At 37.4% G+C, this 68,935-nt stretch overlaps 3 protein-coding genes across 4 annotated transcripts in view; 1 reads left to right on the top strand and 2 right to left on the bottom strand.

Moving 5' to 3' along the window:
- Positions 1-715: 715 nt before the first annotated feature.
- LOC107104254 (USP6 N-terminal-like protein) lies at positions 716-31,942 on the bottom strand. The gene is made up of 14 exons (XM_015404215.1): positions 31,695-31,942; positions 14,439-14,512; positions 13,979-14,064; positions 11,852-11,891; positions 11,665-11,745; positions 11,231-11,338; positions 11,025-11,134; positions 9,090-9,138; positions 6,143-6,263; positions 5,759-5,853; positions 5,563-5,628; positions 5,365-5,464; positions 4,830-4,982; positions 716-3,627 (listed from the first exon to the last, which is right to left on the bottom strand). Exons 2-14 carry the CDS (start codon positions 14,502-14,504, stop codon positions 2,276-2,278), a joined length of 2,427 nt encoding a protein of 808 aa, XP_015259701.1. The 5' UTR covers positions 14,505-14,512; positions 31,695-31,942; the 3' UTR covers positions 716-2,275.
- Positions 31,943-36,489: 4,547 nt separating this feature from the next.
- Positions 36,490-58,643, top strand: cpt1a (carnitine palmitoyltransferase 1A (liver)). 2 transcript variants are annotated; one of them, XM_015404218.1, is made up of 19 exons: positions 36,490-36,631; positions 39,246-39,408; positions 39,919-40,061; positions 40,762-40,933; positions 41,601-41,702; positions 41,979-42,116; positions 42,295-42,372; positions 43,868-43,975; positions 45,463-45,550; positions 49,863-50,058; positions 52,568-52,756; positions 52,852-52,957; positions 55,378-55,491; positions 55,587-55,751; positions 56,547-56,678; positions 56,788-56,940; positions 57,056-57,169; positions 57,717-57,809; positions 58,234-58,643. In XM_015404218.1, exons 2-19 carry the CDS (start codon positions 39,268-39,270, stop codon positions 58,318-58,320), a joined length of 2,319 nt encoding a protein of 772 aa, XP_015259704.1. In that variant the 5' UTR covers positions 36,490-36,631; positions 39,246-39,267; the 3' UTR covers positions 58,321-58,643. The 2 variants fall into 2 exon arrangements, with proteins under 2 accessions (XP_015259704.1, XP_015259705.1); XM_015404219.1 differs by lacking the exon at positions 45,463-45,550 and adding an exon at positions 45,976-46,060.
- Positions 58,644-68,011: 9,368 nt separating this feature from the next.
- The window catches only part of LOC107104255 (SITS-binding protein-like), a 34,897-nt gene continuing 33,973 nt past the window's right edge, over positions 68,012-68,935 (bottom strand). The window contains exon 10 of the mRNA XM_015404217.1: positions 68,012-68,770. Coding sequence (XP_015259703.1) covers positions 68,597-68,770 — 174 coding nt within the window. The 3' untranslated portion in view covers positions 68,012-68,596. The remainder of the gene's footprint in view (positions 68,771-68,935) is intronic.

Consider the following 68,935-nt stretch of genomic DNA (forward strand, 5'->3'; position numbering starts at 1 on the left):
TAATTTAATCTAAATACACTTGTTTTAATTGGGACTTCAGAGTACCGGTATATCCATCTTATCTGTGCATTTTTTTCCCCTTTTCCTAGGGCTGGGGCGGCATAGGCGCGGAGGTGTTCCTCAGCTTGCCGTGCATGTTGGGAGCGAATGGATCCGCTCGGTTGGCTGGAGTATCACTGGGACCTGAAGAAGACTCTAAAATCAGGACAAGTGTTAACACTCTCTCCACCCTCATGAGTCAGTTAAGGATATGACTGAGGAGCAGTCAGGGAATGCCCTCTGCTTCACATGAAGGACAGTGATTTCGATGAAGTTTAAAAAGAAAAACTAGACACCAAAGGCATAATTTCCAACACATGGAAATTGTGCAATAATCTAATGCAAGAAAATATAAGTTGCACTTTTTATTTTAAGTTCAAGGCCTCAGATGCCTGCTTTGCACTTTGTCATGCTGCAATAAGGTAATGTTTTGTTTTCTTTTAAAGTCATGGGATTTTGTGCAAAACATCTTTAAGATGAGCACAATCTTCTGAAGCTGCTTATTCTGTTAAATCACTACAGCAGCTGCTATTTAGAATACTTTATTTCTGGAAAGTGAACAGAATTTTGTCAAAATCAAGGTATTTGATCATGAAGATGTACTATGTGCACTATAATCCAGAGGTGGTTTGGGCTATAAATCAGTAGATTGACTCAAGTACAGCTTTTGTGTCTGCTGTTATCCTGTTTCCTCATTAGAAAAAAAAAAAAAAAAACAGTTTTACATAGCTTCATCTAAAGATACTTGTTTATTTTGTAGGACTACATTATTTTGTGGGTATGTAATAAATATTTGGAAACAATAATGTTGATTGTTTGAAGAACAGAAAAACAAGACATGTTATAGTTAATCTCTTTATAAAACTCAAGTAAGTAAATGCAGATAAGCTTTGGTTTTAGCCTCGGTCTCCATAAAAACAACCTAAATTCCTTACAGGAGCAGTGATGTACAACATTCAGCAACGTTCCAATATCCTGTCATGCCAAACATACTTGACTGAATGCCAGAAACAGTACTTCATAGTGAGGCAATGCAAACAGGCCAAAGTGTTGAACAGCACTTTGCAACTCTGATAAAAAAAAAAAAACACCAACTGCAACAGTCAGAAATGACAAGTTTCAATAAAACAAAATACTGTTTATAGGACACAGAACAAAACAGACTTTTTCTCAGCCCCTACAGGTCTTTAACTGTGTGGCTCAACCTGCATTTTGAAAGAAAATGTTTTTTGTTTAAATAAATAAATGAAATGCTTGCTTTCGTAAGAATTACACCAAACTGTTTCAATGACTGGTAAAATGCCTAAATTTGTATTTTGTTTTCTGGCCAGTAGATGGCGCAACCATCAAAGAGTCAAACATCTACAGAAAAACAGTCTGTGCCAATATATCACATTAACCCCCTATCTTATTCATGCATGAACATATAAACAGTGTAGTACTGCTGTAAAGCCAGGTGTAATAGAAAATGTTTTTTTTTGTTTTTTTTTTAGAGCTTTGTAACAATGTATAAAAAAACAAAAACAAAGCTCCTTTAAAGAATATCCACTGCTACCACAGAGGGGGAAAAATACCTGAAAAAAACAAGTCAAAGATAGGTCTGTATTTACATTAGTCATTTATTGCACCATTCATGCTGCTGCTGGTGTTAACGACAATAAGGAACCTGTAGTTTTATGAGTTCTGCATAAATGTACTCTAGTTTAGTGGACATGTTATGTTAACCTACACTTAACCTACACGCAGTTTCGCAGAGTTTGACAAACTGAGAAGACGTGTGAGCCTGCTCACACCTGACTACTTATTTCCATTTGAATGTTTTGGTTTGCGGAGGATAACTGGTCGTCTGAAAGCCCTTTTGTTGTAGTTGTCGCACTAAGTACACCATGTTAAGATTAAGACACCTTGTTGGAACAAAATTACAATAGCATAAGGTGGAACAATGGTGATATGTGCAGCTGTGATGAGATCACTACTCTTCTATACAAAGAGGAAACCAAGTGTGTTTAAAAAAAGGGGGGGGGGTCAGGTTAATATAATGTTTGACATCGGATTTAAATAAGAGTTGGACAACAGTTTCCTTAAAAGTGGTGCAACTGCCATAGGAGTGGGTACAGTAGCTGGACATAGAACAATGGTTGTCACACATGCGTGGAACAGTTCTTGACAAATAGCTACTGGCCCTTTTATCTTTACAGTAGCTTTGAAGGCCAATCGGGCATGAACAGCTGCCACATCAAAAAGTTACTGATTTTGGCAGTTTTTGTCCAACAGGAGGCGTACTACAGAAGTCCGGGCTGCATTGTACTCCTGTGATGCCCATTGGCGACTGTCCTGAGGACCTGATGTGACACGGGGGAGACCCTGTGTATAGCAAAGGTGCTGGGAAGGCAGAATGGTCTCTGGGGGCTCTGGTGAAATTCTTAGAGTAAACAGGTGATAAGGACCTGGTTGGGTCTGAGGAGATGCCAGAGGTACACTGAAAGGGACTGAATCTGTCTGCAAAGTTTGGTGGAGGAGGGGGGATGATGGAGTCATCCACCCAGCTGGACTCTCCTTTATATTCTGGCTCTTGGGGCAATCTAGGGAGGACGCACATCGATGGGGGAAGAGGGGAAGGGGAAGGAGGAATAAAGAGGGGAGGTGGGGGGACAGGGTAGAGAGTAGGGTCGTAGGTTCTGTCAGTAGGGTGGGTGGGTTTGCATGGAGCTTCTTCAAGGGTGCAGGCAAGTAGTCTCTCCACAAAGCGATCGTCGTCATCAGCTTCTGAGAGATTATCATACTGAGATGTGTTGGAGGGTCGTCTGTCCCCTGTGGACCCAGGAACATAAAGGGAAACTGGGAACTTGGTTGGTTTGGTGGGTGGGACTCTGGGAGGCGATGAGGAGGGTGGTGTGTGGACAGGGAGACATGGAGGCTTTGTTGGAGAAGTACTTATCTTCATGAAGTGAGGGGATGGTTTTGGGCTTGGTTTGGGGGATGGCCTGACTGAAGCAGCCAGTGGTAAGGCTGGACAAGGGGATGGAGAGCGAAGGTGCGAATCAGGATGAGTCTCAGGCCCTAGGCTAGGCGACTCTCTGCCAAGAAACTGCTGGTCAGTCTGCTCAGGGTAGAACAAAGGTGGAGGGGGTAGGTCAGGAAGGTCCGAAATGTCAACCTCTGTCTGCATAGTCACAGCATCCGAAGGGGAGGGCTCATAGGGTGGAGGCCAATCCACTGATCCCTCCTGAGACTCTGTGTCAGTCGCTTGGTTCTCCTGTATTCCTAACTCCTGGTTAACCTCTGGGGGCAACTTCTTCATATCTCTACCCATCCCTACCTCAATAGATGGCTTGTTTTCTTTTGGAGGTACCAGTGGTGATTTACAGTGCCTTAGGGAAGAAGGTGTTCCTTCTGCACGGACAACTAATGAAGACATTGAAGAAGCGTGATGATTGGAAGTTGCCTCCAGTTTCTCAGTCTCTGAAATAGGCTTGCTGTTTGTCTGATGATTTATTTTGACCTCCGGAGGAGAGTTAGACTGCAATGGGTGAAGAAGAACTGGTCTCTCTTGACCCAGAGGCTTCTTTGGCAGCTCATCTGACTTGGCTAAAAAAGGAAAGAGAAAACATGCATCACATGGATGGAACTGAAGAAAAATGCAGTGCCTTGCAAAACTGATCCTATCCCAAACCCCCTTTTTTTCTCTCCTTACAGCCAAAAACCTAACCATACTTTTAACAGGATTTTAAGAGCTAGAACAGAACAAATCAGTTTTAAAGAGGAAACTAAATGATATATTGTTTGATTATTGCAAAAGAACAAGTAAAAAAAATAAGCCATTCATTTTGATTTAGCATTTTATTTTAAATTAAATCAATTGAAATCATTCACCTATAGAAGTCGCATATTAGGTATGATTTAAATCAACAATGTAACTTTTAGCCACTAAAGGCCATAGACCAGTGCCTACCAGGTTTAACACAGCTTGAAGCAACCAGAAACACTGCACTGATGGAAAATAAAGTCTCCATCTGTGTTTTGGAATCTGATAGAACACTTTGAACCAGCAGATTGAGAAGTCATGGAGTTACTTTTAAAGACAGATCTACATTCACCCCTCTACATTAAATCCTAAATCAGAGAATAAAAAATTAAACTGATCAGGTAAGTTTTCTATTTATTTGCTCTAATGTTTGAGAGGAGCTCAGACTGCGGTACAGCGGCTCTGGGTCACACGCCTCATTCAGTGATAGATCCGACCCTCTCAGATTACATTACCAAGTTTTTCAGAAGGGTGGCCTGCACAGAATGTCCATACATGCCAAGTGCTTTATATTGCCCTGAAAATCTTTCTACCAAGTAGTGAATTTAGGGGGGAGCGAACAGTTATGCATGCTTACGTTTTACTATTTTATACTTGTTGTTTTCTTCACAATAAAAATTGTTGTAGGCATATATTTTATATATAATTATGCAAACTCTTAACTCATTTTAATTGTAGTTTTTAAGACAAAAACACAAAATAACTAGGGAGGGTGAATACTTTTTCAGGCCACTGTATTTGCTGCCAAAAACTTGCAGCTATAACTAAAGAGAAAACACCTTTCTAAAAGAGTCTGAAAAACAGGGATATTTTCATCTAATGGAGACAAGTACTGTTTAACATTTAATTATTTCCTTAAATTGTTTCACTTGATTGACACTATAGACAATTAGGGTTTTAAGTTTGTGATAGGTATTCTCTGATCTTTTCTGTGACTTTAAAATGGAATATTAAGAAAAACAGAGGAAAGGAATTCGAGTTGCACCTGGAGGAGGTTGATCCAGCTTTTTACTGCGCAGCTCTGACATGGCGGCCTGTAACTGTTCAATCGCAGCATCGTCCGGCAGTATGAACGAATGAGACAGCTCCTCCTGAAGAAACTCCCTCAGGTCCTCTAGCTGGAGCTTCATCAGCCGCTCTGGATAAACATAATACGTTGATGGATAAACAATGAAATAAATCCAAACACGTAAAATTCCATTATTCCTATTGTTGGGTAAACTCCAAGTAAGAAGTTGTGTTGATGATTCAACAGTCCCTTTAACTGGAAGAAATCAACCAACATGCTGAGGCAATGCTTAGCTCTAACCAATAAAAAGTCAGCTTTTGATTCCTCTCCGCAGCAACTGGCCACTTGTCTAATGCAAGTCATTCAGTGAAGACGCAACCAACCGTGAGGAGGCTTGCCATGTAATCCACCCTATGTATCACAGATGTGTCTGGGCTTAAGAGCATCTTGCCTGATTTTTTTCCCCAGCACAATCTGACAAGGCAACATTTAGCAGGGGCTTAAGACTCACTTTTGTGTAACTTGAGGATTGTATAAGCCATGGCTGTAAGGATCTTGTCTCCTTCCAAAATGTAGATGTCCCATAAGCGCAATGTGAGGGTGAAGGGCGTCTGTTATGAAAACAGAAGTCAGAAATAAGGAATAAATAGTTAAAAACAGAAACAAGATATGTAGACAGTTCATGTTTGAGAAAACATCAACGACATACTCTGTCGATGAAGCACTGCAGAAACCATTTGGTTGAATAAATCCCTGTTGTCATCTGCTCCCTGTCCTGTGGGAAAACAATTCAACATGAAACTGAGTCTGTGAGGGTAAAAATATTTAAAAAAAATTGCTATAAATCTCTGTTTTTAAACCAGCTTAACAACAGGATTGGGCCATTATTGCACACTGGAACTCACCAGGTATTTTTTAAGCTTAGGCAGCATTTTCGAGAGGATGAGGTCATGATGAGTCTGGAAACGCTGCAGCTTGGGAAATCCAGGAATGAAAAATCCTGCAACAGTGAAGGAAAAAAAAAATAAAAAATCAGACTATAAATGGTAAAATCAGAGATGGCAGGACATTTACAGAGAAATGAAATATTTGCTGCAAAATATTCATTTTTTTTAACACAAATATTTCAGATTGATTACCGTTTAAAACCAGACAAAGGTAACCTCAAAACAAAATCTAGTTTTTACATGACTTACCACTGTGCAAATTCTGCTACAACATAAAAGATAACTTTAAAGGATAAATCTGGTTTTAAAAAGTTAGATGGGTCGGCTTTTCCTCATCCTCACCATGCATAGAGTGCTTGCTGTCTGTAAGAAGCTGGGATAAAGCCCAGAAGGCATCTTCCTCATTCAGGTACATGAGCAATATCGCAGCGATCTGACTCATCCCCTGACAGTAGCTTACCTCCTGGGAGAAAAAACAGCAGAGTTTGAGTTGACAAATGAGCGGTAATTTCATAATTTTATGACAAACACACATAGGTCCTAATGTAGGGGATAGAAAGTATCTAATAATCTGGCATGGTTTAGACTGAAGCAGTACTCAATCTAAAGATGAACCAAAAGCATTGATAGATTTTTTTAAACATTTGCAGAGCTACATATACACCTTCAGTAATGTCATTCTTCTGGTTGAATTACCACCAAACTGACTGATTCACTGATTTACATGAAACAAGCCCACGGCAAACATGGAAACACAAACACACACTGGGTATTTTTCCATATTAAGTGGGATTATTTTTCAGATAGAAATAGAGGCACAACATGTATCCTTTCAAGGCAAAAAAGTAAATATAATTAAGGTTAAAGAGAGGTCAAACTGCACATTCTCCACATTCTTCTCTACCAGCACATATGTGAAAAAGTCAAACATCCTCTTCTCTATTTTGCCTTTCCTGTCTCTCTTAGCTCTCCCACTGACCCAATTTCTTTTCAGCATTGTGTGAGAAGAGGGTAAAAGGGAAAAAAAAAATAGCAACGCATGCCCATTTCCTCTGGCAAACACCTCTTCCACAGAGGAACTGATAAAAAAAAACTCCCTGGTGTAGGGTAATAATCAGGTAAAAGCAACAATCCCAAATGCAGCTATCTGTACAATCTTTTTTAACAACCCTGTTGAACATTTTTTGCATATTTTAAAGATCCAGAAAAATGAAAACATTCAATTAGATATACAAAATGTCCAGTCCGGTGGCTCTTAGAGGAAAAAAATAGCAATAGAAATAAATTATAGTTGAGGACAGAGAAACTGTATTTACATGTACTTCCTCTTTATCATGGAAAGATTCTGTGATCAGAGATTAAAACAGATCTATATAAAGATGAGATAAAAATGAGCATTAGCAGATGATGATACATTTGTAATCCCACAAGAGGATGCGTGGTTTATTGTGGTAATATAATTTCCCACGGAGAAATTTAAAGAATTTAAATCTTTGAGTCAATCTATTAAAGTAGGCAAAACACAAAAATATGTAAAGATTATTTTTAGGAGTTTTACAAGTTTTTTTATACATCATCCTGTTGGAAACACAACCCCCTTCTCTGCCTCCTAGAAGATTCCAGCAGATATTTATTTCAAACATCAATGTACCTCAAATGTAGCATTTCTCAAAGATCTGGTTGAAGATTGGGTTAAATAAGATAAAGTGAGCTGAAGTTGCCATTCTTTTCTGCATCTCTCCAACAGTGAGCTTTGGAGTCTTTTTTCGCCCAAGTTAATTTATTATCCTGCTCACAGTAAGATATAGTTGATACCACCCACTCCACACTACTGCATGCTGGACTATGAAGCCTGCATGACTTTTATTGTATAATCTGTACCTGCACACAGCATCCACCAGCACTGATTAGATCTTTTTTTTTTACCTTGCAGGATTTTAGTTACCGGTACTCAACCTGTACAAAGTGATACTGTGCCAAAGATTCAATGAAAACTATATCTTTAAATGGAACATGGTTGTTCGAATCAGCTAAAAATAGCATTAACCTGGGTGACTGCTTGTGTTCACACACTCAGAGAGGTATGTGAAGACCTCAGAAGTAGGAACTTAAATATGGCTCTTTATTCTGCCTCCTGACCAGTGGCTAAAAGCAATGGACCTCTAAGTCATGTCATATTGCTATTAAATATGGAAAAAAAAGGGTTGGATTGCTGGTGAAACATTTCTATAAACTTTGTACATTTAAACATAAAATTTAATTAAAAAAAACACTTTAGTTAAGTCTCTTTGAAAAACATCATGAGAGGAGCCGCCATTAATTTAGTAAAAAAACTATTAACATGAGAAATGGTTTGCAAATACACAATAGCTGCAAATTATCCATTTATTTCAAGGCCTTTTAAAAAATATCTTTATAGTGTTAAGGAGAATTGTCCACTTCTGTACCTGGGTAAATGAAAACCATTACAAGTTATGTTTTTAATGTGTAGAGGATTTAATAAAAGACCAATGATTGAAAAGAAAGATCCATAAGGAGCCCATGAATCTAATGAACTCAGTGCAGGACTGAGTTTAATGCGGTGGACGTTCACACACCAGCAGCTAAGAATTACAGTCTATTGATGAAAGAGGGAGAGGTAAACAGGATTAACATTTTACAATCATCAAACCCTCTGTCATGCAGCCATGGACATGAAAGGAGAACTTAATAGCTTAATATGCTCCTACAAATGGCAGGTGCACAGTTATATCTACCAGATAAATATCTATCCAGGTTTTTATCATTCTTGAAATCTGATTGACTGATGCTGAATCAGTCTGGTCAGACTGAGGTGGTTCTATAAGACATTTTTTTCAGTGTGAATAGCAGGATATTTAAATTTACATAAATGCAGCCATTAGGTTTGCTACCAATTAGATTTGTTTGTCAGTAACAGATTATTCATGGATAATTCGATGAAGAGCTTGGTTTAATGGAATAAAACGTGGATGTGGGCTTGCTGGCAGCTGAACTGTTACATTCTGATTGAGCAGATCAGGCTTAGCCACACTCATAAATAAAAGATCTCACTCAAGGCTCTAAAGAGTGAGAACAGATGGGTCGATAGCGTTTGGCAAGCTCTCTGCTGAATCTGACCAGGAACCAACCAACACTATTGATGGACTAGTGGTTGCTGCGGCGCTGCTGTCTTATTTCAGATGCAAGGCGAGCACACTCAAAACGCTTCTGTCATGCAACACAGACTTGAGGTTATGATGCACATCTACAGTGTTCAGAAAACACTTACCGTGTTGTAGACAGAGTAAGCTGCCAGTACATGAAACAGTGCCTGCTGTCTGGAAAAGGAACAAAAAAGGACACCTGTAAAAACATGGATGTGGTTCCTGGGAAACAGCCATGAAACTCATCGGTATATTGTCCAAAGAGATCAGTTAAAAAAAAAAAAAAAAAACGTTATTTAGTGATCTTGAAGTTAATATTGGCAGATCTATTAGGTCACATATATATATATATCTATATATATTGAAATAATAGTTTATGTTAATGCAGACATCCGGCACCTTGAAAACATGCTCATACACCTTGAACAGTATTTTTTTTAATTCTACAAATCTCTGTTTTTCATTGAAATTTGAAAAACAAAACAGAGTATGAAAAAATATCTGTTAACATAGTAAAATATTTTATGGTTCTCTAAACTCTGGAGGTGTGCTCTGCTCGAGTGTTTGGCCACCATCAGTAGGTATTTTACAGCCATGATGACTTTAAAATAATACCTGAAGAGGGGATAATTTCTAGAGACTGATATTCTTGTCCATCTTTTTATAAAAATGGAAGCTCGGTTGTTTTTGGGAATGAATTCCCCAAATTCCGCCATATTTTCTAAGTTTAATTTGGGTTTGGAAATTAACCACCATAATGTAATATAGTTTCAGTTATACAGAGAATTTAATAAAACATGTTAGGCTTTATTTACTGATGGGGCAATTTGTTGCACCAGGAATACTATAAGCATAAAGGGGCCAAATACAAATGCATCCAAAACTGAGATTTTAGTCAAAAAAATTAAAATATTAAAAATCCACTTCCTTTCATATTACAGTTATGTAGTATTTTGTTTTGGGTTTCCCTCAAATCAAATTAATTTAAGATTTTGGATCTTGTCTAAAATGGGAAAATGTAGGTGCAAGGGTTTTGCAAAATATGAGCTGAAACTGAAGCATTTTGAGGTTTGCATCTGTGTCCGATTACATCTAGAGTCTCAAAAAGCCGCTTGCAGCACAAAAACACCTATTGTTTGTGAATATGAATGTGTTTGTGAGTGGGGGGCATAAAGAAAAACATAATGTAGATGTAATGAGGACGTCTGCCCTCCAGGCGTCAATGACAAATACATGTCCATTGGAAGAGACAGGAAAGGAGCTTTAAATAGCTCTCTGTGTCTCAGTGTCTGTTGGACAGCTGTTGACTTGCAGGGAAGGAGTGGGTAGTCAGGCAGGATGAAGCGGTGTTTGGTCTGTTTTGGACACACTGGCTTTGAATACAAGGGGAAGTGCAATACAAAGGGAAAGAAGAAAGCGCTCTTGTACACTCAGAGACAAATTAAGTGGCTTCTACGGCCGCAGCTAACAAAACAGAAACCAGCAGAATATGATGCTTGCTTTTAAAAAGGTGTTGGATACATTTCTGAATTAGTGCGAAATGCATCATTGTTTTCTGCAGGGGTATTTTTGCACATGTGTGCTTTTTCACCGGTGCACATTCTGCATGAATGCCATTTCCTGTGGGGCTTTGTGCACTGACAGGAAGGCTAATAAAATGCTGAGAGGAGGAAACCACCACTCCGGTTTGTTGCAACCGTGTAGTGTGCTTTATAGTTTAGGCCAGGGGTCACACCCTGCAGGAATCCCACTGGGGGCAAGTTTAAAAACACATCAGATGTCAGAAAACAACTACGGTACACTAAGGAAGTTACTTTAAAACAAAAGGGAATGCTTGTTTTGCTTTGTTTTTTGGTCAATGGTTATTGCAAAACTCTAATTAAGTGTTGCTGATCTATTTGTTTGGCTGCCAAAACAAATAAGATAGTTAATAAAAAAATTGTTTGGCAAGTCTGCTGGTTGAAAATGACAGTAAATATAGACTTTAGTGCAGTTTTATGTATCAAATCAAGCTGTATAATATGTGCAACATAAAACTAAAAGGCATATAAAGAACTCACTTCACTCCAAAGCGGTCCATAAACATGATATGGTTTCTGAATGTTCTGTTGACATCCAGGTCTATCTGCTTGATCTCTGTTGAGAAGTTTCGAGCCTGCTGCTTCATTTTCTGGACCAGAGAAAGCAGTTCACAATCACATCTAACAGTTGTCAAAATCTCTTGTGCTTTATTTAAAAAATCATAATAATAAAATAATAATAATACCTCATATTTTCCCTGATTGTCTTTTTTAATCTTTTCTATGTCCAAAAGCAAAGCCCAAGCCTGGCCTCTCAGCTGCAGAGGAATTCCTTTATACACCCGCTTCACCAGCTGAAACACACACAAAGATAATTAAATAATAAAAAAATAAATAAATCTGTTTTTAACACATCAATCACAGAAGGTGGTGGTACATATTCATGAGTATTTATATATACTAAATCTCAAGGACTTGTTGCTTGTAGTTATTCTACTTTGAGTGTCTTGACCATGAAATTGTGGATAGTTATGGGGGTGAGTAAGAAAATGACCTTTGCTTTAAAAGGAAATGGAAAATAGATTATAAAAAGGCATGGAAGTAATACAAGCCATAGAAGAGAAAAAGAAGCATAGCTGCCAAACCGAGATCTTAGCGTTTTATGTGAGACGCTGTTAACCTTTTCACTGTTCTTGTACTTGTCCCATTTTTTCACCATCTTCAGCCATTTCGCTACTCGCTCCAACTCCTGTTGCTTTTGCTAAAAAAAAAATCCCAGAACCACATCGGTGCATGAGTGAGTGGGCAAAAAGGAATGACACGACGAGCGAAATCTGAGCATGCATTTCAGTAAAGAAAGTCTTTACCTTCTCTTCAATTGCAGTGGGCGTTGGCAGTTCATTCTCACTGGAGCAAAAAAAATCAGATATACACACACATTATTGATGCATCCATTTTCTTTAAATAGAAAATATAAATTAGCATAGAGGGAAACATTTAATAGACAAAAGTCAGTAAGTTAAAAAGAAAAAACTACACCCAGGAGTTTAATTAGATGGCATTCTACATGACATGACTCATTTGTAAAAAGAACAATCCATGGCTGTATCCAAATGTCTGCCCTAATCCCTATATAGGCACTATACAGTGGTTACACCATGTTAGACGAGTGTAAGAATATCTAGTGGATGAAAAAAGTAGTGGACTCGAAATTTCTCACATTGCACCTTGAAAAGTAGTGATCATCTATTGTCACTAGACAAGCCGATATATCCCGGAATGCTTTGCAAGGAGATCTCTACTCGCAAAGCATTATGGGATTAACTGTCACAGCGGCCAGCTGCCACTACCTGACAGCGGTGACAAATAAAGATGGCGCAGGCACTGGCAGAGAGGCAGAGTCATGTGACCAAAGGGGAGTGAAAACAAAAAATTCATCTGAACGGTCAGTTAACTAAGTTCACTATAAAGTCCACTATATAGTCCCTGGTAAAAACTACTTAATGTTTTTTTTTTTTTTTAACATTTTTTATATTAAAGGTTACATAAAGCGAAGACTCTAATCCAGGCATCCCCAAACTCGGTCCTCAAGGGCCACTGTCCTGCAGGTTTTAGATGTTTCTCTGCTCCAGCACAGCTGATTTTAATTGATAGTTGATTAACAGGCTTTTGCTCTACTGCAATCATCATAATCAGCTGTGCTAAAGCAGGGAAACCTCTAAAACCTGCAGGACAGCGGCCCTCGAGGACCGAGTTTGGGGATGCCTGCTCTAATCTATGAGGATTTAATTTATACAGTGAGTATCAAATATATAAACACTTGAACAGCCCTCAGAACTCCACTAAAGAGGTGGGTGAGAATGCTAGCTAAGCTGACATCAACAACTCCTGTTACACCCTTCCCATATATAAGCCTGTGGGGGCCTTAACATCTCCTTCAGAAACAAACTCCTTCCTAAATGCAAAGGAAGGAGGGATACTGCAGGTCATTCACACCAATCTCTGTCAGAATATAATATCCACCTATATATTATATTCGGTACATATCCAGCTGTAAATTTAGTTTATAACACTAGTTATCTGTATATTACATATATCTATTAGTAAGATTCTATTTATAATGGTATTCATCTCTATACTTATTGAGTAGAAACCCATGTCCTGTATTTATGGAACCATTATTTATCATGCACATGCTATTTTGCTAATCTAATATACAATTCACACAACCTGTATTGTTGCACCAATAACCCACTGATATATTTGCACCAGTTAGCATTACTACCTCATCAATGCAAAAATCAGCTGCAATACCAAGATAAAGCAATAACAGCTATATGTACATACAAATTATGTACTATTATTTTATTATTTTATTGTAACAGATTATTGCTTTCTGTTTATTAACTTATTGCTACAATAAAGCATATTTTCCCCCAATAGATAAATTGTGTAATTTAAAATCCCTTGGCAAGTTGTACCTCGACCACATGTTTTGTGCCTTCAACAAACTCCCAGCATACATCAGCCTGGATAACTGAGCGCTCTTTTTGGTAGCATTGGTAATTACATTAAGTTAGATTGAATTTTGGACATGGAGCCATCTTTTTATGAAAAGACTAATTCTGTATAGACTTCAGGTCAGGGATTTTCTAAAGGTCATTTGTATCCAGATTTTTTTTTCATTTACACTATGCTCTGAAAACTGATCCGTGAGTTCAGATGGCTTGGATCAGTTAACCAAAAGGGTACTGAAATGGGGCTATAGTCCTGTTTGAAAACAGGACTTTGTCCAAGTATCTAGCACAGGGCTCTGCAACCTTTTATATCCAAAGAGCCATTCCAACCCCCCAAATCATTGAAGTTGTTGGCTGCACGATCAACCCAGAAAATCAACAATTTAAATATTTCATATGGAGCTTGAAATCAGTTAGATTCATTTCAAGATATCACAAATAATAATAATAATAAAAAAAACAGTTTAAGTTACTTACTGTAGGAAGCCGAAACGGTCAGTGACTTTATAGATGCTAAAGTCAGCGTCCTCCCAAGGGTCGATGCTGACGCCTTCTTGCCTGCCCTAAAAAACAAGCGTCCAAATTGGGAGAATTAGGACAGACATTCTGCTTCATGACCAAATACCATTCAGGTTAAATACATTTTATTCAAGGTTTACAACAAAGAAAGGGGAATGTAAAAGAACCTTTAAGGTTTTAACAATAAATGTTGAACCCAGTCAAAATGGTCGATGTAAAAAAGAACATGTATGAAGTTTAAGGGGATTTTAAGGCAGACACTAATTCAATGTAGAGTGAAAAATTTCAACAAATGAGAGATTTTCTTTTGTAGATTTATAAACTGCATATTGTTAAGTTTGTTCACAATGTCCAGAAAACAGTGGAAATGTAGCTCATCATCTCTATAAGATGCCTTTATTCCTGTATACCTACCTACCTTATCATATTTAGAGATGATATCTGCCCGTTCCTCTGCAATCAATGCATCTATATCCTTCTTCATGTCAAAATCTGGAAGGAAGCAGATAAATAATCAATGTAACAAACAACAAAAAGGGTAATTAGATGGAATAATCTGCTAAAGATGGAGTAATCTGCTAAAGGGTGTACAGTGTGACTAATGTAAGTCTGATAAAATGATTCACAGATTCCAATGCTGTAATATTGACAGAATATAGATGAATAAGATAATCTCATTACAATTATTTAAATGTCAGGAAGTATTCACCACCCACTAGATCTTTATCAGATACTAAAACCATATTTTTGAGAACGAACTTGTACATCTACGCTAACATTTATTTTATATTAAAGGAAGGGATGCTTAGGTTTAATTGATAAAAGAAAAAAAAAGTATGTCAATTCTACTAACGATCTACCAGGGAATCTATTCTGCTATAAATCACAGAGAGTTTAAGATGGACTAATCCTCACAGAGCTTTGTTTTATGCATATATTATTTATATAATAACATATACATTCAATATTACCAATACTGGATCACAATGACATAAGGAAGAAATTGGCTGGCATGATTAGAAGAAAAGCATGAACCAAGTTACCATGAGATAAGGAATTTTAAAAACACACAAAAAAAAAAAGCTTACTTTGTTTTTTATCTGGTCTGGTCTCACTCTGCCCTCTGTGACTTTTTTAACAAAGTGACTCACAGAGAGAGGGTCCAAAGTCAGCTTTGGATAAGGACTTTATAGATGCTAAAGTCAGCATCCTTAGAAGCATAAATGCTGACTCTTTTGTCTGCCCTTAAAAACAAATATATATAGGCCGTATATATATATATATATATATATATATATATATATGTATATATAAAAACACATTTTCTAAGTGTTTAACTTAAAGGAAGACAATATTAAAGAAACTAAGGAGGGTTTTTAGGGGATTATCTATGAACTGTGTAGCTGTGTTTCCCTGCCTTATTCACAGGCAATGGAACAACTGCATAAATGACAAGCAGCCATATTTACTTAAGAACTCTCATCAACCTGTTAAAGGAGACTTGTACTTGCTTTTAAGAAACCAACGTTAAGCCAAGGCAAAAAAACAAGTGCATGAAAACGAGTGCTAAGGAAGACTCTTAAAGGCGCTTAGTCAGGGAAAGCATCATGCAGTGTGCATGTGTGCCATGCCAGAGCTAACAGGTGGGAAAACACTTGCCTCTTTAAACTTTAACCTCTAATGTTTTCCTCTGTTATACCTCATTTTAAAACGTGAAGGTGAAATATGTAGGAGACATTTCCATTAACACGAATTCTAAAAATTTGATAAATTACTGGAGAACATTGTAGTTTTAGTTTGTCTTTTTTCTACATACAGGTAGGGCATGCACACAACTGTATCCAGCTGTTTAGATAAAGTCCTGAAGTTTATAAACCATAACTATTATTTAAATGTTGTTTTTGTCTTTGCTTCAACAGCACATTATTTACAGCTGCTTCTGTCTGCTGTCAAAACAGCTGAGCCTCTGTTCTTAGCAGGTGGTCGCTGAATGCTAAGAACTTGGCAGCTGCAGTCAGCTGCTGTGTGGGTTTATTTTCTTATGGCTTCTCTTTTCTAATCCATCTTAGCTCAGATTCTTACACTCTTTAAATACACTGTATCTGCAGGTTTTTGTGAACCTTCCAAAAAAAAAACAAATGTGAGGTAATTAGGGATGCCTCTTTACAACTTTTTTCATTTCCAATTCGACAACAATTTTGCTGCTTTGAGTGTTGATGGAGAGAAATATTGACCAGATACGATGTTATCACAGGCCATACATGCTTTTATTCTTCATTGTGTAGCCTGGGATGTCAGAAAAGGTTTGATCAAGTGAAATTACTTGAACAAGGAATAGCAATCAACAATAGGTATGAGAAAATTATACCAAAATTTGTCAAAAGAAAATGTAAACCTTTTGCATTTAAGATACAAATCTTTTTCCTCCGTGAATATGCTCTATCAAAAATTCCTCTAGTGGAAAAGTTTTCGTTCCACCTGGTTTAATTACGCAAAAAGTCTTCTTTAAGGAACCTTTTGCTGTCGGATTATTGATGGATTAATCGGAAAAATAATCAACAGATGAATCGATTTGCAAAATAATTCTTAGTTGCAGCCCTACTTTAAAATGAGACAGATAAAGGTGGGGTGTTTCTATCAGCTTGCTGATAACAGAGGTTTTAGCTACAAGGCGACATATTAAATTTTTTGTTTTTTCATATGTGACCAACTCCCGATATCAATATTGGATCAGAACATCATCAGTTTAGGTTCACATTAAAGGGGCCTTGATTTTACGTTATTACATCATGTTCTACTCACCCATATTAGTTTTGTGTCATTTGGAGCTGTTCTGAAGATATTCCGTTAGGTTATATCCAAGTAACGTCTTCCTATGGGCGACTTGAAGGCACAAACTAAACTGTTACCGGTAATAATTTATCATTTGTGGTACGCCAGCATTCATAACGTAGGCGAATCACTGTCCTCCAGACATCCGCAGTTATATTTTTTACATTTATATTTTTTTAAAACAAAGTGGAGTGTGTATGACGTTATACCTGCTACTATTCATTCATCCTGTCCGCTAAACTGCTGCTAGTTTTAGTCACATGCCTGGAAGATGTCTAGTGCTACTAATACAGATGATCTCGCTCTCGAAATGGAATTGAACAATTCCGATTAGCTAGCCGAATGAATAGAAGGGGTAAAGTGTAGCCGCCTGTGGCCTGGGCTGCCTGTCACAACTCCTGTCCGGCGAGCGGATGACGTCATACATACTCCAACTATGATGTAATAACGTAAAATTTAAGGGGCAATTGTAAAAAAAAACTTTGTTCCCCTTTAAAGGAAGACAGTACAGAAACTTAGGGCTTTGGTTGATATCAACGTCACCATTTGCTGGGTAAACTGCTTATCTTGAAAATGAAATCCTTTTCCACATTTTACTACAAGTGTTAGGCATCAATTTTTAAATTAATATAGCCAACAGTGAGAATCCAAAATATGCAAAAAAAAGAACACCAATGAGCTAAAACTGTAAATCTATCAAGGAATTATTCAATAGAAACCTGGAAGAAATAAACTATGTTAACTATTGAATGATGTATTATGTGATTGTTGACTTAATCTAGAAAAAAATTTAAATGGTCTTATTTTCCTTTTATTATGGATACTGTTTTTGTTTTGTTTTTTTTATTTGGGTTTAACCCTCATGAGTCAATATTGGATAACCTCTTTTCAATGCATCTGCAGCAAGTGTTTGGGGAAATTTCACTATCAGCTTTACTCATCTAGAAACTGGTATTTTTGCCTCTTCCTCTTTGCAAAATAGCTGTCATAACAGTTTGAGAGCATGTGTGCAGAAATTCTTAATAGGATTTGTGCCTTTCCAACACATGAACATGATTTGGTCAGAGCCACTTCCTTGAACTTCATGGATACTCTCCTGCAGGAATGATTAACCTCTGCCAGAGGTCTAAGCCTTCTGCAGGCTTTAACGCTTTAATCCATTGTTTCCACGTCAGAAGCTCCAGCCAAGTTCTTATTATGACTGAATAGCTTCCATATCCCTACTGAAGAAATACATTTTTACAGCATGATGCTGCCACTACCACACATACGGTTAGGATGCTGTGGTCTGCAGAATTCACTTTGTCCACATGCTATTAATGTTTGTAGCAAAATGCTAATAGGGCTCATTTCTTAACAAATGAGTCTGACAAAAACACCAGATTTGTGGAGTGGATAAGTTACCTTTTCAACAATCCATCACCCGAGTTTTGATCCATGCAGCTCGTTCAGATTTACCAGGGGACTACAGTACCGGCTGCTTCTCTGAATAATGCTTAAGACGACGGCCATGTCTGGCTGCTAAAATGACTGAATTCTGTGATATATGTAAAACTTGGGATCTTGTTTTATATCCTCATCTTCATTTAATTTTCTCAACAACAGTATTAATGACATATCAGCTGTGTTCTTATTGATTTTATCAATGTTAAAAGAATAAGAGGAAAAAGAAAAACAACCCAGAGGACTTTAGACAGGAATGTTTTTTTCATACTGAGATCATATTAGCTGTAGAGTAACTTATAGCCTGACTTCTAAAGTCTTTTGGTTTCTCCAAATTATCTTTGAAGGTATCAGAGTAAAGCGGGCTTGGATCAAATAGGCAACTATTTTTTAAACATACAGTCTTTAATTTTGTTTCACTTTCACTTCCTCAATAATAAACTTCATTCTATTGTTTCATCACAAAATCTAATGAATAATTCTCCCCACAAATATTCAGGTTATAATGTTAAAATGCCCTTTGCAAAGACACAAACACTTAAAATGTTAAATAAAATTATACTTAATTATGAATCTTTATTCCAGGCTGACATTTGTTATGATTTAACAATCATTCATTAGACTATACTAAAAAAAACTGCATATTTCTGCAAAGCCTGAACTGCATGCATAAACAAACCTAGGTTTAATATTACATATTAAATCATATAAATATTACAGAGAGTTTTGGTAACTAAAGGGGATTTTCTCCATCAATATAAATGACCTTAAAAGGTCTGTTTTGTTTTATTCTAAGGTTTTTCATGCTTAGTTCCTGTGCTGAGTCTACTTAATGCTGATACTATTGTGTTTGGGAAAAAGGAAACCAGTGGCTGCCACTCCTTTAATGAAAGGCTTAGTAAAAACAAAAATAATGGGACAACAAACTAGGCCTCCGACAGGAAAAGCCTTTTGTATCATCAATTTCTGATCAAAAAGCAGATTTTGTATTTAAAGATCTGAAAAAAATCATGAGTTTGTTCACTTCACAAGATTATTTCTTACAAAAGCCCATGTAAAGAATCCATAAATTAATGAGATGTAGTCAGCTTTGACATTTAGTTAGAGGTGTAAGAAAATTTGAGCTAACCTGTTTGTTGACAGGACATGCTGCTTTGAGCTTTAGGCTGAGGTGACATCATTTCCTGTTATGACATAGAGCTCTAAATTGAGCTTGCTATATAAGCGCTTGGTGCCTCATTGTGACCACTAAATGCTTGCAAGGCACACACTCTACTAATCTCAGATTGGAAGGGAGAGGGGCAGCAGTCAAAAATTCCTTTACCAACTTATCAACCAAATTTCCTCCCTCCGTGTTTTGCACACTGTCTACAGCTCACATTAAAAACACCACAGAGAGTCAGCTGTAACAAAAACTTAGTGGGTAAAAACTAACCGTTATTTAAAATAAGATGACCAATGCAAGGACTCTTAATAGTAAATGGGTTACAGGAAGATGATTCATATTTTCATTTTATCTGAGTCTAATTTTGTAAATCTGCTTAAATGATAAATTACTAGCTGGCCAGAAAAATGTTTATTTTTTCTCTAAATATATTTCCACTTTTTTTGGTCATCCATCGTTTGGTCTTTAATCAATCTTAATCTGTATGAATCCGATTTAGGGATGAGGATTATACAAGAGCACAAGAAGAATGAAAGCCTGGGATTAGAAAAACTCTTGAAACAGCAAACTGTGGGGCTGTGAAAAAAAAAACAAAAAAAAAAACAAGCCCAAAGGCTGCACTGCTCAGTAAGGTGTGTGTATATTTATGCGTATTCACTGTGTGCTATAGAGGGCTAAGCCTTAAACCTGAAACTCAAAACAACCCCGGGGTGTGGTGAGGGCAAAAGGATGTTAATCTTATGCGACTCTTTGGTAGGTACAATTCCAAACACGGCACAGTTGTTGCTCTAAAACCTCAAAAGATCGGTTTATGGATTACAGAGTTCAGATTAAAATCTAATTATGTTCTTTGACTGGCACTCAAAAGCTAACCCCAAACTGTTGATTGCATGAGTCAGAGGAGGGCAGATGTTTAGTTGTTCTTACCACAGGATGAGTAGAACACTGTACTAAAGGCCAAATAACACCTGACTCAGACTAAACAAGTTAGAATATAGAGTTAGAATCCATTATATAATGCTTCTCTTATCTGTATCCCAGTCAACTAATGATGAACAATATCATCGACACTGCTAAGCATATCCGTATCAACCCTGTGTGTTTGTTCATTCTTATTAGATGGTTAAGGAGCCCACATTGTATAGTAGAGATTACAAAGCTAATAAAACAATAACAATACACATCAGGATGGACAGCTGACCAATATCAATAGAAAATACGTCTGGTAAAAAGCAAATTGTAAATGTAATTTCAGTAAACTGTCAGCCATAACCAGCCAAAATAAATTTATAAATATTTATTAATTCCAACCAAAAAGAAAGGCTATTTTCATGGTACATTTGATACAATATCACATAGCCATAATCGGGCATACGTATATTGACTCTCACTTTAGGGCTGCTATCATCATGTTCAATTTCTTTATTTTAAGATGCACAACTAGAAAACTATCAAAAGCTTCTAGTTGTTTTTATTATAATTTTTTTTTTACAAAGCTGTGATATTTTAGCTCATATGTTTTATTTCATTTTTTTTAAACAAACATTTCAGATATTCAAAAAAATTTCCACTAGAATAAATAGGAAAAAAAACAGTTTTTAAATGATAATTCAAACATTTCAAAAATCTTATGCAATTCTAGCCTGACAGTAAAGACAAAAACAGTCAGAAAGGCAAAGTGACAGGTGTTTTTTTCATGTGTTCAACTAAATCATTAAGGGATGTGAATGTCCTGCAATATTCTCATCATGATATAAGCCTTATACTCTAGCTGAATGGTAGTTGTACATTCCAGTTAAAAAAGGAAGCTAACAAGCAACCACATGGCTTCAATTTCCACATGAAGAGATCTCTGCTCCCAGATGGCTTCAGAGTTCTAGATCTGTAATGGGAGTCAGATGCACAGAGTGTGCATTAAAGTGTGCCTGTTCAACCCAAACCAAAAATAAGAGAGAAGAAAGCAGCAAGAGAGGGATGGGAGGATCACAAGGAGGTGATTCTTCTCATTTTGGCAATAAATAAATGAATGTAGAAAATGGGACTAAAGCTCCTATTCAAGGTCTACATAATCCCATACCTTTACTCACAGACCACTCAAGACTTTTTTTGTTGAATTTCCACTCATCATATATACACTTTTTAGGATATATGTAATTAAAAGGAAGCCCCTTCAGAAACCATGAATTACCAAATCCACAGTTCACCAAAACAAGCTCGCACAAGATGTTCAACAGCCGTCTCTTTCTTTAGAGGCAGGTTTGGAACAAGATTCCCAGAATAAGCACAGTTTCCGTAGTAAAACTTGGGAAGACCACAAAGCCAAACAGAAGCCCAATACGCTTAAAGAACAGGTGAGAATTTAAATGTTACTCAAAAAGTACCTTTTTCTATGTAACAACCATAAACTTTTTTTTTTATTGAGATTTTTATGTGACAAACTAACAGAAGAGCATTACTGTGATATGAAACATTAAAGATAACTGGTTTTAAAACATTTTTACAAATCATAATGTAGAGGATTGGACATGATTTTGTATTCAGCCACTTTAACTCTAACACCCTCCTATAAGATCAAAAACAGTTAACTCCTCTAGCATCACCCAAGTTTTGGATAATTCAGTCGAGATGTTGTGATGCAGGGAAAGGTTTCAAAACTATAGCCTTAAATTTGAGCATCCCACAGGGCACTGTGAAGTTTAACCTCTTTCCAACATGAAAAGAGAATGACATAGGTCCAAACCTACAAAGAGACAGCTGTTTATCTAGACCAACAGGGGAGAGCATTAATCACAGAGGTTAACAGGAAGCCTGAGGCAACTCTGGAGGAGCAGCAGAAAAATGGAGCTCCGGCAGTGGAATCTTCTGACACTGATATCAACAATGCAGTTACTTTGAGTATTTTTTCTAAATGTAATAAAAAAATAAAAAAAATCTTCTAGGAAAAAATATTGCTGTTAACAAAGACAAGTCAAGTTTGTTCATATAGAACATTTCAGTGACAAGACAACTCAAAGAGCTGTGCATGTGAAAAAAAAAAAAAGAAAAGTATTGATCAGCGGCGTAGAGGCAACACAAATAATTAAAAATAATAAAAATCATTAATTAAAATAAGATGATGAAATAATTAATAACTTACACCTATAGCCAAAACCCACCAATGAGCTGGATCATTGCTGAATTTAAATGAATTGTTTGTTGGTGTGAGGCGCACATTTGGTCCAAAAAAATCCATAAAAGCTGTTAATAAGTTTTCAAGATTTTTTACGAGATTAAACCTTTCCACTTGAGGAGTTCTGGATGGAATATTGATAGGCAAAAAAAATATATATTTTTTTATCTTAATTTATTTATTTTTTAATAATTTTAATATAATCAATGCGCCAATTGTGTTGCTCAGTCAGCTAAAGGTCCTTTTTAGAGTCTTTAGACTCCAGTTGACGATTAATCGATTAGTTGATGGTTATTTAAATAATCAATTAATCACGATTAAGTGTTTCAACTCTAGTAGACAAAGACAATCAGACAGACAATTTCTCCTAAAACATAACTTCCTTGGCAGAGGTAATGTTGAACAGACAGAGTCAAACCTGGCAATGTTATCTAATTTAAAAGAAATAAAAGTATTACATGCAACACAAAAAGTGCTTTGATTGGCTCTAGGTTTCCATTTCATGATGCTTTATGACCACACACTAAATACTTAGCGGCAATGCTACGCTACCGTCAACCTTTACAGACAAAACAAAGTCTCACCAAACCAGACATGCTTTGTCTTTGTGATTCTGTCACAGTAAAGACTTTACTCCACTTTCTCATAGCGTGCGCTGACTATCCGCTAAGTAAAACTAACTCTAAATAAACGTAATCCTCTTATATTTTTAAAGCAATAATGGGCGAATAGTTATTTATACTGGGGGGAAATATAATAATAATAGCCTGTTTGACCAATAACAGAAAATACAACTTCTGGGAATCTTTAGAGACAACCACAGTAGCATAAACAGGGGATATGCAGTCTTCCTGCGCTGCTTATGTACAGAAAATAGACGGAACGCGTGGACTGAGCAGACGAGGGGCAAAACATCCAGTGCACAGCCACTGGGGAGTGGAAAAGGATTTGGAATAACTTTGTGTTCTCAAGGGTCTTTCTGTCAATCCTGATGACATATTCCTATTATCCCTATACTTTTTGATTTCTAAATAGATAAAAAAAAAATATATATATATATATATATATATTCCCCTATAACAATGCTCCTGCTTAAGCACCAAACCCCCTTTTTAACCTAAAATGGCTGAGGAAGTTGGTTTATCTAACGTTATATTTGACCTAACCTTACAGCAGTTTCCAGTTGCAGAAAATAAGGATAGTGGAGGTTATTTATAATAACAGAAAGGTTTAGATGTTTGATTATGGTGGGCCCATCAGTGGGACGCCTTGCTTTCTTGAGCGGCAGGCCTTTTAATGGAATGAAGAGGACAGAAATGTCAAGGGAAAAGTATTCATAAACACAAGCAAAACCACCGGACCCTGCTGGGAAAGCCATGTTCTCATAACTGGGTCTCCATACTGGCAGGAAATTAGCCATAATATAAGCAGTGAGAATGAAAGAAAACCTTTATAAGGTTAATGGAAGAAAATATGCAATGTACTTTGTTTATAAAGTTCAAACTACTTTTATCTATGGACAAACTGTTCTCTGCCGGCCTTTTTAACTTGGTTACTTTTCTATCAGAATCCCCGAAAAGTGATTGGAAAATGCTTATTCTTTGTGCATAGATGAACCTTTGTGATACTGATGCAAAATTATATATATATATTTTTTAAATAGGCATATTGATATTTGGTCAAGGCTGCCAACCAACTTTTGCCAAAATGAGCTACTAATGAGTTGGAGGCCAATCAGAGATCACCGTTTTACATAAAACTGCTTTAGATGGGAGGTTCCTTAATGACAAAGGAAGATTCAGTTTATGGAGCAAAAAAAAAAAGTCCAAGAGGCATCTAAAAAGAGACAAACAGAAATGACACAACCATGAAGGGAAGTTCCAAGATAACCAAATATAGCCTTTACAGAAATGCCAAAGAATGCATGGTCTACAACTATTATCCCATGGTCCTATCGCTTATTTTAAAGTGAGGGGGGACAAATTGGAATCTAAAACTGTCTGACACAAACAACCACAATGATAAGCAGTTGGAAATAGCCTTAGGTAATGGAAAGAAAAATCTGCTCTGGCCAGATTTACTCAGATCCGTAGGAAGCAGGGTGATGCACAGCTATGCTGAACTGCCAGAAACATGGCTCCCTGAATTCCACGTAGCAAACGTGGAAAAGGTGCTTTAGTCAGATGTGCAAAGTCTACATTAGGGCTGCAACTAATGATTATTTTGCAAATTGATCAATCTGTTGTGGTGGCAGCATCTGGGTGTGGCAAAGGTTTGCTTATAAACGTTGGTAGATTTTCATTTTACAGCAGGACGATTCCTAATATGCAGCCCAAGGGAAAATTGGATGGTTAACATCAGAGCATATTAATGTATAAGGAGGGCCCATCTTAGCTTAGACCTAAATCAAGTCAAGAGTTTGGTGCAAGATCTAATCTAATCTAATATTAATCGATACCCTCCATGAAATCCAGCTGAGTAATAAAAAAAAAGTGAAATAGCTCAGTCTCTAGTCTTGCAATGTGGCAAGACTTCCCCCTAAATACCAACTATAATGAAAGGTTATTCGGGTCATTCCAAATGTTCAACACAATATCTGATTTCTTAGTGCAGAATGCAGAGCATCCTACTTTCTCCTATCTAAAGGTTATGCAGCACTTTGTGTTTGTTAATTAGACAAAATACACTTATATTTTAAACTAGAACGTAATTAAATATGAAAGATTTCAAGTGGTGCAAACATTTTTGCAAAGCATTATTGTTTTGTTGCTATAAAATGGATGGATACTGTTTTTCTTAAGGCTGAGGCCAAAGCCGATTATTTTGGTATCAGTCTAACCAACATCTGATACATGCTGCCGATTCTTATAGCCAATATCCGCTTTTCTTCCTCCATTTAGGATGAAAGAGACACAATTCTAACAAATGCACAGAAGTCCCAACTTATACAAAAAAAGATGCATTGTTTAAATATAAAATAATTCTTACAAAACATTAACATTAGAAAGAGGAAACGGCAATGCATAGGCTTCACATGATCTAAAGGCATGGCTGCTGAATACTAATTAATCTGTTTTCTCTAAAAAAAAAAAAACACCAATATCATCCGGCCAACGTATCCGTATACCTCTACTATAAAAGAGGTGACATGTTTTTAGGTGACACGTCTTCCTGTTGCCAAGCACAGAGTTAGCTCTAACAAATAAACACGACCCAAAAAGTCAACGATGAAATCTGAAAATACTGACAACCAATAACTACTATAGCAAGTCTGACAAACTACTCAACATTCCCAGAATAAAAGTCCGCTAAATAAATATCAGTCTGACAACTTGGGAGTGTTGGCCTAGTGGTTAGAGCAGTTTGCCTGTGCTCTGAGAGGGTTGCAAGTACCAGATCGATCCCCACAGCCTCCACTCTGGGTCCCTAAGCAAGACCCTCAACCCCACACTGCTCCCCGGGCACCAAACAATGGCGGCCCACTGCTCCCCAAGGGGATGGGTTAAATGCAGAGAGTTCATTTCGTTGCTCTGTACTTGTGACAGTGTACTGACAATAAAATGCTGGGAAAAAAAATATTATTAGAATACTCATTAACGGAAAGTATTTAATTAAAACCATTTGTATTTTACATTTTATTATTATCCAACGGATCACAACACAAATGTAGATTTATTTATAGAACACATGTTTGAAGAGGAAATCGTGTACCAGATGTTAAAGTCTAGCAAATGTCAAACCGTTGTTTTTTTTTTAAGTGTGCAAAAAGATTCTAGGACCTTCTCACATCTGAATACTTTGTTAAAACTGATCATTTTCTGAGCCATAGAGCCAGGATAAAGCCTGTTTTTAAAGCCTGCTAAAATAAACACAATTTGGTGCATTTCTGTAACACTGGTACATTTGTAGGCCTTTGACGTCCATCATAAAGCCACCATTCAGGCAGAGAAAAGGCCAATTTAACAATAGGCCTTTTCTCTAGTGAAATAATATTATCATAAGAGAATACAATGAATGCTACTGATTGAAGACTTGACAGAAACCAAAACTGAACCTACATCTAAACCTCCTTACCCCCAGTAGTTATCAAGCCAAGGAAGTTATTTGTACTTTTTTTTAAATGCCTTATCCCTGCAGCAGATCTATGTCTAAATGCAGAAACTTAAATATTCAGACTGCCTCGGTCAAGATTTAATCTGATTATAAAGTTTAATAAAAGAGACTAATGTTGCCTGAGGCTAATTCTCAGAGCTCACATGCTCTGTCTAACATGTGGCTTCAGCTGGTTAGAGGGCGGTTTGTCAGATCATTGTCCAACAACAAAGTTTTATCACATTCATTTCCTAAAGTCAAGTAGTGTAGATTCTTGGTCAAAGTATATTTTTAAAGAGATTTTAAAGGAAAGAAAATTAAAAGTGTTATTTCGCATCTAGTAGGCTGTTGGGGTGCTCCCTTATTCAGGGGTCAGCAAAGCTAAAGGAGTCATTTCAGCCAAAGCTCACTCTTTTTTGGCTCTTTTGTTTTCCATTTTTTCTCAATAACAAAAAGGGACATTCAGTGTGCAAGTTAATCACTGAAGCTAAAGACTTTGAAAAAATGTTTACTCTTTCACATGTTTTCTGATTTGTAATCAAATTTGGAAGAACATGTAAGGCAACAAAAAAAAAAATAGTCTAGTACTCGTAAAAAGGCAGAAAAAGCACAACTCATCAACTATTTATTTAAAGCACTCAGACATTTGCAAGACAATGACTGGCCAATATTCAGATCATATGCAAAATAGAGAAGCATGTCTTTTTGTGCCTTTTACCACTAAAACCCTGAGTCATCAAGCCAAGGACTTCATCAGAGCCCAGAAGGTTTGCCGTAGCATCTGGCACCAAGATGTTAGCAGCAGATCCTGTAAGTCCTGCAAGCTGTGGAGTGGGGGGGTGATTTGCTTGTCCAGTCGATCTTACAGATACGCGACTGGATTGAAATTTGAGGAATCTTGAGGCCAAGTGTGAGCCTTGAACCATTTTTGTCTTTGGGCAGAGAGGAATGAAGTGCAAAATTTGGTTTATAAATAAGCAAAAGTGTCTCTAAATAATTGGATTTGATATCAAATGTTGGTTTGCAGCCACCAGGTAGTACAATTTTAATGCAAAGATATTACTTCCATGAAAGATTATACATTCTCTTACAAAAAGCTTAAGAACCAACATGAACAACAGGAATCAGGGTTTCCCAACAGTGTTGGCCAAAGTATCACATGTCTTTTGTTTATCCTATTATGCATGTTAGTATCATTTGTTTCCCAGGAAAGCAACACAGGTGCCCATGTAAAAAAAAAAGAAAGAAAAAAGTTGATCCATCAGACTAAATGCCTAAACACAGCGGTTACCAACAACTTTTTTTGATCTCCAATCTGATTTTTTTCCATGTCTCACTGACTGCATAGAGAGGCTCCGACTAGGCAGGGTGGGCAGATCTGCTTGGAATTTTTCTGTCTCTGTGCCACAAAAATTGAAGCAAATTCCCACATTTGCCTTGGACAGATTATGAAAAGTTATTTTTAAAAAATGAAAATACCACCAGCGCATTCTACAAAGCAAAGCCCCAATTGACGAGTCTGGGCAGCATCTCAAACCAGAACAGACAGAGAATGTTCATATGCCTATATAAAAAAAAATAAATAAAAAAAAAAACATAATGAAATCTACGTCTAAAGAAAAGAAAACAGCAATAAACGCTGTGGGACTTTCTGTTTTTTAAAAGAGGTGAGATACGCTGTGCTTACTTGCTTTGTCTGCCCCTTGTTATTTTGCTTTTGTGAGGCTCAAAGAGGATCACTCCTTTATCTATTTTCTGTCCTCCTTAACTCCTATTATGGGTAAAGCATTCTTTTTTAATTTTCCATTCATAATTTTTGCACAAGTCAGCCCCGCTTACTGTATACACGATGTGTGACTCCAAAAACTGACTCTTTTCCCATGCGAATAACAGCTATATTTTGTATTTTCCCCCAAAGCGGATGTGTTTACTTTGTAACCTTGTCTCTCATCCTGTCAGACCCAGGAAATTACTGCTGAATTGCTGCATACTACTACTAATATCCATCCACGCATCTTCTTTTGCTTACCCGGGGTCGGGTCGCGGGGGTAGTAGCTTCGGTAGGAGGGCCCAGACATCCCTCTCCCCAGCCAATTGGGCCAGCTCCTCTGGGGGAATCCCAAGGCGCCTATGCCAGCCGAGAAACATAGTCCCTCTAGCGTGTCCTGGGCCTCCCGCTGAGCCTCATCCCGGTGGGATGTACCGTGGAACACCTCACCAGGGAGACGTCCAGGAGGCATCCTAATCAGATGCCCGAGCCACCTCAACTGGCTCCTCTCGATGTGGAGGAGCAGCGGCTCTACTCTGAGTCCTCTCCGGATGACTGTGCTCCTCACCCTATCTCTAAGGGACAGGCCAGACACACTACGGAGAAAACTAATTTCAGCCGCTTGTATCCGGGCATCTTATTCTTTCGGTCATGACCCAAAGCTCATGACCATAAATGAGGGTAGGAACGTAGATCGACCGGGAAATCGAGAGCTTTGCTTTTTGGCTCAGCTCACTCTTCACCACAAAAGACCGGAAATGTGCACGCTTCACAGCAGACGGCGCACCAATCCGCCTATCGATCTCCCACTCCATCTTCCCCTCATTCTGGAACAAGACCCCAAGATACTTAAACTCCTCCACTAGGGGCAGTACATCCTCCCCAACACACCACTACTTATAGTCTGATTAAAATAGACCTGGAGTCTATGTCAGTAAGACCTACACAAGCCCCCTCGTGTAAAATCATGTCAGGTGTGATCATCCCCATTGACCTTCAAAGAGCGCTAAATGCCACAACCTCTAACGACATGATTTTCTGTCGGATTGGATGCAAAATCGGATTTGGTGTGTTCTGGCCTTAAGGCAAGCTCCTCCATTGCTTTGGAATCCAACTCTATTGTTCCTAATCAACAGTGAACAGAGTGCAGCATTGCCATCTCTCTTATATGCTTTTAACAAAATACTTTGTGTCTTCGTATTCCTTTCTATTAAAATCCTCAGCCATTTCTGCTACCGTAACTCTTGTTGGATTCAACCATAAAGGCCAATCTTAACTGCCAACTTGCATTAACAAGCCTGTTGATGGCTCACTGTTGTTCGCGGTCATCCCTAGACCCTTTAAATTCAGAGCACCAGAGAACATTTTCACAGAGCTAAAGGGTTTAGATATCCTAAAGCAGAATCATCTATATATCACTATATGATCTTGGCCGTTCTCCAAGCTTTTAAAACCACGGACTTAAAATGTTGGAACTTATTTGTTCCCCAAGATCTCCACTAACCAACTCGGTAATGAAAAGTAAATCACAAAACAGCTTTTCACACTTAAAGGTAGGAGTTACAAATCTTCTAAGTATGTGCGACTTCCTGAAATATGACGGTTAAAGTTTACATTCATGTGTTCGAAGTCTAGGCCAGTGGACTTCAACAACAGCTCAAATGACAACAAAACCGATAAGACTCATATGTGCAGAATATGGCTTTATGACAGAATTGTGTGAAAGGAGACCAGTGTTCATTTCGCCTGACAGTATTAGTACTCTTGATTAGCGTATTAAAAAAGCTATAACGGAACTTTTGTGCAATAGGGAGAACTATGTTGTCTTTGTGAAATGTTTCAAATGAGAACAAATCTGACGGTGTTGAGGTAAAATGCTGCCTTGATTAAACATAACGACATCTGTAACTCACATTGCCTCAGAAACTAAAAACGATAGTTTAGTTGCCTTTAAACCAGGAGTTTCCAAATTTAGTCCTCAGAGTGATTTTGTGGCCCTAAAACCGCAGCAGTTGCAGCAGATACACTGAAACTAGACCCTTCAAAGATCCAGATAAATCATACTCAAATAGCAGTAACTCTTCATCTTTTACTACGTTTATATTTGTGTTTGACTCCATTTTAAAAAGATGAAAAGCATCCAACCTTTTTTTTTTATTCAAAAGCATGCTTAACTAAATAAAGGGTTATTTTGTCTTTTTTTTTAGGGGAAATATGCAGTAATCTATGTGATCCCTTTCCTACAGATATCAGATCCACTTCATTTCTTCAACTGATGTTTTGCTTTTAGTTTATTGATGAGCAGCAAAAAAAAAAAATACTTTAGCATCAGGACAGTTTCAGTCCACCTTTTTAAAGGTTTGAACGCCTTTGCCTTTAAAATTGAACTGTGAAATGTTTCCAGGCCCTTAATGGTAGAGGAATATTGTATCCTGATGGAGAGCCTTCATCCAGACAGTATGCAGCCTCCCCCACCCCACATTTAAACCTTTGAGACAGCCTGCTTTACCCTTCCAAAGGGGACCACGCATGACATGATACACACTCACCAGTCACTGGCCTACTTCTGCTTGCAGAGTCTGTCTGTAATCCTTCTTATTCTGGAGCCTTAAAGCATGTTGATTTTTGGGGTTTTAATCCATATGAAGATGTTAAGTTAGTTCCCAATTCCGACACTTGACTTAAGAGCTAAATATCTACAGAAAAGGGAACTTAAAATTATGAAAATTGTAAGAGATTGGAAGGAATTTCTTCTTAAACAGTCTATGAGGGGCAGAATAGTCAGTGCATCCTGCTTGATTTCTGAGAAAATGTGCCAACATTCAACCTACACGTCTCTCCTCCCCACAGTAAAATTTGTACATTGCGCGCCGGAAAGCCCAAAACAAAGTATTGCAGAATCAGAAATTCCCCCCTAGAGAAGTTCTTACTATCAGCAATTGCCACAGAGACTAAATTACTCCACCGATCTCCACCTAAATTGAACAGGAACACTCCTGAGAGTAACGAGTCTTTCTATTAGATTAAACTGTCAGGGGTTGCGCACGTGTGAGCAGTCTGTGTCCTCTATTTAAAAAGCTGTATTTATATATATTTACTTGGAAAAAACAGGAGGGGAAATAAAGGACCATATTAGGAAATATGTCTTTTGGACTGTGAAATACCAATAATTACAAAGCGCACATCGACGATCGCTTGCGCTTACCTTTAGGAGTGACTTTTCCTCTGCTCGGCTGTACCTACATGAATAAACTAAATCCTCTATTCTCATTCTCCCCCCTCGCTGTGCAAAGGGAGCCAGATGTTGAAGAGATGCGCACTTCTGCTCGGATCTGTGTGCTGAGTAGCTTGGCTGAAATCGATGCGGGTCAAACAGACTGAGCTGTCACCCCCCACCTCCCCTGCTAGGCTCCGATCAGGCAGCGAGGCGAGGCGGATCTGGATGCAGCTGTCTGACAATCGGCTGAGCCGCTGATGACAGCGGCGCGAGGGGCGGGCCTCGCGGACCGGAGCTCTGAGCGTGGGTTTAGTGGTTGATTTGCAGGAACTGACCTAAGCCGCCGAAGTTAGTCACAGACATGTGTTTGAAAAAAAAAATACAAACATACTCTCTCTCAGTAAAAAGTTTAGATTAAATTGTGTAATATTTTACTTTTTCCTTATCTTTCCCAACCAATTTAACACTGCTGGTGTAGTGAATAATTCAGGCAGTTGTTCTTGTGGCAATTTATTGCATTTACGTCTATGACAAACAAAGAAAACAGATAAAATCTGTTTAAAACTTTGAGGAAAAAATACATAAATTACTACCCCTAAAGAAAGTCAGCTATTTGTCGCCATCTGCTGGCCAGATAGCAGAAAGCCATGCTGATTATTTTTGGAATATGTCCCAAAATAAAATATGGAATAAAAAAATGTTCTCATATTTTCCTAATTAAAATATTTATTGAATATACAGGTCAATTTAAGCATATTCTTTTCTTTACTGCGTGGCAGAAAAGTAATTTATTAAACACACATGGCAAAAGTGACTAAATGCATGATACTTATGTGAATGTATTCCTAAAGAATATTTAATTTTCTTAAACTAAAGTGCAAAATCCAAGCTTTTCAACATGTCTTGATTTTCAAATTAAAATTTATTATTTAAAGTGAAATCCATTGTTCAGTCTGTCCTATGTTCAGCCATTACTGAGTGGTTTGGGTAATCTATACGTCATCTCAAAAAAGTATTTAGGTCTACATGTGGCCTTCTCTCCATGCAAAACGTCTAGGGTCAGGGAAAGGACAGCAAACCTCTCTTCAAAGCCTATATATTCTGCAAACAAACTACCCTGACTTTATTCTCCAGGCAAGCTATACAGAGTTCTATTTGGATAAACCAACCACCACAGAAATAATTTTTTTTCTCAAGCCTTCCATCTGATACAAACTAAAAGAGTCAAAGTTCCTTGCTAATCACTGATATATAAATAGCTTAGCGCTGCCACTAATGATTATTTTGCAAATCGATTAATCTGTTAAGCATTTTTTCGATTAATCGATTAGTAATCAGATAGCAAAAGGTTCCTCAAAAAAAGACTTTTTGTAAAACTAAACCAGGTAAAAATAAAACTTTTCCATTTGAGGAGTTCTGAATAGTAGTGTATTGACAGACATTTTTTTTTAACTTAACTTTTACAATTTTTTGTTGGTTGCTCCGTCAGCTTAAGGCATATTTTACAGTCTCTATACTCCAGATAACGATTAATCGACTGCTAAATTAGCTGACAATTATTTCAATAATCGATCAATCACGATTAATCTGATTAATTGTTTCAGCCATAAAATAGACAAAAATATAAATTTTAGTTTCCCTTTTTACATGTTTATATTTGAAATGTTTGAAGGTAGTAATTGATCATAATAAAGTGAACTCTATTAGGATTTAGACTTGATTTTGAATGATTAAACTTGACTTTCAGCAGTGATTCTATTAATTTACCAAACTTTTTCATCTAGATCACTTGAGGATTGTAGTGTGTGCCTCTTTGATTAAACTGAAGTAGTGTTGGTGCTTTCAGGAATAACTGTTCAAAATAGCTACTGCTTCATACTTTGGTCAGTTACAATAATATATGCCATCCCAGATGGTATATTTTACTTAAAGTTTAATTAAACAAAGCATGTAATGTTCAAGAGCAAACAAAAATTAGCAAATGTCTGTGTGTTCAAAGGTAAATTAAACATGCTTGCAAATTTATTCTACAGAAAAAAAAACATAGAAAAGCAATTCCTCCACACTGTTTAAAATTTGCCACAAGCTACACAGCAAACGTGTGGAAAAGGGACTTTGGCCAGAAGGGAACAGCAACTGAACATGGTGTCACATGCAAAGCACCTAATGTGATAGAAAACAAACACTGCATGTCTCCCTCACTGCCCTATACTCCTCATACAGAGAAATGTGGAGGAAGCATTATATTGTGGAGATGCAGAAGAATTTTTGGAAAGATTGAAGTGGAGGGTCACCTTTAAGTAGAACTACAACCCTAAATAGAAAACTAGAGCTAAAATGTTTTAAAAGAAAAGAAAAAAAAGTGTCGTAATATTTCTAGAACAAAATTTGATAAAGAGTTTTATTAGAAAGCTTTAATTGCTGAGAGACTAATATTTGGACTGGGTGATTGGTGAGAAATTCCTAACTTCAAATTTATGAAGGTAGTTTACGTAAATAACCTAAATACTTTAGGTGATATCACTCTCTTAACAGCTTTCAACATGGAGTTTAATCTGTTTCCACCAGGCAATGAACATTATTTTTACATTATTTACTTCAGCAGCCCTAACAATTTGGTAAACCCTATACAAATAGGACACTGTAGCTTGATTATTGGAAATTTTTCAATCAATCCCCACGAAAAAAAAAAAAATAATAATACCACAAAAATACCACCGTCACAAAACTCAAAAAAAGAAGAAAAAAAGAAAAAAAAAAAAAGAAAGAAAGAGTTTACTAAAAATAATCATGACTAATCTGAAAAAAATGCATACCCACCCCCACTTCCCACTTATGCAATGCTGGACACCAGGGGCGGAGCTAGATGGGGGGCCACCCTGAGCCAAACATTGGCCACCCCTGTGGCCATTCTTACTACGGTATTTTTAATACAGATGGTAGGAGCTGGAATACTCTCAGGTGGAATATTCAAAACATTTTCATTTTTCAGATGTTAACAGTTGCTCAGCAACAAAAACACTCTGGTTAATTATGCAGAGCAATATACTAACATTAAAGATGATAAATACAGAATTCCTGCTCTTTTTAGAACTTGTGTTGTTTGGTAAGGAGAAAATGATGTGTCTTTGCAAATGATCCAGGAGTCTTTAGTGAAATCATTGATAAATAAATATTTAAATAAAAACGTATTAAATAATCAATTTATGTAGATTTTAGTACTTGTAAATATCAATTTTATGCAGAATGATTATTGATAAAAGTTGGTAAGTAATGACAATGAATAAAATGTTCAACTCAGAACTCAAACCTGAAAGAATTGTATGCACTATATCTTTATCTAGAAAGGACGGATGTTTAAATATATGTGTCTATACGTTAGCGACGGTTGTAGAAAAGTATAGTTATACTTTATTTAGAAACAAATGGATGTTGTGGTTGTTCATTTTCCTGTTGAACAGAGGCGTAGCCAGAAAATTGTTATAAGGGTGGCCAGGCAATAACCAATGTACGCTGAGGGGTGGCTGAAAGCGGATAGACACTAGAAACTCAGGGTCAAGCCAAAGATAATACAAACTATACTTTCCTACAGCCTTTGCTAACAAATAGACACATATATTTAAACATCCCTGCTTTTTAGATAAAAGGTATAGTGGATTAAATTCTTTCAGTTTGGAGTTCAGGGGCGAACATGTTTTCCATCGTCATTACTTACCTACTTTTATCAATAATCATTCTGCATAAAATCAATATTAACAAGTACCAATGTCTACATCGTCTAAATTGATTATTTAATAAGTTTTTATTAAATAGTTATCTATCTCTGATTTCACTGAAGACTCCTAGATGAATGCAAAAACACATCATTTTCTCTTTTCCCCATAAAACACAAAATCTAGTTCTGAAAAGAGCATGAATTCTGTTTATCATCTTTAATGTTAGTATATTGATGTGTATAATTAACCATAGTGTTTTTGTTGTCAAGTAATTATGAATATATGAAAAAATAGTAAGGCAAAGCAAGGCAAATTTATTTGTATAGCAAAATTAAGTACAAAGACATTGCAAAGTGCTTTACATGATTAAAATATAGGAAAATAAAACAAGTAGGGAAAAAATTAAATAAAAAATGCAGAGACAAAAAAGAACATTAAAAACAGTTGAAAATAAAAAATTTAACTAATGATTTTCAGTTGAACTGTTTAACTAGAACAGTCGAAGGCAATCCTAAACAAATGTGTTTTTAGTCTTGATTTAAAGGAACTCAGGCTTTCCGCACTTTTACAGTTTTTTGGAAGTTTGTTCCAGATAAGTGGAGCATAGGAACTAAATGCTGCCTCTCCATGTTTAGTTCTGGTTCTAGGTATGCAGAGCAGGCTGGAGCCAGAAGACCTGAGTGGTCTGGAGTAAGTAATATATGAAAAATTTAAATGTTTTGAATATTCCACTTGAGAGTATCACTGCTGCCACCATCTTTTTCAGAGGGGGATAAAATGGTAAGGGTGGCCTTGGCCACCCCTGGCCCCCTATCTAGATTCACCCCTGCTGTTGGAACAGTGTCGATTGAACCTGAGGTTCTGGCTCCAATCCACTTTCGGCCACCCCCCCAGTGTACATTGGTTATTGCATGGCCACCCTTATTAAAATGTTCTTGCTACGCCTCTGCTGGACTCAGGTAAACAGAATGAACATCATGATCTCTGTTCTTTCATGCAAGATAGGATTCTGACCTCCAGAGGGCGCTGTTTCACCCAGGAGCGCTGCGTGACGTGGCCAGAAGTGGGCGGGGCCCAGTGTACAGGTCTTCTCCCATTCATGCAGAGCCTCGAACATTAGCAACCATCGCAGCTCAGTTAGAGCAGACGCGCCTCTTCTTCCTCCACCTAGAGACCCTCGGTTTCCCCACTCTGAAATAAAGGACACAGGTGAGAGCTTTATCTTGGTTTTAGTCCACGGGTTCGTATTTATTAATGAATTCATTTCCCGTAGTTGGTGTCTAAGCGGTAGCTGGAAAAGGAAAGAGAAATAGCACAAGTGAAAGGAAAATATGTAAAAATATCACGTCCTTACTGCCCCTCAGACAGCCAGTTTTCTCACTTGTTTGTATTGAAATAGGTGAAAGGTTTCCTTTAAAACTGTTGACGTTGAAATGCCTCGCGGGCTGGAGACCTTGTTTTGGCCTTCACTACTAAAAGGCAAAGTTTGCGTTTTTTGTTCTTAAAATGCGCACATATATATTTATTTATATCAGTAAAACCGCTACGATGTGCGCAGTGTGACAGCTGGTCGAGTGGAGATATTTTTAAATCCTTCGCTAAATTTTAAATAAATAATACAAAACTTAGAGGAAATGGCTCAACTGTTACTATTTTATTTCATATTTGTAAATATTGTTTATTTATTTTGCCAGAGCATACATGTAGGCAAAAGTCCAATTAAAGGTCATTCAATGGACAAAACAATTGGCAGCTTCATAATAGAGCGTAATTAATCATCCTGATGTCAAGTAATTTAGTAATATAGAGTGTGCATATCTTTTTTTTTTTGTTTGTTTTTTGTTAAAGTATAAAAGTTGTTACTAGTTTTGAGGTATGTCACCTGCCTGTTGAAGGTCAGTAATACCTGTCTGGTCACTGTGTCCTAAAGGTAAGGGAGTGAGCCCATTTTCATCTAAACTCATTCTGTTCCTATTTTAGTTTAAATTACATTAAATATGGAAATTGGTGTTATGGGATATATAAGTCACCTTATTTTAGGTTAAGCATGTGGGTGGCGTAGGTGAAAAAATACTTGCCATGTTACCTTTTTTGTATTTTATTGGTCTAATAGCTTTTATTTTTAAATCCGGTTGCAATTTGGATCTGGAAATTTTTTTAGCAGGAAGACCCTGAAGGGTTTATAGCAGTATAATTAAGATCACCTCCAGACATTGGGTGAACCAGTAGTACTTCTTGTACTGCATTTGTCTGTTATAATAATTACAAATCGCCTTGCGTAAAACAAAGCTGTGGTCTCTTGGTGGCTGTATTGTCATCCGAAATGACTTGCTTTGCAGGTTTAAGACGCTTTTGCTTCCTCACAGTTGTCAGTTTTTTTTGTTTCTCCCTGTTTCCATGCATTGCAGCGCTGCGACCTTTCCCCTAGTTTCTGCAGCACAGGGTGGATCATGTGATGCTGGGGGAAGGGACTGGCTGCTCACACGTTGCTGCTCTGCTCCTTCCCACCACTGCAAGCGTAGAAACGCCGCGTCCTGATTCTAGAACACGCGTCCACAAAACAAACCCAAAATCAGAGAGCTTTAGATGTTTTCCTCTCCATTTTCATGGCTGTAGCTGAGTATTATAATGTCATAATCAGCTGTTTAACAACGTTTCCTCTTCTCCTTATGTGTAAACCACTGGAAACGCACAACAAGGGCAGTGAAAGTCTGCAGAACAGCCCAAAAGTTGATGCATGTCTCCAACACTCATCTGGCCAGAGGTTTGGTGCACTAATCCTTTACAGGGAAACTGACACCTTCCTGAGAGATAAAGAAACATTCATTCATACGTGCATGATGAGCATGCACACACACATTCAAAACAAAGGACTATTCAGTAAGACTCACTTACCTGCTAATTATGTCTTTTACGTTGGGAGAAAGCCAGATCACCTAAATATGCATGTGGAGAACATGCTGACTCTATAAACTTTGTGGAACTACCCTCCCTCGCCATGCGGCCCATGTGGGATTGGTTTAGCTTATATATAAACACAAATGGAAAAAGAAAATATTATTAAGATGAAGAAGTCTAAAGAAGCACCTGCAGTCTCAGTCTGCGGTAAAGCTTGTGTCACCTGACGGTTCCTTTCCTTTTAAGAAAGTACCTGTCATTCTTTTTTTAGACTGTCCTTGTTCAGTTATTTAGTTCTTTAAGCATTTGTTGAGTTGTTTGTTTAAAAGGATTAAACTGTAGGATGACATGAAATTGTGCAATTCCCCCGGTCGTCTTTAAAATGAGGACTTGTGACTTTGAAGATCTGCAGCAGAAACTGATCAATGTAAGACATTGTTCTTTTTTGTTTATGCAGATATCCACATGTAGCGACTGAGTGTGATCTAACATATGACCATTTGTCAAACCATGTTTACTTCTGATATTCCCTGCAGATGATTGCCACTTACATTAATGTCACATCTACAGATTTAGGGCAGGTATTGCCTTTTATACTGCAGCAAGTATTTAGCGTTAGCGCCACCGTTTGTTTTTTATTCCAGGTATTTGCAAATCCCATTTCAAAGCAATGGCTTGAACATATTTCTTAATAACAAGCCACTCAATGCTCTCTGTGCAATCAAGAATCTACTCACCTCCAAATCCAAAGATGCATCAAACTTAAAGAAATACGATAGGAGCTGCTTTCTAATTAAAGTGGAAATGCCCTCTTATGGGCTTTTGGTTAGGGTTTCACTGCGTTTTTGTCGCCTTTTAACTGGACAGAGTATTTTTTGAGGTTGAAATGATTTACAGTTTTCTTCTGTTATGTTTGTTTTTTCAGTGCCTTTAAACCAGCAGCCACCATGGCAGAAGCTCACCAGGCGGTGGCCTTTCAGTTCACCGTCACCCCCGATGGCATCGACCTACAACTGTGCCACGAGGCTCTACGCCAGGTCTACCTTTCTGGGCTTCACTCCTGGAAGAAAAGGTTCATTCGGTTTAAGGTGAGAGCTGTCGGACGTATTGAGGGGCAATGTCCAGATGGTTATCTGCAAAAGAAAACGCAATTTCTCTTGAATATTGACAGAGACTTCGTCAGCCGCTAGAATCGTCCCCTTGTAGTTTCTAGGTTTCTATGCATTAGTTTACAGGCGACAGAAATACTAGTAGAGACGATGCGATGCAGTATCCTCTACTGTACACTTGTTAACAAAGTTACAGTAAGCTGTTTAACCGGGAGGTCAGCCGATCTGACATGAACTGCAAACTGTGACCGTAACCTTCCTGAGAGTTCTTTGTGCGCTAACTTTTGGCTCAGTGGTTTGTTTACACACAGTCATACTGAATGACTCGACCCTAAAGACCTGCCAGCTCTTCTTTCTTTTTCTTTTTGTTTTTATAGTTTGCCCTTAGATGTTTAGTGACTTTATCACCAACGGCGATGAGTGATGTCATGGTTTTACAGATTATTATGCTAGCTTTGTTTATTGTGAGTTTACCTTTCACTTTCGCAGAATGGGGTAATGACTGGCGTGTACCCAGGCAGCCCGGCTGGCTTCATGATCGTGGTCGTTTCATACATGTCCTACAACAAATACAAACAGCTGGATCCTTCCATGGGACTGATTGCCAAATTAGGCCAACACATACCCATCAGGTGAGCATGGTGTTGTTTTTATGAACAACATGGACCACAATAAAGTGCTGAAGGATATAATGAGGCAAATAAAGCAGCATTCCACAGAAGATTGGCTAATAACTATGAAGCATGATTAAAGAAAGATTAATCTGGGTGAATAGTAGTTTATCCATGGCGGCTTCTTCTTGGTCATCAGCCGCGCCTTCAGTTTGATAACAATGTTTATGATGTTTAGAGTTACAGGAACACTTTGTCCTCTCCTAAATCTGAATTTATCTTTTATCAACATTAATGAGTGAGTTCCTCATTCCGGTTTTATTTTTATAACAGCATTCAAGTTTCTTGTGATGCCAAGCAGGAATTCTTTGTACCTTCTTGTTTTTGTTGCGTAAGTTTAGAATACGTGTTGGCGAGAGTCACACTTCCTGCGTGATCATGACTACACAGAGTTTATGATTTAGTTGGTTGCTCTTGTTTTTTTTTCTGCATCTACGCCTATTGGTTTGTATAATGAAGGCGTAATCTGCACATAGTGCATGCTATCTTTGAAATCAGATCAGGTCTTGTCCAGCAGTCCTTTGTTTTCCAGTGTTTCCATTGTGCTGCGTAGAACCATAGATGGGAATTTTCTTAAAGTAAAAAAATAATCTAAATGGCTTTTACTTAATATAATCTTAGTTGTTTTACACGTTTTTGTTTTCCTTCCCTCCACCTGCAGCCAATACATGTCCACAGATAGCCAGAGGATAGTCGGAGGGGTTCTGGTGGGCACGGGCCTCTGGGTCACCATCATTATGATCATGAGGAATGTTCTGAAGTGCCTGCTGTCATGGCACGGCTGGATGGAGTCACGCCACGGGTCTCTGCCCTTCGGTACTCGCCTGTGGCTGGTGAGATGGTCAACATTCATTCTGGGTTTTTCTAGGTCCTCTTTTAAAGCCTTGACACTGTTAGAAATTAATAATAAAAACTTTCATGTGGAAAGTATGACATTTTTAGTTATAACATGAAATGAAATCTAAGTCATTTTTTTGTTAAAATAAGTACATTTTTTCTTGAATTAAGGAGCTAAATGAGACACTTTGCCAATGGAACAAGACTATTTACATTTAAAATAAGAAAAAAAGCAATTGAATTGTCTTATTTCTAGTGCATATTATGTAATAATCTTATTTTGGGAGTAAAAATACTCATTCCATTAGAAAAACATCTTAAATTAAGGGTAAATACACTTGATTTAATAAATTTGTAGTTATTTTTAGATTGTCTTGCAGTGTTAGAATTCAACATGTCATACTTTCCTCGTGTGTTTGGAATTTAAATATGAAAGTTAAAAAGAGTAGAAAATCATAGTTGGTTAACACTAGTGGTGCTTGTGGCCAAATCTTTCAGGTTAAGTCAAAATTGATTTAGTTTATATTCTTCCATTTGGGCTTTTTATGTTCAAATGATAATTTTCTGATTTCAAACCTTTTTTTTATACTTATGTTTTATATAATGTTTTGCAAAAAGAGATATCTCACAGAGCACTAAGGTTTTCCTTTCCCTTGTGTTCAGCTTTTGGTGAAGGTGTTCTCTGGCAGAAAGCCGATGCTCTACAGTTTCCAGAACTCCCTGCCGCGGCTACCTGTTCCCTCAGTCAAGGACACCTGCAGAAGGGTAACTTTCACTTCCAAGTTCAGCGGACATGGAACTTTGCACCCAATGCTAGTTTAGAATTTATGGCGGTTATAGAGTTGGAATGGAGATAATGTTTTAAATGAGTAAGTAGTAAAAATGCATTAATGACAAAGTGGGTAAAAAGTTATATTCCTTCTGTGGGGAAATTCTTCACTAAACTGCAGGAGAAATTTCTTAGTAGTTTTTTTTTATACACTGTCTTTCTTGGAAGGCTCATTCCTTTGTATTTCCCTGTGGGACTCTTTCTGTTGACAGTACCTGGAGTCGGTGCGCCCACTGATGGATGACGAGCAGTTTGAAAGGATGAAGGCCTTGTCTAAAGACTTTGAGAAGAATCTAGGACCCAGGGTGCAGTGGTACCTCAAACTCAAATCCTGGTGGGCTTCAAACTATGTAAGTTTGAAAAAATGTCTTTCTCCTCTATGTTTTTATTTATTTATTTTTTTTCATTAACAGTCTCACTCAATATCCTTCTTTTTTTTTTTTATCAAACGCAGATTGCTTGGTTTTGTTGGTCTTTTTTTATGTATTTTTTTAAATCTTCTCTGTATCATCTGTATCTCTGGCACAGGTTAGTGACTGGTGGGAAGAGTATATTTACCTGAGAGGCCGTGGCCCCATCATGGTCAACAGCAACTATTATGCCATGGTAAGTGACGTGGCTTTAGTGTCAGCTGGCAAGCAATTTTTGCTTTTGATTTTGCTTTTTATTCAAATAAAAGTGGAAAGAATATTGAAATTTTTAAAATGTTTTTAACCTATTTTTCTTGCAACTTGCAAACCTTTCACCCAACAAATTAAATAATTTATTTCTCAAGTTGGAGGAAGACGTCTAAAGGTTTAATTGGCAGAGTTAAGCATTTTAGAAAAGATTCTTACGAGCCTGATATCCAGTTATATTTATTTTATATGTCACTGGTCTGAAATAAGAATTATTTCCCCAAAGGCACCTCTGATCTGATGATGTAAAAGTTTGCAGTATAAGCTCTTAGGAAATGTAAAGAAATGTTATAATTAATAAAGATGATAAAATGGAATAAAAATTTTGCATGCTTTTACCTTACTTATACAAAGAGCTTACCTACATCGGTGTGTCTCCTAGATGTGTTTGGGATTGTGTTTTTGTCCAGGTTTGTACTAGCAAACTGATTTAATTTAAGGTAGAAGTATTTGAAGGTAGCCCTGGGTTCTCACTATTTCCTGCTTCACTTAGCAAAGTAAAGCAGAACTACTGCCAGCAAGATTACCCCACATCTTGATGCTGCCACCACCATGCTCAACAGGGTTTTTAGGCTCCTCAAACATTCCTTCTTGTCATTGCTAGCAGTATAACCATAAAACCTTTACCCAGAAAACATTTGGTTTATCCACATGGGCAGCTGGGCATTCCAGTGAAGCTTAAAGGTTTACATTTTGCAGAATGTATTTCTTTGTTAGCCAGTGAATACAGTCCATGTTATTGTTAATCTGACCTTGATGTGGATGGGGACGTTAGTGTTTTGACAGTTTTCACTTCATGCAGACTCAATCTTTAGTATTAATTTATATGATGGTTACAGTTTTAACCAAATAGTTGGACATTTTCACTGGTGGATTTATCCATAAGGACAACAGCCACAAACAGATCACCAATTTCAGATAATCTTTAGGAACAGCTCGGACCTCTGCCTTCTTAGAAACATGCTTTAAAGCTGTCTTCATTAGACACTTCTGTTTCTAATGAGAAGAGCAGTCAAATCTTGAACCAGAATTGTCCCAGGGCCCCTTTGAGGGCCACCGAAAGCTTGTGTTTCATATGCAGCCAGCTTAGTGACACTTAACCAAATGTTAGAGACGGAGAATGTTTAGAAAATTGTATCTGTATGAATGGATCTGATCTTTGTGTGAAGTAGAGATAATCCACAAGACTGTTGTAAAAATATTTTTGATAAATAAATACTGGCGTAAAAATAAATGTATTTATTTTTATTATTATGTGTTTCTTATTAATTTTCAGTTTTTTCACATTATATGTGTATTTAAACTTTTGGCCAAAGCTTGTATATTAGTCATTGTTAGCATAAAGAGGTTTACCCCTCTGTTCCTGCCTTCCTGAAATGCAAAAAATGCTGGTTGTTTTATGAATAAATTGTTCTTCTCTGCAGGACTTTCTGTATGTGTGCCCCACCAACAGCCAGGCGGCCCGGGCAGGTAATGCTATTCATGCCATCATGCTCTACAGGAGAAAACTGGACAGAGCTCAGATCAAACCAGTGAGTAGACAGATATTTGGTCTCTTCTTCTATCAATTTATCTCTACTTTATCTTTGCCAGTGAGGTTGCTATTAATATAATTATTTCAAAAGGTGTTTGACTATACCTTAATAGATAAAACATTATAGGATTATATGTTTTATCTTACTGTCCCTGTTCTTTAAGCTTTCCATAAGAACTTTTTATCTTTCACCTTTTCTTGTGTACTTAGAAGTTTGAAATCGTACTAATCATTGCTAATACTAGGTATGGGCCAGTTTAAATTTTTAAAGTATTAAAAAAACCTGCAGCAAAAATTCTGAGATAATAAAGAACTAAAAAATGCAAAAGTTGATATGGCTGCTTTGTTTGAAAAAAATACAACAATTTCTGCTGCTGTAAAATAATAAAACTACGTCCAACTATGACTTCCCCCTTTGGCGGTTAGGAAAAATCCACAGAAAAGTTGCACCTTCTTATAAGCCACATGGTTCAAAGTTATGGGGAAAAAAGTTGCGGCTTATAGCCTGGAAAATAGGGCAACTGTAATAATTTAATTTAAAACTTATATTTATTTAGCTTTAGACACGACCTTGAACTAAAAATTGAAAGACACACACCTGCTTATTTTAATGGCTGTGCTTTACTATATATTTTGGTGTTTATTGTTCAGATTTTTTTTTCCTGTAGTAATATTTTATAGATATTTTATTTAAAGTACAAAAAAACAACATTAGGCGATCAGGCCATCTGCCTAAAGCATCCAGTCATTTGCTTATTTGTCAGGTGTTTGTTTTCCTTTATCAAGTTTGACATCTATGTCAGTCTGATAAAACAGGTTAATTTAACCAAGTATTTACAAAGAAACATGGTTTCTTTCTCATTGGTGAGGGAGAGGTGCCATGGCCTTCATTCATCTACAGTAGCTGATCAGCAGGCCACAGTAACAGAAGGAAGTGCGGGAGTTTGGTGCTACTTTAAGCTTCTAAAGTGATTTCCAAATTTCCTACAAAATTTAATTTTAACAGTCTTTAAACTGCATAAATAATATGACAGAAGGTTGTATTGGTTCTGAAACTGTAGCCTTTTCAAACTTTGATAAACTCTGAACCTAGTAACTGGCCCATCCCTACTTGATACACATTAACTCTTCTGTTTCTAATCCGACTTTTAAAGCCACAGTAAACTTTTTCCCTTTTCCTACTAGAAACCTAAAAGCATTTGCTGGCAAAGCTAAGCTGTTTGCCTTTATTAACACTAACTGACCTCATTAGTCAAATGATTTCATATATTATCGTCAGTTCTTTTTTTTTTTTCAGTATGCATGATGCTCAGATGTTGATTCTTACCACTGTGGCAAAATATGCAAAAGTCTTTATTAATTCTGAGATAAAAAGTTTGATCTGATATAAAAATTCCTATGCATGAGCTTGCTCTGTTACACGCTCACATTTGGTTGTCTTTGTTCTACTGTTTTGTTCTTTGGTTTTGACGGACGCTGCGTTAGATATACTTGCTGGCCAACAAGGTACCTCTGTGTTCTGCTCAGTGGGAGCGCATGTTTAACACCTCCCGCATCCCTGGTGTGGAGACAGGTAAGAGTAGGGCGTAGCCGCCACGCCCTCAGACCCGCTGCCACGCGACCCTACGGCCCTTGGAAATGGTGACTCCACTACTCATTCCCATCATCACAGCCCTGATAGATTTTAAAGTCATATTTGGATTAGTTAAAATGATCTAAAGTCTATTTAATTGTAGGTGAAGCATTTTTATCTCAAGTCCAGGGTTTTGATGGTGGTATTGAGATGGCAGCGCACTGATTTCTGGTCCTCGCCTCTTTTCCTCTGAGGTCCGTCCTTCTTCCTGAATCCATTTTAATTCTACTTTCAGTCCCTCTCCATGCTCTTCTCCATACAGTTGTGTGTCTGGTGCTTCATCTCTGTTTTATTTTTTTTTTGTGCGATTTACTTTCATCATCTGTGGGTTTTTTTTTTTTTCACTCTCCCCTTTTGCTTTTCAGCTCATGCTCCTACAAACTATCCCCATGTGCTCATCCCAATACGAGCGTATGTTCAACACGTCTCGTGTCCCAGGTGTAGAGACAGGTAGAGTCTTTAGCAGTGCCGCCTCCTCCACTCTACTTCTGCTGTCCTTCTCCACAGGACATTTCTGTATTCAAGTTGGAAATAATCAAACTTCCACAAGTTAATAATGCATGTATGCATACAAATTTACATTCAAGTATTCAATTGCATGAAACTCAAAACAGGCTTCTCTGTTTGGAAATTCACTTTGATGAAAAAAAGTATTGACTCCTCCCACTTAATCATTCACATCAGGTGTTCTGAGTAGGCCCATAGACTCTTGCTGCTCTCAGGAGCTACTGATGAAAATGTTAAAGAAGGAAATAATTATATTAATGCATCAGATAGTCAAGCTGCATTATTAAGTATCAAATCTGGCAAGTCTTGTAGATTAGATTTGTTATTAGATATATATGAACTATTAGTTCAGCTTCATAATAAGAATATTTTTATTCGATGTGTCTGGATTCCTGCTCATGTAGGGATTGAAGGAAATGAAGAAGTATATATATTTGCTAAACAGGCCTTAAAATCAGATATTATTAACTTAAGTATTCCTTTAAGCAAAAGTAAGGGTAAATCTATAATTCAAAATAAAATCTGTAAGATTTGGCAGGAACAATGGGATAATCATGACACTGGTAGAGATCTAAATGAAATTCAAAAGACTGTGGGGGGTAAGAGTTGTACAAGGAAGGCGGAAAGAAGAGGCAGTCATATCTCGACATAGACATTGCTCATACTGCACTTAATAGTTCTCTTATAGGGAAACATGACACAGGGACTTGTAATCACTGTAATCAGATAGAAACGGTGGAACATGTATTAATGGAACGTGATAAGTATTCATAGGAACGTCAGCATCTAAAGTTAACACTAAATAGAGAAAAAATTGGATTTTCAATTATAAACCTTCTAGGAAATACATCTAATTCTGCTAGAAATCAGTTAATTAGATAAAAAAAAAACCTTGATTATTTAATCATATTTAAATAAATAAGTGTTTATATGCATGTGGATATTCACACATATTGATTTAAATGTAAGTTTGTATAGATATTGATTCATAGATAATATGTAAGTTTCGTTCATACCATTGAGGTGTGAATTAATAACTTCCCTCTGACATCACTGATAACCACACTCAAGTCTGGTAGGTGGCGGTAATTGCGTTTTAAGTTGGTTGCCATCCGCCAATAAAAAACATAAGAAGAAGAAGCTCCCTGAACTCTAGCTTTCTACCATTGCAGTACACCTTCTCTGCAGACGGTGCAGTCCTGTTAATTACTTCCTACCAAGTTTGTTTTATCATAACCAGTTAGAGGCAAAGGACGGACATAAGTTCAGCTATTAAAGTGCAGGACACTTAAAATCTCATATTATTAGTGGATGCTGAGGCAGTAGTGCACAAAGTTTGTCAGTCCAACCTCCAAACCTTCCCCTGGATTCACACTGACTATTACTCGTTGGCTCAGTAATCATTCACAAAGTGTGCTTTAACCAACACCAGATTCCTAAAAGAAGCTGTTCATGCATTAAGACTAGGACTGAGAAATATATAATCTCAATATAGCAAAACACAATTTTAAAATCACAGAGCCACTCCAGAGTAAAACGAATTTTTCACTCCAGTCCTTTAGGTCGCATCATTGTGGTTAAAGTTAGTTTGCGGCTACACTGTAGGGAACAGAGAGTTGCAGCTTGTGCATAGATCCATGTGTAAAAATAAGAGTAATTCCTGTGACAACAGCCTCTGAACAGGCCTGTTTACAAAGTAAAAAAAAAAAAAAACAATGCACCTTGGAGTGAAACATCTAAATGCAAATTGCATCTAAAATTGCAATATTAGTTGGAAAACCTTTGTCAGTGTATTGGATCTGTTTTACTTTTCCCTTGTCTGACATCCTGTCTGGTTTATTTGCTTTTTTGAATCTGACATCTGTCAGAAAATGACTCAAATCTCTATCTAAGGTGTGCAGTTTGCCCATTTGAAGAAACCAAATGCTTTCTGGGAAAAATATTTTATGGTCAAATCTAAGAGTGGGAGAGTAGACCTGGTTAAGGTTCATTGGCCATTTCAGTTTAAGTGGCTCTGGTCTGTTTCGTACTTAGACAGAATATTTAAAACTAAGGCCTACCTCCAAACTATTCAAAATCATCTTTAAATATATTTCAGGGTAAATGTAGATATTTTAAACTAAATTAAATAAATAAATGACTATGGACTCAGACACAGCTGTTGTAAAACCTTTTTTAAGCAAATGTCACCAATGTATTATAGACATAGGACCCAAAGAGCTACTATCCTGCTTCCTTTAGATGCATACTTCTTTGTAATGCCTACATTAAATGAAAGGTTGGTTTCCTGACCTTGGCAGAGCTAAATGACTGATTGTGAGGGAGTCTAGCCATTTGTTTCAGGTGTGTTGATGCATGAACAAAAGAAAACAAAAACAGAGCTCAGAGGACGAGGTTTGGGAATTCCTGATCTAGGGCCTTTATATATGCTCTCAAAACAAAACATTAAGAAAATAACAATGTTTCCTATCTTGGTAACTACATTAACAATATTCTTAGATATTGCTGGATACCTTAATATTATACAGCTCCAAAAAGATTGTTGTTCTTTTGGTTGCTTCCTGGGGTGAAGTTCCATGTTTTTGTTTTCTTGTCTGTAACATGATCAGTGCTTGTTTGAACACTTCATATCACTAGTACAGCATTACTGAACCCAAACATAAAATCATTCTCTCGATTTGGTTGTCTAGCTGTGCACCGAGGTGCTCAAACAAACACTGCTGCAGCTCAGTGTACCCCTCCTTCCCACCCCATCCACTGCACCCCTGTGTCCTGCCCCTTTAGATTTGTTATTAGAAGCATTACATAACTTACTAATCACAAGTTCATTGTATATTTCATAAAGCGGTAAAGTGTGGATGTCAGATTGTTTTATTCTTGTGTGTAGAAATGGTTACTAACACCTCTGGTGTTCTTAGGATTAAAACTATGTGACATTCATTGTCTGTATCCTAGATATTTTGAGAAAAAAAATACACTGTAACACTTTCTTTTACAGTACATCAATAACCAAGTAATAACACGACAATAACATAGCAAGTTACACTATAGTACTTGCTAACAGGAAAACATAAAGGTATATAATTTAAAAGTAATTACTTGCAGGTAATTATTACAATTGTATGTTACTATGTAACAAATGTAGAGTTTTGGTGGGTAATTGCCTTTAGGTTACCACATCACAGTTTCTACTATTGGCCACCACTTTCCAACAGCTAACAAAGTAAATTGTAACTTATGATCAATTAACTAAAGCATTATAAAACTGAAGACAAGTTACATATAAGTAAGAGTTTAGTTAAGAGAATTGGCTTGCTGTCTTCTAGGTTTGGTTTTCTATTATACCAAGTAAAAAATAAAAAGCATTTTACTAGATAATAACACATTAATTTATTGCTGTCGGTGAAATTAATGAGTTACCTGGTAATAACTGTTTAAAATCTAAGAAGTCTGACTTTACCTTGTCTGAAATTGAAAGCACAGAACTTACCAAAATTCTCCATAGTTTTTCTTCTTACCTAATAAATTAGTGTAACTTGCTTTGTTATTATCATGTTATTACATGGTTTAATGGTGTACTAAAAGAAAGCGTTACCAAATACTTTAGTTTAACAATGCCAATATTTCTAAGTTTAAAATGACGATTATCTAATGGTTTTAATGTTGTAAAAATCACACAAACCTTCTTCCAATTGTATTTGTATCTCCACTTCTCCTTGTTCCCTGGCATCGTTACCTCTCTTAGACACGCTCCAGCACATGAACGAGAGCAAACACATTGCTGTGTACCATAAAGGCCGTTTCTTCAAGGTGTGGGTGTTTTACGACGGACGGCTGCTGCTGCCACGAGAGATCGAGCAGCAGATGGAGAGGATCTTGGCGGACAAGTCTGAGCCCTTGCCAGGAGAGGAAAAACTAGCTGCGCTGACTGCAGGAGACAGGTAGGTGGTGCTAGAGAGAGGGAAATGGCATTGTTTGTGTCATCTAGTGCAGGCATCCCCAACCTTGGTCCTTGAGGCCCGCTGTCCTGCAGGTTTTAGAGGTTTCCTTGCTCCAGCACAGCTGATTTTAATTTAAAGCTGATTAACAGGCTTTTGATCTACTGCAATCATTATAATCAGCTGTGCTAAAGCAGGGAAACCTCTAAAACCTGCAGGACAGCCGGCCTCGAGGACCGAGGTTGGGGATGCCTGATCTAGGGTAGCTGGGACAAGATTTATGTTTAGTGATTCATAATAATGCTAATATTTAGGAACATTATTTTGAAAAGTTTTAAATCAAAACAGATTCCAAACATAAGGACAAAGTACTTACTCAAACCTGAAAAGCAATTTGAGGAATCAGATATATATTTACTTTGTTGTTTTACTTTTGACAGTGTTGCAAACACAACAGCTGTTGATTTTGTGTGCTGTAATCAAGTGAAATCTGGAGCTTGTGTAAACTCTGTGCTCAACTCTGAGACCTTTAGTTGTCCTCACTGTAAAATAAACAAGGAAAAAAAAAAAAAAAATAGCCGTGTCAATTCAGTAGTTTGGAAAACCAGGCCTTGATCAGGGTTTTTCATGGTAATAAAGTTTCAAGTTCAGATCTATGTCTTTTTGTAGATGGTTTAGGGAATTTGTATCAAAGAGTTCATGAAACATTTATCCACTACCTTTATTATTGGAGAATTGATATAGTTAAAGTCTAAAAACCAGTGACCGATGTCTCCAGCAATCACTAATAAATAGCTTTCCAGTATTTTGGCCTCTAAGCAGACTGCTCAGATTAATGTTTAAAATTATTTAAACTCTGCTTTCTGTAAAACAAGATAGCCCAATCAGATTACTGTTTGTTTCCACTGTTGTAGATCATTATTTGCCAATATAAATATTACCTTTACAACAAACCAACTTCTACATTTCATGTGTAAATTATAAATTGCCTGTAAGTGCTTTACACAACATCCACCCATTCACTCACACACTGATGAAGGCAAGCTACATTGTAGCCACAGCTGCCCTGGGGCTCACTGACAGAAGTGAGGCTGCCGTACACTGGCGCCACCAGTCCGTCCGAACACCATCAGTAGGTATGCAGGTGACGTCTCTTACCCAAGGACACAACGGCACAGAAGGCCTGAGCCAGGGCTTGAACCGACAACTCTGTTTGCAAGGCAAACACTTGCATCCAATGCCACTGCTGCATAAGGAGAAGTTATAACATGTATTAAGTCCACAGAAAAACATTTACTAAGTGAAGCTACTGCACTCAAAGTGTGATTATTTGCATTTATATCTGTTTTTTAATTCACATTTGGTCTTCATTTAAGTTTGTTTGTAATCTCAACAACTGCATTAAAACTAAACCAAGAATTAAGAACCCTGCATGAAAACGGAGGAATACTATAGGAAAACTAACATTTTATACAATGCTTAGGAATGGATTGGCATGTCACATAATACAGGTGATGACAGCAGAATACGATACTTGGAGGGAAAAAATACTCTAAATACAACCTCACCAGTGTGTATTTTTAAAACATCTTTTCTTAGTTACTGTTAAAGCAGCACAAAGTAATTTTTGAGTGGTGCTCTCCCTAGAGGACCTTGTTGTGAAAACTTACAGCTTTCTGTGAGTTGCACCTCACAGCTACAGCGCTTTACTCTTCAGCCGCTGGAAGATGCAAATAATGACCACAGTTCTGAAGAGATGGGTAGTATTTTACCTTTTCTAATAGAAGCTATTGCATAGCAGCCAAAATAAAAACTGATCTATATTCACCTGGGCGTACCACAGTGAAGCGTGGGCTTAATGAAGCCAGTGGCTTTATTTCAGGTTGCATAAAGCTGTTTTACTGCAAGAGAGTAGAAAGCTGCAAACTGCTATCTGGGTCGGAGGAACAGGAAGTTGTTAGTGGTTTTCACACAAGAGCTATTAGGGGGAGATGAGAGTTTACCACACAGAGACATTTAAGAGGATTTGTTAGGGGTAAAAAAAAGTTATTTATTGCTGCTTCAGAAATATCTGAGTGGGGCAGGTTTACCCTTGACAACATCTGCAGGAGTCCTTATTGAGGTCTGACTTCTGTGCAGCTTTTAATGTGCAATCTGAGCATGCTGCTTGTAGCTCCACACCGCATCAGAGGTCTGCAGCCGAATGCAGTCAGGGGGGTATTCTTTATTATTGCCTTAAAAATACCCTAAAAATGACCATTTTGATAAATTTGTGGATTGGGAGATAAATGTTGCTACCAAAATAAAAAAACAAAACATTTTAAGCATTATTCTCAATAATAACCCTCTGATGTACAGGCTTAGTTTAAAAGGTCTTCCAATTTAGAATCACTTCTGTTTTATACATTTACTTAATTTATTATGGTGTTACAAAAGCAAAACATTTTTCAAACCTTCTGTTCTTTCCTTTTGATACGAAATCAAAACCAGATTTTCTGTTTGGCTTCTTTAGGACCCCTTGGGCAAAGGCTCGACAACAGTTCTTCAAAAATGGCAAAAACAAGCAATCTCTGGATGCCATAGAGAAGGCAGCCTTCTTTGTTAGCCTTGATGATACAGAGCAGCGCTACGATGCAGACAACCAGGTCAAGTCTCTGGACAGTTACGCCAAGTGCCTGCTGCATGGAAACTGCTACGACAGGTGGATGAGTACAATTAAAGATATTTTCACCAGTTTGTATCATAAGCAATTTCCAAGGATCTATTATAAACATTGTATGTCTTTTTTCCTTTTAGATGGTTTGATAAGTCCTTTAATCTGATCATTTTCAAGAATGGGACCATGGGACTAAATGCAGAGCACTCTTGGGCTGATGCTCCAATCGTTGGCCATCTGTGGGAGGTAAATTATTAAAGTATCTCACCCCACCCATTACCTTTTTCACATTACAAAAAAAACCCCAAAACTATTGATTTTCTTAGGGTTAATAGACAAAGTAGTGGAGAAAAAAATCAGCGTCATTTCCAAAATGTTTTAACCCTGATTACCCTAAAATCCACTAAATAAAACAGATTTTGATTTTCAGCAGTCACCTTTCATGTTAACAGAGTCCACCAGGTTGGCTCATCCTACAGAGAACTGTCCGAGCCTTAATTATAAAAAGAAAAACCACCCATAAGGCATGCTAAAATAATCTGATGGGATCCTAAAACTTGACATTGCCCCCAACAACACACAATAAATTGCATTTGCAATATAATCTACATTTTTAAGAAACACAATTTCAAAATTGCAATTTCAAAAATATATATCAAGAGTGTGACATCCTTTTTCACTCCAGCCTTTATGGTGGCAGTCATCTGCCTAAAGGAGGAATATAGACTTGCTGATAGGTTGCAGATCTGTGCATTCGAGCTAGAAAACAGCAGTAAAGGCCATTAAAACAAGGAAAACCTGAAGCTCCACCTGTTTTGTGATAATACTTTGGTTTCAAGAAAGATGAATGTGTGCAGTCTGAGGTATTAATGCACTGCTCAAAAAAATGAAAGGAACACTCTGAAAAAGCATCAGATCTCAGTGGGGGGAAAAAATCATGCTGTTTATTTATACAGATACGGACTGGGTGATGTGTTAGGAACAAAAGGATGCCTCATCATTTGATGGAAATTAAAATTATCAACCTACAGAGGGCTGAATTTAAAGACACCCCAAAAGTTACAGTGAAAAAATGATGCGGCAGGCTAGTCCATTTTGCTGAAATTTCATTGCAGCAACTTAAAATGGTATTCAGTCATTTGTATGTCCCCCACGTGCTCATTAGGAGCATGCCCGACGTTGTCAGGCATGCTCCTAATGAGACGACGGATGGCATCCTGGGGTATCTCCTCCCAGATCTGAACCAGGGCATTACTGAGCTCCTGGACAGTCTGAGGTGCAACCTGGCGGCATCGGATGGATTGAAACATAATGTCCCTGAGGTGTTCTATTGGATTGAGGTCAGGCGAGCATGGAGGCCAATCAATGGTATCAATTCCTTCATCCTCCAGGACCTGCCTGCATACTCTTGCCACATGAGGCCGGGCATTGTCGTGCACCAGGAGGAACCCAGGACCCACTGTACCAGCATAGGGTCTGACAATGGGTGCAAGGATTTCATCCTGATACCTAATGGCAGTCAGGGTGCCGTTGTCTAGCCTATATAGGTCAGAACATCACTGACCCACCACCAAACCGGTTATGCTGAACGATGTTACAGACAGCATAACGTTCTCCACAGCTTCTCCAGACCCTTTCACGTATGTCACATGTGCTCAGGGTGAACCTGCTCTCATCTGTGAAAAGCACAGGGCACCAGTGGCGGACACAGTAAACCTTCTGGCAATGGAACGTATTGATGTGCCATCCTGGAGGAGTTGGACGGCCTGTGCAACCCCTGTAGGGTCCACGTAGCACCTCATGCTAACAGTAGTGACAGTGACCCTAGCCAAATGCTAAAGTGGTGAAAAAGAGTCAAAAAAGATGAGGGGAAAAAATGTCAGTGGCCTCCACCTGTAAAACCATTCCTGTTTTGATGTTTGTGTCGTTGTTGCCCCTCTAGTGCCCCTGTTGTTAATTTCATTAACACCAAAGCAGCTGAAACTGATTAACAACCCCCTCTGCTACTTACCTGACCAAATCAATATCCCAGAAGTTTAATTAACTTGATGCTATACTCTGATTACAGAGTGTTCCTTTAATTTTTTGAGTAGTGTATTACCATAAACTTTCAGGAATTTTCCCATTGGATTAAGTACCAGTAAAGCTCTTTTAATACATAGACTTGTTTGGTAGCTGCACTTTGTTAAACAAGGATTATTTTTCAACCTAATGAGCTGTGTTTTCTTTGGGTCTTTTTTTCAAAAAGACCCAAATAAAATTTAGATTTAATCATACTTAATTTGTTGAGGAAAAACTGTATAGACATCTGATTGGACTGTGTTGGATTGATCTGTATGTGTTTTAGAAACTTAACCCAAAAGACTTGCATCAATACAAGGAGGAAAGAGGTTCTACAAAGTAGTGACACATGGGGATGTGTGATGAATTAAAAACTCAACACCAACATTTTACAAAAGTTTTGAAACAGCGTCTCAATTTTTGGCACAGCTCACTTTGTGCTTTGCTCTGTGTTGGTGTTCAATAAAAAATCCCAATTACTTTAATTGTGTGGTTTACTCAACCTATCCCAATATTTACACATGAAACACAAAATGAATAAATTGATCATGTGAATCAAAACTGAAGCATGTTTTGAGTCATTGCCTCATTTTATTTTAAAACAGCAAGTATTGTACATGGATTGTAAACTGGGATATACTGAGGATGGCCACTGCCATGGGAAGCCTCATCCCAATTTGCCTGGTCCCCAGAAGCTACAGTGGGACATCCCAGCTGAGGTAATTTCTTATTTCAATATTTCAAAATTGACATACTCTGTATTCTCAGCACATGCACTTCCCTATAAAACACTTGTCTTTGTTGCATCATGTAGTGTCAGGAGGTTATTGAGAGCTCACTAACAGTAGCCAGGGCTCTGGCAGACGATGTGGACTGCCACATAATCCCCTTCGATGACTTTGGAAAGGGGTTGATCAAGAAGTGCCGCACCAGTCCAGATGCCTTTATCCAGATCGCCCTGCAGCTGGCCCATTACAGAGTAAGTAACAGTTCAGCTTGTTATTTATACTTAGTTGGGATTTAACAATTTAATGGGGCTGCTCAGTGGAGCAGTGGGTAGCACTGCTGCCTTGCAGAAGGTTCTGGGTTCGATTCCCAGCCCGGGGTGTTTCTGCATGGAGTTTGCATGTTCTCCCTGAGCATGCGTGGGTTCTCTCCGGGTACTCCGGCTTCCTCCCACTGTCCAAAAACATGACTGTTAGGTTAATTAGCTTATCTAGATTCTCCTTAGGTGTGAGTGTGTGCATGAATGGTTGTATGTCCTGTTTGACTCTTGTGTTGCCCTGTGATGGACTGGCAACCCGTCCAGGGTGTACCCCGCCTCTCGCCCATAGACAGCTGGAGATAGGCACCAGCACCCCTGGCGACCCCAATTGGGACAAGTGTGTCAGATAATGGATGGATGGATGGATGAATGTACTAAAAATGTAAAATTAATCAGGATTTTAGTCAGAACCGTTTACAGATATGGGTGCAACCTGAACTTGGCACCACCAGAGGGCGCCCACAACCAGGAAAAGGAAAACACTGAAACAAAAAAAACAAAAAAAATGTTGGCTTGTGTTACAGTTGGATTTTTTCTGTTAGTACTGTAGTTTAAAGAACTTGTGAAGGTTCATTTGGTGCTCAGAAATGAAAAAACTATTCAATGGTGGTGCTCTGCTATGGAATACATAAAAGTATGGTGCCTGCTCAAACACTCCTGTTGGGTAATTTACAAATAACCATCAGTCATGTTGGGAAATTCACTCTAGATCATGTTGTTTCTAAACAGAACAAAGGGAAGTTCTGCCTGACGTATGAGGCGTCCATGACGCGGCTCTTCCGTGAGGGTCGAACAGAAACTGTACGTTCCTGCACCGTGGAGACTTGTGACTTTGTTCGTGCCATGATCAGAGACGAAACGGTGAGTCTTACCAACCCGCTTATAAGCTTTTCATAGTGCTACAAAGTGGGAATTGTTTGCAATAAGCACATTATAATCTGTTTCGTTTCTGTTTAACCCCAAACTGCAGAGAGAAGAGCGCCTTAGATTGCTCAAAGTGGCGGCAGAGAAACACCAAAGCTTGTACCGCTTGGCGATGACGGGTCAGGGCATCGATCGCCACCTTTTCTGTCTCTATGTGGTCTCTAAGTACCTGGGAGAGGAATCAGCCTTCCTCAAGGAGGTATTGGCACTTTTTAAAGAGTTTTCTTATGAAATAAAAGTAACATTTTTGCCACTTTGAAGGAAAATGTGTGTTTTGTTGCTTTTTGAAATAAATGTGATACCTTGATGCATAGGTGTTGTCTGAGCCATGGAGGTTGTCCACCAGTCAGACCCCGCTGCAGCAGATTGAGTTGTTTGATCTGGTCAGACATCCAGAGTTGGCATCCTCCGGAGGTGGATTCGGTCCAGTAAGTTCAATTCTTATTGTTTTAGGAAAGTCCTATTTAAGATTTGAGGCGATGGTAAAACGTGAACCTCAATTGCATGTTATTTGTTTTACTGTTTCAAAGTTTTCATACCCCTTTTCACATTTTTTCATGTTACAATAAGCTTTAAAGCATTTATCATTTTTTGACATATGGACGATGCTTTGATCTAAACATTGGAGTTCTGGTTGGGTGTTTAGGGTTATAGATGTTCTGGAAGGAAGAGCTGCAAGAAGCCCAAGTTCACTTATGCTTTTCTGTCAACAATAATTTTCATCTTGTCACCTTTCTGTAAACTTTAGATCTGTAGCAACTTGTAGCTCTTTGCACAGACTATCTTCTAAGCTGAGGATCTCTGTAGCTTCTCTGATGAATGCAGGTCCTCTGTGCTTTTTTTAATGTTTGATTTTGAATGCAAAATGTTTAATTTGCCTTTAAAGTGGCTAAACAGGAAAAAAATGAATTATTTCAATAGTGAACTTGTACCTCAATACCATGGGAGACTCAGATTTTCTTTTTTTCTCTTCAGGTGGCTGACGATGGGTATGGTGTCTCCTACATCATTCTTGGGGACGACCTCATCAACTTCCATATCTCCAGCAAATACTCAAGCCCAGAAACTGTAAGCTTTCTATTTTTTGTTGTTTTTGTTTTCTTTTGTAGTTTATTTATCTTGCAAAGATTCTAAAGGGAAAATCACACGTTACACGTATACACACTTAGTATTTCTGTGTATATATGTATTATGTACCGTATTTTCCAGACTTTTTATTTTCCACCACTCTTTCAACCATGCGGTGGAGGTTTTCTCTAGATTTTTCCTTACTGCCAGAGGGAGAAGACAAGGTTGGAAATGAACAAAGAAGGGTCTAATTAATTTTTTTTATTCTTCAAAAAACTTAGTGGGTGCGGCTTATAGTGTACAGTGTAAACCACTCTGTAGTCTGGAAAAAACGGTATATGCAATTGTGACAATAACCTTTCCAGTTTTAATGTTCTAGGAATGTTCTTTCTTAAAAAATATTGTCCTTCCTGTTTTTTTTCAGGACTCCCGTCGTTTTGGGGAAAACATTAGACAGGCCATGTTGGAAATGCTGGCTCTCTTCCAGCTTGAGAAGAAAGAGTCAAAGTGATGACTCTCACCTGTTTTATTTTTCTGTTTTTTATTTTTCCTTTTCTTTCTGGTGGAATAAAAAAAAAAAAAGAGGGAAAAAAAAGGATCAAATCTTCCTGTAAATTGTGCAGAATCTTTCGAAGAATCTGGGGTTATTTCTAAGTTAATTAATGTTACATGACTAAGGAAGGCATTTAGACGTGTCACTGTTGATATGTTTGGAAAGAGATTTGTGTATACAGTCTGAGTGAGGTGAGCCTCCAGCACAGTTGGTGCGTAGATCAAAGTATTTATTTGCAAAAATGTAACTTTAGCGGTGCCTTAGCGACACACTAATGTGAAAAAAAAAAGTAAGTAATGCAGAAAAGTGAAGAGAACATCTGGGAACAAATGTGTGCTGTAAAACACTGAATGTTGTTTTAGCTGAAGACTTCAATAGCATCAATACATTTTAGAGGAGTTTTTGTTTTTAGTCCTATGATGGTGCAATACTTTTAAAAGCTTCCATCCTGAGCGTATGGTTCATTGTTTCTTTTGTGCTTCCTTCTGTTGCAGCTCTAGTCTCACTATAACTGACCCAAATGGCAAACATGAGGTGAAATATCAGCTTGTTTTTAGGTTACATTGCGTCCACCTATTTCAAAGGATTCAGCTGAAATGGAGGCAGATTCCCTCAAACAATTGTGATAAAACTGTATCTATAAACACAAAAATCCTAGATATGAAGCTTTGATCTGTTATGAGCCTCAGTGTGGGTGTGATTCTAAACGCAGTGTAATACAGAAAGCTGGTACCACTGTCTAATCTCAATAGCCTCTCTGATGCATCTGTACAGTCTGTTTGTTCAGTTTTAGCTGCTATGATTTTTATAAGGTTGCCTCTTAGGCTGCTGTTATGTGTCTAATTTTAGTACTCAGGTTTTGTTAACTTGGCCTGTTTAAAGGTGCTTTCAGAAGCATCCACTCTGGTTGGTACAGTGAATAATTGAATGCAGTAGAAGAATAACCATGTGAGGTTTGTAGGTGATTTAATTTAAAGTTTTTTAGTGCAAAGTTGAATGACACGAGCCGGACATCTGGCGTAATTCACAGGAACTTTATTAAAGAGAAAATATTCTTTGAGATAACCTGGAAACTTTTATAAGGGATGTGTTGGTGTGCTGGTTACAGCATGGTGGTGGTGTAGCTCTTATCGCCAAGGCGAGACGTCTATCAGAATCATAACAACTTGATCGTCTCCAGAACTAGGAAACTGAAGTTTCTTTTGAAGAAACTTTCATCATTCTTTTATTTATACCTTTTCAATCGATTATGTTTTTTTCTTTTCTTTTTTTTTACTTTTTTGATTCACAAACATGCATATCTACTGGTTGAATGTGGTGAATGATAAGCACTAAGTTAAAGCTTGTTTTGATTTATGAAGTGAAACATGGCATTTTTGTTATCACACTTTGCCAGTATGTTGTAGTTTGACTTTTTATGTCAGTAGACCTCATGTTTACACTGCTGCATGTTATTTGAAAATGAAGCTGTACATGTTTGCCTTTAATTTAAGGTTGTGTAAAAAAATAAAAAATAAAATGACAAGCAGCTGATATACCAAACAAAGTTTAACAATAAAGTGAATGTCAGACAGCTGTATTGGTCTCATTTTGAGTCTTATTTCTTATTTATTAATGAACTCTATTGTTAAACCCATAGCTGTTAAATTTACGGTTTAATCTTTAAATCTATACTTCAGGATAGATCTTAAATAGGTGGTATTTAATAATTCAACCTATGGCAGAAATATGTAAAATGCAACTTGTTTGTTTATGACCAATATTGTGCTAATTATTTTAGTTTTCTTTTAGTTTCTGGGCTTGAGTATTATAGCTCTTTGCATGAACTACCTCACATAAGTCAGTATCTAATGCAATTAGAGTAAACTGCAATTATAATATGTTGCACAGCCGTAATTCCACCTAAGGTGAAAGGGGTTGTGTTTTACGAGTTAGTAGAGTTAGACTTGAATTAAATTAATGTTTTTTATATTTGAGTTGTTTAAGGATGGCAGAAATCTCCTCTGCTGCTTGCATTCTCTTAGGGATGAAACTAGTCCGTTTTAATGGATTTAAACAGTTCAGACTGCTGTCTACTGAAGGTAAAAGCCTAAATGCTGATAACGCTGCAGATGTTTTCTTTTTGAAACAACCTTTTTAGTGTTTGCTTCATATATTTTGTTATATTTTGCTTTGGGTGGGTAATTGCAAGCTTATTTAAATTTCTAACAATTCACTGACCTCTTGAAATCATTGCTATGTGAAAATAAGATCTTTCCATTGACAACACAGTGTTTATTTAATTACGGGAAACAACCTGAGAGCATTACATTGACAGATGGACAGGTGGCTGGGCTCATGTGGATGGCACCCAGGAGTAAAGTCCGGCTTTAGATGTATTAATTATTTCCATCTCTTATCATGATTCGCATCCATTCAGCTCAAAATGACTGAAAAGCTTTTTAAAGTGAGAGAAACCCCCCCCCCCCCGAAACTTCTTACGTTACTGAATTTCTCTTTTAACCTCAGACACACCTTGATAATGGTACCTCCTCCACCTTGCTGTCACCCCTCCCTCAGTTCCGACACGAGGCTAACATTTCCACCCTGCTTTCCCAAGGCCTTCTTACAGCTTAGTGTGGGAATACACATGGTCAAATAAGAAAAAAAATAATACAAGATTTGGAGTCATCTTTAACATGAATTGTAGTTTTAATATAAAAATGCTTACTTAAGCTCATATGTATTTAGGAAAAACAGTAGGGGCATTCAACTATTGATGTGAATTACATAAAAAATATCAATGGAAAATAAAACAGAAACACTTTGAAGGCTGCTCTGTACAGAATCTTTTAAATTAACTCTTATATCTAATTGGTAAACTCGAGAAGGCAATCGTTCAGGAGGAGACTCTGAAACCTAAAACCTTGACTTGCACTTTCTAAAAGTAGACTTTGGAGAGATCTGCAGCCTCTGCTTGTCACTGCTTTAATTCATGTGCCTCCTGCTCCACAACACAGTCAAAGAAAAGCTTAGAGCCAATGTGGACTATCTAGTTTTATGAGCTTTTCATGCACTGGTCCGACGACTTTATTCCATTTTGTCACTGATATTAGTTAATAGATGTGAACAACATAGTTTGAATTACTGCTACTGTGTGTAGTTTACTTGTTCCATTCTTGAATTGGGTGTTTCTCTGGCAGTGTTTTTTTTATTTTTCTTCCATTGTTAGGTTAATTAATTGGGTTGAACATTTTTTATTCAGAACTTTTGTATTCTGCTGCCAACAGTTAGTTTAAGAGTGGATGCCTTTACCACAGCATTTCTGGAAAAAGGTATTGTAGGAATTAACTGTAAAGTAGAATTCACAGTATAAGCTTCAAACAGAACAATTGGTAATAAACACTATGGGGAAAGAAATCTACAATATGAATTATAAAAGAAACTTCACCATGAATGGAAATATCAGGATCAAGGCAACTTTAGGTTTTACCCTCTTAAAGATTCTCCCACACTGTAACTTCAGCTCACAAACCACCAAGCCAGACCAGCATGTCCTCAGAACTGTATCTGGCTGAGAACTGCACTCTGAATCTTAAGCGATTAAGTCAAGCGTGTAAATGGAGAGGGGGAGCTCGGTGGCTGGCGTTGAGGAACCCTGCAAGTCTGCGACCAGCTGCACCTGTCTAACTGCACCAAAAGAGCAGGGTCTGAATGGGGCCCCAAGGTGGAGCTTGGCCAAGTGACTGTGGGAGAAAGAAGAAGGTAAGGAGGGGAGGCTGAGCGACAGCAAGGCTGAATGTGAACCACTGAAGATCTCTCCCACAGCAGCACACTAAAACTATAAATAACTTTTAGGAGGTTTAAGGGGTATTAATGTAGATGTTGGTCACCTTGAGTAATGCTACCTATAAACTACAGAAAGCTGAACTCAGCAGAGGTGAAACATGGCACTTATTTTGTTGTCTGTCTTTTATAAAAGCCTGGATGATACTAATATATTATTTTTTTTGTCTGTCAGGTTCTAACATTCTTAGATGTCAGTCAACTTATCAAAGTTGCAAAAACTTTTGTCAGTTTTTTTTTTTTTTTTTTCTATTTTTGACCTTTTTAGTTAGTTAGAGATCTTTGTCCATTACTGGTTATGCCATAAAGCTGACCTGCCTCTTGTAGCAAAATAAATAAATAAATGGCTGCCATTTTCAAAGGTGGCTTCATGTATCAGCATGTTTTTAATATCCGATTTCATGTCAATGAACCACTGTATACTTACTGAAGGGAGAACAATACTTTGTGATCTCTATTCTTCTATGAGAAACGACAGGTATTTTCTAAAAACGTCATATTTGAAATTTTGCTACAGATTTGCAGTCTAAATAAGAACATGACATGTATTAAACAGATTTCATGACTTGATATCTTTTTAATACAGTTACTAAACCCACCCAGAGCCATAGCTCTGTTGAACTGTCCATCCCACCTTAGCAGTAATGATTTTATAGGATTCTTTATAAATAGGATTGATTCTATTAAAAATAAGATCATTAGCACCCCCCTAACTGTCATTATTTTATGTCTGGAAGGTGAGGCCATACCTGAGGTAATCATAGAATCTGAACCGTGTTTAGACTGCTTTGATACAGTTGAACTTTCAGAGTTAGCAAAACTATCTCCATCTAAGCCTCCAACTTGTATGTTAGATCCATTTGATATTGTTTAAGGAGATATTCCCTCCTCCTCCATTTTAGATGTGATTAATCTATCTCTGTTACAGGGGATATGTAACAAAGGGTTTTAAGGTTGCTGTGATTAAACCTTATTTAGGAAACCATCTTTTGACCCAGATGACTTGGTCAATTATAGACCTATATCCAATCTTCCTTTCTTATCTCTTAAAATTCTTGAAAAAGTAGTCTTACACCATAATGCACTTTTTTAAAAAGTTTCAGTCTGACTTTAGAGCTTATCATAGCACTGAAACAGCTCTGGTGAAGGTTGCTAATGATATTCTCATGGCCTCAGATAATGGACTTGTATCTGTGCTCGTCCTGTTGGATCTCAGTGCTGCATTTGATACAGTTGACCATAATATTCTTATAGAAAGACTTGAATATTTTGTAGGAATTAAAGAATCAGCACAAGACTGGTTTAAATTATATCTGTCTGACCGATTTCAGTTTGTTCACGTTAATGATAAATCTTCCTTATGCTGGAGTACCACAGTGATGGGTGATAGGACCAATTCTCTTTACTATATATATGCTCCCAATTGGTACAATTATTAGACAGCATGGGATTAATCTCCACTGTTATGCTGATGATACTCAGCTATATCTGTCTATAAATCCAGATGAAGCTAACCCATTATAGATTACAGGCATGTCTTGGAGACATAAAAACATGGATGACTCTTAACTTTCTGCACTTGAATAAAGACAAGATATGAGTTATTGTCTTTGGACCAGACTCTTTGAAATAGAAGCTTATTAGTCAGTCACTTCATTTGGATGGGATTAAATTTATCTCAGAAAATAAAGTAAAAAATAATATTGCAAAAATTAAAAATATTCTGTCCAGTGGTGATGCGGAGAAACTAGTCCATGCATTTGTCAACTTCAAGGCTGGACTATTGTTATTATTTACTATCAGGAAGTCCACAAACTGTAGTTAAAAGCCTTCAGCTGAACCAAAATGCTGCAGCCAGAGTTCTTTAAAAAAGAAATCAAACTTCTCCTATCCTAGCTTTTCTTCATTGGCTTTCTGTTAAATCCAGAATAGAATTTAAAATCTTCCTTCTCACATATAAAGCCTTAATTGGCCAAGCTCCATCTTATTTTAGAGATCTGATTGTTCCTTATGTTGCCAACAGAGCACTTCGCTCTCAATCTGCAGGTTTACTAGTGTTTCCAAGAATTTTAAAAGTAGAATGGGAGGCAGATCTTTTAGTTATCAGGCTTCTCTCCTGTGGAACCAACTACCAGTTTTAGTTCATGAGGCAGACACCCTGTCTACTTTTAAGGGTAGGTTTAAAACTTTTCTTTTTGATAAAGCTTATAGTTAGGGTGGCTCAGGTTATCCTGAGCTATCTCTATTGTTATGCTGCTATAGGCTTAGACTGCTGGAGGACATAGGGACCCCTATTCATCATTTGGCTGCATTCTTTCTCTATTCTCCCATTCCCCAGAATGTGTTAGTTAAATGTGTAATGTTATGTTCTCTGCTTTTCTCATAGTAGCTTCATCTGGTCTATTCCTTGTTTGGCTGTCACTGTGTTTGAGAAGGGAAGGATATTCTGTACAATTCTCCAAGATGATCGGGTGGATCACAAAGTGGCACCTTCCTCCCATGTCAAGCTTTCAGCTTCTGAGGTGACAGTAAGATAAGATCCGCATTCAGCCTCGTCTAGCAGGTGCTCTGTTTGCGTGAATACTTTTAAAAGTTAGAACATAAAGATCAGCACTTATCATCACAGCCATATTTTTTTCTAAAGTACAAATTTCATTTTAGAAAAAATGCATAAAGGACATCTGGTTTGCTTTATTTTTGGATTCAATCTCCTGTGGACATGTCTCTCCACCTGAGCAGTGACTCTGTTATTCTACCAAAGCCTTTTTTCTTTTTTTCCCCTGGCTAGATGGCTTGGGCTGAGATTCAAAAGTTATTCCATTTACAATTGCGTGTTGTAAACAACCATATTTTCATAAGAAAAGTTGCCTATGAGGTGATGTTAAATTACTGTCAGGTCTTTAAATAACAAGACTTATTTAAGAGCCGAAAGTTGAAAAGAAAAAGGTGAAATAACAGCAATAAAAAAAGTGAGACTACAATTGGAATCTTGCACAGCAGAAAAGAGCCTTTAAAATATGGCAATGAAGAATTGAATAAAAGGGCAAAAGGTTCCTTGGTCCCTAATGAAGGCTACAGATTGTTATAAAATTGTTTATGCCATGTGAAAGACATTTAGGTTGCTATTATCCAATAAATGTCGGCATTAAAGAATTTTCTGACCCCAATGTGAAACATGAATTTGATAAACGGAAGACCTGAAGTAAGAAAATGTAAACTTTATTGCATCAATTTTCTACAGAAAAACAGAAAAAAAACACATTATGAAATGGCACAGTCTTTGTACTCTCCTTGCTAATACTGCAATAATCCAGAAGCATGAATTTGTGTTATTTTATAAAGTTGGCACATTATCAAGGCATCTGGTTCGATCCATTTGTTGATGAAAGGAATAATGCATAAAAGCTTTTCCTGCGAAACATGTTTTAAAGGAGAAAGAAAACATTCTTTTAACAAACTCTCATAGGAACTAGAAGAATTGCTCACCAGAAGGGCTGTGGAAAATCCGTGTGCACATTGTACATTCTGCTCTTTGAGAGATTAAGACATCAGTGTGATCACAACATGCTTCGCTGCACTAAGACATTTGGTGAACTGATAAACTTCAGTAGACCTGAGTGTATTAGCTGATACAGTTTTGTTCAGTAAAATTGAGACATAATGTCTGTTATATTACTGCTTGCCAGATAAGATTGTTTTTTGCAGAGTGCAAATCAAAGTTAGCCAAAATCTCTATCATAACCATGTAAAAATACACATTAATCCATACCAAGATACACAAAAAGTATTTTAAGAGTAGATATAAATCTAATCAGAGCACTAATTGTGAATAAAACACTAAACCAAAGAAGGTAACGGATGTAAATGCAGCCTATCAACCATAACCTTGGCATGTAAGGTCAAGATAAACAACGAGAACAAAATCACAGAGGCTACATTTGATGTAAAGGATCCTATCAACCAATTTCAAAAGATATCAACCAAATATTCTACTCCTAACAAAAATAATACACATTCTTAATTCTGCAGTGGCTTTCAAAAGTGAAAATTATACCATTATATCATTTTTAAACCTTTTTCTACCAGTAATGGAACAAATATCCTTAACAATTCAACAGAAACAAATGCTTTCATGTTTAAAAAGAAAAAAGTGCTGTAAGTTGGTTTTATAAGCACTTCATTAGCCATTAATGAACAGTTTTTATTTCAATTTGAGCCTTCAGTCCTTTTAGGAAGGTATCTAACAGGATGCCACTTTATGACGTAACTACTAATTAAGCACTGATTATATTTAACTTCTCACTGATGACAGTCAGCGGGATTAGGAAAACGATGAGTGTGGAATCATCTGTCCAGGTATAGCGATCCTCCACTGAGCGAGCTGGCTGCACGCACAGTTGGAACTGATATACCCCAAAATGACTACTATTATTATTGAGCAACAGGACAGACATCGGAAAAGCAAAACTCTCACCTAAAAACATGATAAAAGTGTAATAATTTCATTTCTTTGCTGCTCTCTTCCATTGGAGCCACATTTGTTTGACAATTCAATTCAACCCACATCCTGAGCAGTTTCAGGGAAATTTCAGGGAAATGTGAAAGTCCTTCCGTATCCAAATAGAATTGTGCTGGAACACCAAAATGATAATGGTATTGATTATTACCCTCTCTGCATTGCTAATGATCATTCAGACTGTTAAGACACCCTTGGAGTGACAAAACAAAGTTTAATTTCAGATTGATAAATTAGTCCTATATCATTTTTTTCATCTCATTTGGTTATTTTTTGTTGATTTCTAAGTATGCCTGGGCTCACTATTTAACACAAAAATAAAAGACTTCCTGATATTCAACTATGTGGACAGCACCTAAAGATGTGGGATTAAAACTGCCTGATATTTCAGAATTTCACCCACCAGACCATCATGCTGCCAACACCATGCTTCGATGTTTATGTGTCATTGTTTGTGCTAATTTAACTTCTATTTTTCAAATGTATTAATTTTCGTCTGATCTCTTTACGAAATTTGTGATGAAGGTCCTGTTTTAGTGATCTCATCCTTGTCCCATATTCTCTCTAATCACTGATGACTGTCTTTACTGTGCATTGTTACGTACATTGTGACTTAACCTGACTGACACCCTTGTGAAACGACATAACTTAAATTCTTTAAAACCTTCTCTGCAAACATAAGCATTAGACTACAAATGAAAAAATAGTCATACATTTCTCTATAATGGATAGCAGGTCAGCACCCATTAAGACTGAATTCTGGAATTGAATTAAAAGTGTTAGTATATATGGTTGTACTTTAATGATTGTCACATAAAAGGCAGAAAAATAAGATTACGATTAATTATCTTACATTTCTTTACATGTTTTATCACAGAAAAAAAAAGAATGAATTTGAGCTTTTAATATCTGTTGTGGTTTAAAAAAACTAACAAACAATGAAGTTCTAATCAAATGCATAGTTTTATACTTTAATTTAGCTCTTGTAAAAGAGCATTTAGTTAATAAAATCTGTCAGACCAAAAAAAAGGGGAACATCCTAAAACAGTACGTTAATTAGGTCAAACGTGATCTAAATGTAGAAATAGGCACAATTAAAACAGTGGCTTGGCATCAAGTATATGGGAATACAGTACTAAGGATTTCCAACAGAGATGTATTCACTTAGTTAAACTGTTCACAGAAAAAATGCTAGTTGATGATGGACTGTTGTGTCAAACAACTTTACAGAGCAGTGAACATCTATATTCTGAGGTACATTCATAGAACACCAGCCCTTCAGCTCTTTAGGTTCAAGTAAAAGCCTTATTTTCCAATGATTGAGCAACTCCTTCAATACCACAGTGCTAATGTACAATTTTGTAGCTTGTTTGCGTGATCCAATTTTGTCTTACTAAGCAGTTCCCTTGAAAAGAGCTCTTTCAAAAAGTTTTCCTGTAATTTTCCATTTCTTCATTTGGTCTTCTTGAGAGATTCTTTTAAGCCAACAATGCTTTGTTCCTCTTTATGAAGACGGCCAGCAGCAACTAAAAGTTTAAAGACTGTTGAAAGGCAGTACGTAAACACACGGATCTCTCAGGAACTATACACAGAAGAAATATTATTGAATAAAAAAATATAAGCCCGGAAAATCAGCCAGGAGGTAAAACTGATTAGTATTAAAAAGAGGAAAAAAAGTGTCACAAAGACAAAAAAATGCAACAATTACAAACTTTAAAGTGCAAGTATAAGAAAAAAAAAGTCTCTCTAAATATCTCAAGTCAAACGTCGAGACATTGTCAATGGTCTGTAGTGGAAAAGTGCAAGTTGAGATCAGAACACTTTCAGAAGTATATTTTTAAGAATTTGATTTGAAACAGTAACAGTCGGTCGACTAAGTGGATTAGTCAGGACTCAGCTTCTCCGTAAGAATACAGCTACCTCCTCCAGAGGTACAGGGTAATCCTGCAGAAACGTCCCGCCATCAAACACCTGCTCACTCTGGCTGTCCTGCCACTGGAAGTCCCCATCTGGTAAATAAATATCCCTCTGGACTGCCCCCTTCTCCACCACTGGTGCCACCAGGACCTGAAAACACAAGAGTTCAAACTAGTTAATTTTACCAAAACTGGTCAGGTTGCCAACTGTAAGTAGCCTGGGTGCCATTCCGAACTTAGTCCCGCCCACAAAGTTTGAGATCGGGAAGTTCGGTCTGGCTCTGCTCCATAGTAGCGCGAGTATTATCACCCACTG

The sequence above is a fragment of the Cyprinodon variegatus genome, unplaced genomic scaffold (genome assembly GCF_000732505.1).
Source record: "Cyprinodon variegatus isolate N-32 unplaced genomic scaffold, C_variegatus-1.0 Scaffold1668, whole genome shotgun sequence".
In the NCBI taxonomy this organism is placed as follows: domain Eukaryota; kingdom Metazoa; phylum Chordata; class Actinopteri; order Cyprinodontiformes; family Cyprinodontidae; genus Cyprinodon; species Cyprinodon variegatus.

Excerpts from the sequence above, each read along its gene's own strand:
- LOC107104254 (XM_015404215.1), bottom strand. The coding sequence starts at position 14,504 with ATGAAGAAGGATATAGATGCATTGATTGCAGAGGAACGGGCAGATATC. Across the intron at positions 11,746-11,851 it reads CCACTGCAATTGAAGAGAAG|CAAAAGCAACAGGAGTTGGA; the intron begins GTAAAGACTTTC and ends TTTTTTTTTTAG. Across the intron at positions 5,629-5,758 it reads CTAAGCTTAAAAAATACCTG|GACAGGGAGCAGATGACAAC; the intron begins GTGAGTTCCAGT and ends GTTTTCCCACAG.
- cpt1a (XM_015404218.1), top strand. The coding sequence starts at position 39,268 with ATGGCAGAAGCTCACCAGGCGGTGGCCTTTCAGTTCACCGTCACCCCC. Across the intron at positions 40,062-40,761 it reads GGCCAACACATACCCATCAG|CCAATACATGTCCACAGATA; the intron begins GTGAGCATGGTG and ends CTCCACCTGCAG. Across the intron at positions 45,551-49,862 it reads CATCCCTGGTGTGGAGACAG|ACACGCTCCAGCACATGAAC; the intron begins GTAAGAGTAGGG and ends TACCTCTCTTAG.